Source organism: Podarcis erhardii (genome assembly GCF_964252035.2).
Source record: "Podarcis erhardii genome assembly, chromosome: 3".
In the NCBI taxonomy this organism is placed as follows: Eukaryota; Metazoa; Chordata; class Lepidosauria; order Squamata; family Lacertidae; genus Podarcis; species Podarcis erhardii.
Genome location: NC_138507.1, coordinates 49,262,633 through 49,334,721, shown reverse-complemented (window position 1 = coordinate 49,334,721; position 72,089 = coordinate 49,262,633). Strand labels below are relative to the sequence as shown.

The 72,089-nt window shown below is 41.8% G+C and overlaps 1 protein-coding gene across 1 annotated transcript; it reads left to right on the top strand.

Moving 5' to 3' along the window:
* Nucleotides 1-20,912: 20,912 nt before the first annotated feature.
* Nucleotides 20,913-51,369, top strand: LOC309339327 (uncharacterized protein). The gene is made up of 6 exons (XM_081857544.1): nt 20,913-20,972; nt 23,661-23,761; nt 24,703-24,767; nt 30,368-30,454; nt 40,134-40,210; nt 51,105-51,369. Exons 2-6 carry the CDS (start codon nt 23,667-23,669, stop codon nt 51,159-51,161), a joined length of 381 nt encoding a protein of 126 aa, XP_081713670.1. The 5' UTR covers nt 20,913-20,972; nt 23,661-23,666; the 3' UTR covers nt 51,162-51,369.
* The last annotated feature ends 20,720 nt before the right edge of the window (nt 51,370-72,089 follow it).

Here is a 72,089-nt window from a genome sequence, read left to right as displayed (position 1 = left end):
AGGGGGTCCAAAGGATAGGAAAAGGGCACCCCTCCACTCACAGCTCTTTCTTCACTCTCTGTCCTCTCCTCCTCCTCCTCCAGAGCCAACCTTAGGCACCTTTAAAGGGGAAATGTTTAGTTTCATGACTGTGGGACTCAATGGGGTGATATAGAGGATGGTTTACCACTGGCCCTTAGCAGGGTTGGCTCACTCACATTTGGTTCTTAAATAGACTCCTCCTGAAATTGATTACTACTATCAGAGGCAGTGTGTGTGTGTGTGTGTGTGTGTGTGTACACACACACACACACACACACATAATGCTTCAACATTTTTTAGTCATTGAATTGCAGTCTTTCCATCTAATCTGGAAGACATCAAAATATATTATTCTATTCTATTATTTTATTTTTTACCAATATTAATGTTGAACATTCCATTTTCCCTCCCTGTTGCAATAGATGAATGTTTGATTTGAGGCTTTAAGAATGATTTCCCCATCTGCTATTCCCTCATCACATTCCTGATCAGTATGCTGCTCTGCCTTTTCATTTAGAAGATGAGCATATATTGTTTAATAAGAAGGAATTATTTTTAGGATTCCACCACAACCCAGAGAATAACTGATGGCATAACCATGTCAACAATATTATTTTCAATTCTGTAGGCTTATTTGAAATGTGTGTTTCAAAATCTGAGTGTCGCAAACAAGAAGTTAAGAAAACACACAATTTATTAAAACTGTGGAGTACATCAACCGGAGAAAAGGAAATGAATTCTGATCTCACATAATACGAAGGTATTTGCACTAAAACACACACCCAGTAATCATGTTGCAATGGCTCACTGCAATGATTGTATTTCTACCTTACCAAATGACTTCTGCAGATGTAATAATTTTGTCTGATGACTGCTTCTGAAATAGCATTACAGTTTCTTACTGCATCGTTATTGGTTCAATACACTGTGGATGGCAATAAAAAGCAGACCAATTGCAAATCGCAATAAGGTACCAGTTTGCCATAGAAGGCAGAAGAGTCACCCTCCTCAAAATCTGAATGGTTTAATACATGCCACAAACACTTTCATAACACAAATGCTTCTGATTTCTCCAACCCATGATTCCTGTTCTTCTTTGAGAGCACCTGCATTCTCAGTCTAAATATTTCCCTGTGGACTCCATAGCATGCATACTGAAAAGTAGTTTCAGAGCATGAGTAGTTTCAGATATCCAATAAAGCAGAGTGTTGGAAAATTCAGGATAGATATAAAAAATTACTTCGTCATGAAACATATAGTTAAACTATGGAACTTTCTCCCCCAGGGGGCAGTGATGGCTACCAAATTGAATGGCTCTGTCTCCACATTCGGAAGCAACAATACTTCTGAATACCAGTTGCTGGAAACCACAGAAGGCGTGAGTGCTCCTGTGCTCAAATGCTGCTTTCTGGTTTCCCACAGGCAATTGTTCAGCCACTGTGAGAACAGGATACTGGACTAGATGAGCTACTGGGCTCATCCAGCAGGCTCTTCTTATTTTCATGGGATAGATCTTTGATCCAAAAGCAAGGACAAGAATCAGGCCAAGGTCAATTTCATAGAGAGTACAGCAAGACAGAAAAACTAAAATCAGGAATGAGAAGCCAGAATTTGGTGTTGTTTCCAGTAACGTGTGAGCTGAAGAAAGAAACTCTGGTGTCCTGAACCTCACCCTGACTACAACTGTTGCTACTAAAGATGTTTCAGTGACTGCTTACTCACAAGTAGCGAGAATACTCTGAACCCATAGGTGCATATTGTGCTGCCACTCTTCAGCTTGAACCTGGACCTTTTTGTGCCAACGTTCTTGAAGGTTGGGTGGTTGTTCCACTTCCTCCTCTGACAGCTCCAGGGGTTCTCCAGCTCGTCCCAACCTGGGGGACCCCTGAAAGAAATCTTCCAACAGTGGTTTCAGGGGAATCTGTCTGCTCTTCAAGGTCATTGACTTATGGGGGATTGGCTTTGTCAGTGGAGGACTTCATGCCTATATTGGGCCAGTGCTAGACATGACAGGGATGCCATTTAGATCAGCCCCAAGACTCAGTTGTTACTGCCTCTTATCGCCACTCACCCCAACACAACTTGCTGAGTTTGTGAAAGCATGTGAATGGAAGGGTGGGAGGCTAAGTGCCCTGCACTGAATCATTAAAAACTGAAATAAAACTGGGTTCAGCCTCAGTTCTACCATGTCAATGAAAACTAGACCTGTAATGTAACAATTTACCCACAGTGTAAGCAATTTGGGGAAAAAATACTATGCTGGTGAACAGGTAGGCACATAGTTATCTATCATTCCTCTGTTTGCTGTTATTTGAATAGTGGTACTGTGCTACTCTGCTGAATTTTTTTTAAAAAAGAAGTTCCATAGATTTGGTGCCTTCCTGTTGCATTTCTATAGCCCAAAGAAATACAAGGATGCCGTTTGGTAGTCATTTCATTACTTTGATTGAAGACTTTTCTAAAAGAAAAAAAATGAAAGAGAACAAATCTTAGCCTGAGACCTGTTTTCTCCGCTTCCTGTATCAGGCGCTACACATTCCCTGACATGAACTCTTTGACCAGATCTCCAAGGGCATCATTAACTGTACCTTGCGTAGGAATGTTTTGTAGTGTAGATATAGTTTACAGCAGACTCTGTGCCTTTATCCTATAACAAGCCAAAGCCAATTACAAATAATGAGACATAAGCTGGAGGAGAATGGGGGCACAAAAATCCGGCATCCATGCAGGGCCCCAGCTAATTTAAGGTATTTCCAGAGTGTCACCAAGTGAGCATGGAGGCTTATGGGCTGCCTGTGTTAGTTTGCAATTCATGAGAGTGGCTCAGTCCGGAGGCTATTGCAAAATTGAGTGAGGACAACAATCTGTTTGGGAAAAAATAATGGCTGGCTACATCGTACCGCATTGGATCACACAGCTGTCAAGGTATAATTTCTCCGCATGTCACAAAGGTTAGTCCAAGAGGCTCAGTGCTGGGCTTATTTTGTGAGTACATTCAAAGAAATAGTTTTAGCTTTGAAGATAATACAAAGCAACAAGTGCCCACAAGGTTGGATGGGCAAGAAATGAAGGAAGACAAAAGGTTGGGTTTGGAATTCAAGGATTTACTGGCTTAAATGCTTGGTTCTAGGAAGAAAAAGAGAGTTCTGAGTAGTAGAAGCTTGAATGAAAGATGAAGGACAGGTCTGCATAATATAGTGTTTTTCTGTTGGGTTGCAGAAGCAAATAAAGATTGAGATTATGGTGAACCTATGTAGATTTGTCCCCCACTTTGTCCCATGGGTTTAGAATGGCTATCAGAAATTTCTCCCCAATCCTAGCTCTTCTTTATCCTGGCAGCTCATGATCTATATAGTCGCTATGTATATAACAACATATAACATCCTATCCAAAGTCCAGTATAATATGAGGTGACCACACTTCAAAGAACAAAAGATGAAATTTGATGTAGAATACTACGTATTTGATTCCAAGCACTTTTATCTCTCACTATGATATTTAGCTTACATCATCAAAACTTACAAGAAGACTGCCCATTTTTGTATCAGCACAAGCACTGAGTGGGGAGGGGAGAGCTCTGAAACTGCTGGCCCTGTCAGTAATGTTTCGTAGTTCTCAAACCTTCCGATCAGCTTCCTTGAAATCTCCTCCTTAACATGCTATATTATGGATTTGTGATAATGTCCAGCCAAGTCTGGCTACATTGGCTGAAAAGCTCGCAGTTATGATCCTAGGCTTCAGCTTCATGTGGTGCTGAGGGAAATGAAGGATATCCGTAAGAAACCTTTAGCTCAAACTTCAAGACTTAGCAGCCTCTAGGAACAGGTTTAGGGGGAAGTATGAGGGCAGTAGTGAGATTACTCCCCCCCCCCCAATTTATCACTCCAAATAAACTTAAACTCTCCCTGATTCCACCTCCCTTGGATGTGGAAATGACATTGGAAAGGGGGCATTTTGTTCATCCATAATATGTATGAAGTGTTAAAATACAGTAGAATACTGTAATGTTACAAAACATAGTTTAAAAGCACTGAAACACATTATTTGTAAATTCTAACTTATTCAGTTGGTCCCATCTTCTCTTGAAGTCATCATACTACCATACTGGAGAATGAGTTACAGTGGCTGAGTGGCTGAACATTGGACATCACACTGTAAGTGCTATATGGGCTTGTAAGTTTTGCTTTCCCTAATTTTTCTACTTGTTTTCAAACCAGGACATTTCCAGAAATGTGGTGAAATAGGCTTTCAATCTTCACACATGATGGCGGTGTACGCTAACCTCCCTCCCATCTCCACAGGAGAAATATCACATAGGAAGTAGGAACTCCAGGTTTATCATTAAACCCAGCAATTCCCCACCTGGATAGGGCTCAGAATGGTATAATATTGTATGAGAATGTATACTGAATAATAAGAAACAGTGACAATTTTTACTTATCAAGCAAAACAGCATTTGCCTAATGGTTCACTTCATGAGTAAGTAGCAATCTGGGCTTTCTGCCTAGATATTTGATTTATGCTGCTGTCCAGAAAATATCCCTCTACCCCTGCAAATTATAGCAAAATGGTTTATATTATCAGGATTTTCAGGCCCCTGGGAAACTTGAAGTCATGCAAACAACTTCACTTTCACAGAAGAGAATTAATGACAGACCTGAAAATGCACAAATGAGCAATGACCTAAAATACTTTGCAGTTTATGTGGCAACATTCAGAGCTTTCTGAAATGCAGAAAAACAGTTACTAAAAATATCTTAGGATCTTTCAGATTGATTTTGGAATCATTTCTTAAATGTCTTGGCCATAAATGCATATAAGATCTTAAAAGGAGGGTTTTATTATTTTTACATAGGATTTTTTGGGGGTAGAGCAATGTAAGATTGTCTTCCATAAACACGGTTTTAACAATGAGTCTGTAAGTGACTGTGGAGGCCAATTCTGGATCCACACATCCTTCCACAGTGGGGACATCGGTTTCCAGGTGGGAGTTGATCACGGTGTGGATTTGCCAAGTGTGCCTTCCTCTTAGCACACTTCTCCCTTGCATCCTGAGTTTGAGTGTCTTCAAAGCCCATGGAACCTTTGGTAAAGGCTGTTCTCTAATTGGAGCGCTCACAGACAAGTGTTTCCCAGTTGGTGTTTATGCTACATTTTTAAAAATTTGCCCTGAAACAGTCTTTAAACCTCTTTTGTTGACCACCAGCATTACGTTTTCCATTTTAAAGTTCGGAATTGAGTAGTTTCTTTGATCGCCAAAGAGATTGCACAATATACCAGGTTATTGAAGTACCGGGTTACTGAATGAACAAGGGGTTGGCAATGCTAGCAGGTTGCATGCTCAGAATAAAAATAGGTAGATAGATGATAGATAGATAGATAGACAGAGATAGTATCCCACACATATGACTGGGTTGCCCCAGCCACTCTGGCAAGTTCCAACACATACAAAAGCATAATAAAACATTACAGATTAAAAAGCTTCCCTATACAGGACTGCCTTCAAATGTCTTTGAAAGATTATATAGTCACTCATCTCCTTGACATCTGATGGGAGGGCATTTCACTTTCAAGAAGGCCCTCTTCTTGGTTCCCAGTAGCTTCACTTCTCGCAGTGAAACTTGCAGAAGACCCTTGGTGCTGGATCTCACTCAGTGTTATGGTGAACAATTGGGGTGGAGACACTCCTTCAGGTATACTGGGCCAAGGCTGTTTAGGGCTTTAAAGGCCAGCACCAACACTTTGAATTATCCTCAAAAATGTACTGGGAGCCGATGCAGGTATTTCAGGACTGATGTTATATAGTGTCTGCAGTCACTCCCAGTCACCAGTCTAGTTGCCACATTCTGGATTAGCTGTAGTTTCCGAGTCACCCGTTTTTCTTTTCTCCATTAGGGCTATGGTGCAACTTTAGGTCATATTACAAAGGTACAGTGGTGCCCCGCAAGACGAACGCCTCGCAAGACGGAAAACCCGCTAGACGAAAGGGTTTTCCATTTTGGAGGCACTTCGCAAAACGAATTTCCCTATGGACTTGCTTCGCAAGACGAAAATGTCTTGCAAGTTCCTGTGGGGTTTCCCCCCGTTTTCCCCCCTTTTCCTAAGCCCTAAGCTGCTTATCAGCTGATCCGCTAAAAGCCGCTAAACCGCTAATAGCGCTAATCCGCTAAGCTGTCAATGGGCTTGCTTCGCAAGACGAAAAAACCACTATACGAAGAGCCTCACAGAACGGATTAATTTTGTCTTGCGAGGCACCACTGTAAAATGATATGTATATGTGTTTGAGAAATGTATATGTCCATCCTCTAACAGCTGCATTAAAGCTTAAAAAAAGCTTAGAGATGTGATCTCAGATAGCTCTCATGTCTGTTTTGGCCTCTAGGGCCCCATCTCAGGAGTTCAATAGTCAATCTTCCTTCCTAGGGAGCTCTGGGAATTGTAACTTTGTGCAGGAAAGGGGGTCTCCTAACAACTTTCACCGCCCTACAGTTCCTAGCATCCTTTGAGAGAAGCCACAACTGATTAAAGTTGTGTGACACTGTACAATACAGTACAGAATAGGCCTAGATATGCTTGTCTTTTAATGGAATATGCCTTGTATGGTTTTTATCACTTCAATAGACTTAATGTTCATTTCATAACAGTATAATACATAAATGATATAATTAAGAGGATGGCAATGTTAAGTCAAAATGCTGTTTTGAGTTTTAGTGTTAATCAAAAACATGGTCATTTACATGTTTTGCAATCAAATGTATGTGTATTGCAAGTTACATCCACTTACTACTTTTATAACAGTGATTTATCCAATTTATTATGTTTTGAAATGACAAGAAATAATCAACAAGAAGCATTAAACTGTAGCCTTCAAGCTTATTGAAGCATAATTGAATGACAACTTATCATGTCAAAAAGTTTCATTTTTGCTGGCATAGAAACAAAGCAAATTATTAAATCCATGTTTTTTAAAGCATAAAATGCTAGTCTAGTCCTATTTTTGTTTTCCCTCTTAATTAGCTGATAAGTTCTTCTACCCAAAACCCCATCAGCTTGAGAAAGTTAATTTAAAGTCTTCATTTTCATTTAAGTAGCCAATTACATGCAATATGGAAGATTTACTAATGGCAAATGTTCTCCAGTTTTATTTGAAAATGCATGTAAACTCATCCTTATTTTCTCTTGTTTTGGAAGAATAATCAAGCAGTGCAATAAGAGCACTTTAATTTAACAAAGCAGTTTCTTAATCCTTTCCATCAGTTTAATTACACTGGTATAAAAGAGAATAAAATTGATTTCCTGTTCACCCGTCCTACACTGATAATGTAAGAACCTACTTTATCACTTTATGTATTGATGAAAGCATACATTTAAATAAACATATACATTGCTGAAACTACATTTTAGGTCAGGAAAAGAAATGTGGTCTGGGTATGGAAGCACGCCAGAAAACTGCTTAAGGTTTGCAAGTGTTGCCAGTGTCAGTCAACTGCTTTGGGAGTGGGAAAATGAATCTCTTTTCCATATCAACAAGGATGATTTCAGGGAGAACATAGATTCTGATTCTCAATGCCTTCCAATAAGTGATCATTGCTGTCAAAACTGGAAGAATTATTTATTCAGCACTACAGTGACTTCTACCCCAATTTTCTCCAATAGCATAGTAGGATTCCCAAGGCCAAGGATCCATAAAGACCTTACTTTAGATACCAGCTGCTCACTACTGGCTATTTAAATGTATCAGCTTCATCTTGCCACACAGTATGGAAATCCCCACACTATTACAAAACTCAGATAAAACTAAAATTAGAAACTGAATAAGCTTACCTCCTGAGCACTGCCACTTTTATGTTTGCTGTTCTGTCCAAGCCCTATAGAAATATCAAACTGGGAATGAAAACTAGAATTGCAAGAAGGCATCAATTTCTCTTCTGACCCACATTCATCACATGCAGCCCTGTTTCTCTTCTGCTGCAGTTCAGCTTCTGTCAGCAACTACATTTATTCATCCTTGGGGCTGCTGTGGTGGAACTTTACCAAAAAGAATTATGTAATTAATTACATCATCATTATGTGATTCCACACCATTCATTTCAATGCAAAATCCAGCCATTGAGATGAAAAACAGATGCAATGCAAATTGGGAGTGGGGAGGTAATCAATTACATATCATTTAAAGACCAAGAACAACAGCAGTATTGGATTGATTCCATTCCAGATGTGGGAGAAATAAGCAAATATTGGCAATTTCTGCTCCCATTTTCATGAATCCTCCAACATTCCTACCAGGACACACTGGGCAGACAGTACTCTGTCATCTGTCTGCCTTGTGCGTGTGGTTTTCTTTATTTTATTCTCCTTCTAGCTGCAGTGTCTCAGCTGTATCCATACCTGATTTCAATTGTAGGAAAATATTAAATATTTACAAGTTGTGATTATACTTGCAAAATAGCCCTCTTGGTGAAGTTACTTACAGAACACACTTTACTAAAAATACTTTCTCTCTTTCTTTGATGGACTTCTCTAGCCCTATTCTAATGGTCAGGGATGGATGGAAGTGGAGTTCCACAACATCTACAATATCCCTATGCCTGAATTAGGCAGATTCAAACCAGAATGTCAGATTGCTGAGAAAGTTGCAGGGAAGGATCTCTTTAAAGATGGAATAAAATGCGAAACCCAGCCATCCCCTCCCTTTCCTTTCCAGCCTGGCCCTGATACCAGGGCTGGTGAGGGGGCGTTGGGGGCAGGAGGGACAGCTTCAATACTTTGGGACTTACTTCTGAGAAAACATACACAGGCCTGTAAACTTATGTCTTATGGGAGCACTATTTTTTACAAGCTGCTTTCCTGACCGTGTACATTTCCAGAGCCAGGGCTATTTAAACCAAGCACATCCCAGGGAGCAAATATGCTTAGTTGGAATGGTACAGTACAAAATACTATTTGCCCTCCATTTCTTTTATCCCTCCCCATCCCCCAGCATGACAGTTTTTGGAGAAAAGCTTGCCACGGTTTTCTAGTGAGTGCACAGCAGGTGTGTCAAATATCACAAGCATGCGATATTGACACTTGGCTGATAAGATTTGCATGAAACTATAGTCACTGGAGTCTTGTTTTGCAAATAGACAGAACTGCACCACCTTTATCAATTTCAAAAACACTTAGCTTTTTCATGCATAAAACGTGCAGTAACATTTTCCTAGATTTTTTTTTCATAAAAGAAGAGAGGGCATGGGGGAAGAGAAAAGAAAGTATTTCATTTATGATCAGTTCCCCATAGTGCCAGGATAAACGGAAAAAAAATGTGAGGCATTATAAATCCTTGTTTCACCGCTCTGCATTTATTTCCCTGCAAATGTCTTATGCAAATGTGGAACATTAGCATGCTCTTTTTCAACGCAGAGTCTCATATCTTGATAGTTTCTTCTCCCTCATTTTCTCTGTTTCTTCTCACTTCAGAGCAAGTATGTGTTGAAGGTTGTGCTTTATTTTATTTTTTAAAAAAAAACTTTAAGTGTCTATTACCCAATTGTTTCCCTCAGTTTTATAGAAACACACAAAGAAGGTACATTTATCACTTCTAATTTACCTGTTCAGAGTTGTCGCTTGGATTCACAGACTGCATATATAACCATGGAGCAGCTATTGCACATAAGAGAAAAAGCCTGAAGCTTTTCCAAGTACTTAGTGAGAATCTTGCTAGTTTCAGCTACTGGACTGGAGTATTAATTGCCACAGATTCTGCTAATTCTAAGGACTGATTCACCTGAAACATTCCCCCCCCCCCCATCAAAGCTTAATGGTCCAGACAATTCTCAAACAACTGCATTTAACTCCATTTTTTTTTCTACAAATGAACCTGGTATTCTAATATTGGTCAGTCCTCTGATCAGTGGCGTCTTCTGCAACCCAGACAATATCACACATGCTTACAAATGAGGCAGATAACAACAGATTTGAGGAACCCCAAGATTTGCAGGAAAAATTACTTAATATTTGCTTTAAATTTTTTTTTTGATAGCTTGGGTTGTATTTAATATGGTGCTAAGCAGGTAGTTCCATCCATCTTATTTTTAATTGTTTTTATGAATTGTAGCCATGTGTTATCTATTATTTTATCTGTATACTGCTGGGATACAGAGAAAGTATTGGATGAACAATGACTCAGCATCTGCTGATGCGCCTAATCACCACATTGTTCAGTTTAAGATCCATGGAAACTTTACTCCTAAATAAAAGTTCTTGGTGTCATGCAGTAATTCCCACGAATAGTGGCTTTCCCATGGTTATTACATCACACACACAGACACACACACACACACACACATGGTATGTACATGATTGAAATAGCCTTACACCCTAGGTCACAAGGCCCTATTCTATATTTCTGATAATTCTAATTCTAATCCTGATGTCCTATTCATTTTTGTGCTGCTGGTGGTCATTGTTTTAAGAATGCTTTGGAACAATTTTGCTTTAGCTCTAGAGTAGAGAAATTCAGAAATAATCACAGGTAAAAGCTGGGCTGGGTAATCGAACATAGCTTCAATGGTTGCCCTGCAACACAGCCTTAATATAGATCACTCTGTAGAATTGGATTTGGTACTTGAAATGTTGAAACTGCTCTTGGGTTTTCATTGCATCTTTTGTTCATGGGTGAGTTAATAACATGTTCTTGTTTTATTTATCTTCCTTTTCCACGTGGGTTAGCCATCTCCGGACAAAGTACTGCCTGCTACAGTATATGCAGCTTCTGAGCCATGCAGTACTGCCACCTTCCTTTCTAAGGGCTTTTCCACTCACATGGCTATTTAACATGTTTAACAGATAGCTTTCTCTGCTTACTAGCTCAGTTCAGAAGGCAAAGACGACTACAACTCCATTCTCCCCATAAGGAAATGACCCTCCTCAGTATGCATGCATTTTCTAGGCCTTAATTAAAATGGAGTTTGTATTTCCCACTTCCCAGATTTGATTTTGCCTCCATCTTTAGTGACTGGGAGGGAGAAAACTATATACGTGTCAGAGGAATAATTTTAACTCTTGTCTTTAACTTATGCACACTACATTCTCATATGTGTCTCCTACATTTTATCAGGATGTATTATATATTATATACATATAAATGCTCCAAAGGGTTTAAGAATCTAATTCTTATGCTCCTGGGAGTTATCTTTTATTTTAGCATAAAAAGAGCAAAAACATAAAAACTATGAAATTCAACAACAAAAATATTTAATAAGACCAAGTCTAAGAAAGCACCAAAGTAATTATGCCTTGTAATTACAAGAAATGAAAGTGCTCAGCTAGTTTGCACTGAAATGCAACATTTACCAGCCTGCAGCGAGGTAGAGATTAGCTTCTAATTGGATGGAATTAAAAAAGAAACAACAGGGGAGTGAATGGAACGGTCTTAAACAGTCTGCACCTTTACATGTAAGGGTTTTCTTTATGAACTTGAATGTGTTCTGTGCTGTAGTATACCAGACATCCTGTAACACCAGACATCTTGAGAGCTGTTCTATGAGCACAAGTTAGCACAAATCTGAACACTTTGTTGATGAATACAGGTAACCCATTTACCAATTGTCAACATACCATGATGTGCATATACTTCCTTGGTATAGTGGGTTGTATTAACTCTACAAATAATGAAGAGGATTTTACCACACTTCCACAACATCAGTGACCTTATGTCCCAAAGCACCCAGCCATTACTGGTAGTTCTGAAATCAAGAGCCACATTTCGTTTACAGAATCACAATTCTATCCCATACCCCCATTCTGAAAAGCCCATTACCACACCACCCAATCAAGCTTCATATTCCCAGGCCCTCCAAGTGACAGTCCTGGATTTACAGAAGCCATTCCAGCTTCTGATTTGATCCTGGATTGTCCCACTTTTCCTTAGGACATCCCCATTGGCACAGGAGAAATGTTGGAAGGTATAGAGTTATGCGACTGCTGAACCAAGGACATAAGATATCTAAAGGGAAGATTGTTAATGTTTTATGTTTTATTATGTTTTTATGTATGTTGGGCAGAAAAGAAAAAGAAGAAGAAGAAGAGATGATGATGATGATAATAACCCTATTTTCATCAGAGAAATGTTGGAGGCTATGCATTCCTAGTCTCACATTTCTAACTCAGTTCCAAAGCCACCTTATATCCAGCAAGGGAACCATTGTTACTGAAACCCAATCAGATTAAAGTTCTTTTGAAGCCTTAACACTGGGACATAAAATGCTGCTCTCACTTCTCTACCATGTGTCTCTCCAAACACATCATTTTACATAGCACATGGGAAAGCATGGTTCTATAGCTCTGGAATAACACTCCAGAAGGCCCTGCCTCTCCTGGAAGCCTTGGAGTAGCATGAAATCAAAAGCAGGGCTGCCTCAGCAGAACATGAGCTGCAGAGAGATTGATTTGGAAAGAGGCGTCTATGAATATCCAGTACCCAGACTGATCTGGGCTTTATGGGTTAGCCAGAACCTTGAAGTGGACCTAAGAACATGCTGGTACACTGTTTCTGTACCAGTGTAACACACTTCTCTTTTGGTATTCTCATGCAGATATTATCCTCAGACTTCAGAACACATCAATACCTCATTTTTATATCTACATTTGAATTAGGAGAAATCCTATTTGGAAAATGCCAAGTGGTGTCATTTATGTTAGCCAGTTAGTGATGGCATGTTGACTCCTAGCTGAAAACAGAACTGACACATCTAGTCAAGAAAGTGCCAGCTGGATGGATTTTTGCCCAGTTCCTCTCCCAATAGAAGGATGACAATGTGCGATTAATGACCAACCATGTGGAAGCTGCGAATTAGAGTTATTCTGCCACTACATGAAAGGCACTCAACAATGAATTATTCTTAGTTATCATAAACAGACATTGGGAAAACCTTGAGAGACTGCCACCATAAGACTTTTTGTTCCTGCTACTGAGGATCCTTCCCCAACACACATCAATTAAGCTTGATAAAGCAGAATAAATAAAAGTCACGTGTGGTGTATTTCTGACTGACTGCATTGATTTTGTCCTTGTGGGTAGATTTAATTACACAGTGTATCCCAACATTGGTGTTTTGCTTTGGGTGAGGTGTTTTTTTTTGTAATTTTGTTGGCTCACTTCATTCAGTACCTTTCTATTTCTCTGTTAGGGTTATGGAATAGCTTTCACAACCTTTCCATTCTGCAAATTTGTATCAGTGCCAGTGAGTTAAAAAAGAAATGCCAATTGTTACAGGATATGACTACAAAACTTAATACGGAAACTGTAAATGGCTGTTAGGTAAGCCTGATTTTTTTTCCTTCCAAAAATGTTTCTTTCCTCTTTCTTTCTTTTTATCAGTAATGAGAGCTGTTCTTTATGGCCTCCTGCATTTACATGGGCATCTTCAGTATTTTGTGCACTGTAATGAAGGGGTTTGTCATTGCTTTTCTCCCAAGAAGCAGGCATCTTTTAATTTCGTGACTGCTGTCACCATCAGCAGTGCTCATGGAGCCCAAGAAAGTAAAATCTCTTACTGCCTCCATTTCTTACCCTTCTATTTGCCAGGAGGTGATAGGACCAGTGGCCATGATCTTAGTTTTTTTCATGAAGACTCCCTGGAGAAGACCCTGATGTTGGGAAAGATTGGGGGCACAAGGAGAAAGGGACGACACAGGACGAGATGGTTGGGCAGTATTCTTAAAGCTACTAACATGAGTTTGACAAAACTGTGGGAGACAGTGGAAGACAGGAGTGCCTGGCGTGCTCCGGTCCATGGGGTCACAAAGAGTCAGACACGACTAAACCACTAAACAACAACAATGAAGGGGTAGTGACCAGGTACAATCTCTCCAACTGCTCTTCACAGCCCCATGACTATTGCCCACTACAGTGTCTTCAGTTCTAGCCTCTACTTTTGCTTTCCTACCTATATTTCCCACAAATTTCTTCTGTTACAAAGACTTCTTCCCTTCAGCAAAAGATGGGCCAAGGGCAAAAGGTCCTTGCATGCTCTGAGACATAGGATTATAGGGGAAACACACAGTTGACAATAGCAGTTGACAAATCATAGGATTCTCAATATTTTTTTCTGTCCAGCAAATACCACTTTAATTGGCTAGGATTACCCTTTCCACGTTAAACAGAATTACTTCACTACCTAAGAACCCAGCACTTTCTAGTTAAGACAGGAATGCAACTCAGCCTTCAAAAGAAGAAAGAAAAGAAAAGCCTCATTTTAATTTCTCACTACAGGGAATGTTTTTGTTCATTTTCTTTTTCTATTATATAAAGACTCTCCTCCTGCAAGAGAGGGGAGTGGTTGCGGTCGGGATCCGGACTACGCCTCAAGCAGGGGGCGTTAGCCCCTGCCTCCCACTCACCTGGCTGGCGCCCACACCAACGGGCAGACACCCAACCAGGTGCCTGCGAGGGGGCGTGTTTAGCAGCCTAAATTGCTGCGGCGCCATCTTCCCAGCCTCACTCTTCGTCGTCCTGTCGCGAGTCACCCGCCCTCCACTCCCTTAGAGCTCAGGGTCTCAGTTTTCTTTTGGCCTTGCTATGGACCTTAGGTTGGTCACCCTGGTTGTCCAGGGGGCCTGGTAGGAATTTTTCCATTTGGCATTAGGCTTTTTGTTTTTTTCGCCTACCTCGTAGCAATCGTCACAACTTTCGTGGTATTGGTGGGTAGGTTAGGCATTGGAATAATGTGTTGTGGTGTGTTGAAGGGCTAGGTGTGGCCATCGCCTACGCCTTCAATTTTTTGGGTATTCCGTTAAAGGAATCCGGCGGTCGTGTATTCTGTCTGATGCCTGCATGGCGGGAGGCCATGGCACAACCCTTGGTGACATCAGGGGAGAGCTTATAGTTGGATCAGCATCAACAGGCTCCACCTACTGGTGAATAAACCCCCCTGTTTTAGACTCACCCCTCTCTGAGGGGGTGGAGTCAGCTGATGTAATCCAATGCCTAAACCAATACCTTTTCACTTGCTGTAATCAATAAAGTTGTGGCCTTTTCTTGCCCATTAACCTTATATCACGTGTCCTTGTGTTTTCATTCCACTATGCGGAGGTCGGGTCCTCGAACCACAACCAATTATTCAGTCAGGGCTTATCCACACTTACCCTTTGCACTCTCTTTCCAGGCACAGGTCCACACTTTAAAGCTCAATGTCCCAAGCATTCCCCCCCATTTAAAACTGTAGTGCAATGAACAGCAAATTGGTTGGATTCTCCTGTTCAACTTTAAAAACTGGGGTTTGGTGTGGAAAGCTCTGGAGCAAAAAGGAAAGAAAGTTCTAAAGTGTGGACCATGCCTGGAAAGGACAAGGTATGGCCCCTCAATGGAGATGACGAAAACTATCAGTGCTTTGGCTAACCTTATATTACCTAGCTGCATTTGGAAAGATGCATTTGTTGTGGGAAGTGGAAGAGAACTGAAGGATTGTTTCTTTCCTTGTGTTATATTTGGAAAATATACTAAAATTTAAATAGTAAATAAAACACCAAATATGTCTGAGACTCAAGATAAAATAAAATCAGGTATGGCTATAAGGTAGGCTTTCCTAACCTAGCTCCTTCCAGATATTCTAGGCTTCATCACTGGTGACCATTTGTCATGCTGGGTGAGGCTGATGGGAACTATAGTAAAAAATATCTGAAGCGGACAAGTTTGCAGGGAAGTTGCTATGGCATGAGCTGTCAAGAAGCACTTGCATTTACTACTTCTCAACAGATCTGATTTTAAAGGTGATCCAAAGGAAAGGAATAGACACGCTCAAATGTCTCAGCTCTATGACTATTCCTAAATCTACAGAAACAGAACCTTTTTTCATGGCAAACTAATACTGCATCCTATATCATTAACGATCTCTTGACAACAATGGAAAAATTGCCACCCTGGGCTCCTTTGAGAGAGAGGGCAGGAATAATAATAATAATAATAATAATATGCCACTACAATGCTACAGGGTACTTCTAACAAGGAAAAGTGGGGTGTTTGAAAAGCATATATTGTAGGAAAGATTTTACTATTGTTTTTAAGAATTAATAACAGAAGTGCTTCAGTGTTCCTGCATATGCATTCTCTTGCTTGTATTCATTAAAATAAATCTAGATTAATAGAGCTATTTGCACAAAAAGGATTTAGATAGCAGGGAATCCATTTATTTAAGAAGCTTTGATGTTGTAGGTTGAGAATAATAAAAAACCACATTAGTGTTAGCAGTGGGAGAACTTACATACAGGTATTTTGTTTCCTCAAGTACTTTCACAGGAAATGCCTCTAAGTGGATTAGCTGGCAGGAAAGAAGTAAAGTGTAGTTATAAGCGCTTAGTTCTTAAATTTATAAAATAAAAATAAAATAGGATTGGTGTTCCCCTTCTGCCTTGAAGGGTCTGAAAAGCATACACTGAATTATGATTTGGAATAATAATAATATCTCTGTTTTTCTAGCCCAAGTACCAACTGCACCAACTGCTCAGTCATTTTTGTTGCTTTTAAAACAGCGAAGTGGTCCCAAAATAGTTTTGTTACTTTGGGGAAAAACACACAAAGGATTGTTAACAGAAATGCCAATGTGCACTGAATGGTTGTTGTAAAATATGGATGGTTTCTTATTATTTACTCTGATTTCACTCAAAAGGAACACAGTGCTCAACCTGGTGATAACAGAAAAAAACAATATAAGGAGGCAGCTGCAGCCCAAGACAAGAAAAGAGGTGCTAAGGGAATGCCTCTCTACTTTAAATGAATTGTCGGCTGTGCCTCATTTCCAAAAGGAAACATTTAACGCTGTATAAGTACCTGGACGCGGGTGGACAATGGGGTGCGGGTGGCGCTGTGGGTAAAACCTCAGCGCCTAGGACTTGCCGATCTCATGGTCAGCGGTTCGAATCCCCGCGGCAGGGTGCACTCCCGCCGTTCGGTCCCAGCGCCTGCCAACCTAGCAGTTCGAAAGCACCTCCGGGTGCAAGTAGATAAATAGGGACCGCTTACCAGCGGGAAGGTAAACGGCGTTCCGTGTGCTGTGTTGGCTCGCCAGATGCAGCTTGTCACGCTGGCCACGTGACCCTGAAGTGTCTGCTGACAGCGCTGGCTCCCGGCCTCTAGAGTGAGATGAGCACACAACCCTAGAGTCTGTCAAGACTGGCCTGAACGGGCAGGGGTACCTTTACCTTTACCTTTTTAAGCACCTGGAACCCATTGGTATCTTGCACCACTTGAGACATTGGGCTGTCTTTATGATATATGGTTTGTTTACACATATATACAACCTGAGTCTACAATGGAGGGGTTTGCAGACTTGACACCGAAAGGAAGTTCTGCTTTTCCTATGGCCAAAGTCCTGGGTTTCAGCCTGGCTCACTCTCTCTCTTCTCTGCTTTTCCATCCTGCAGATTTTGCATGCCACTTCTAGATCACCTAACTCATCACTCAACTCTAGCTTTTTGTTTTTCTAAGTAACAGACAGTTCAGGGAGGGAGAACCACCCATTTGCCCTCTGGCACAGAGCCAACCTCTTTGTTCCCAGGCTGGCCGTGCTATTCCAGCAGTTGAATCCATGCTGGATCCAGGAATTAGAAGGGGGGGGGGCTCAGACATACATCCTACCCCCAACCCAACTCATAACATTACCCTGGAATCTTGCACCACTCTTAGATTGGGGTGGTCTGCAACAATGTGTACTAGAAATTTTATTACAAAAGATGTTTAGATAATCAGTCTAAGCCGTCCCATTGTCCATGAGAAAACAATGTTTTGCCCATTGCACTAAAGGGAAAGACAATCTCCTATTGTGCAACAGTATGAACAAAATGATGATCCTCTTTTAATCTGAATTATCCAATTCACATTTCTCAAAATGGCAAGCAGCTGAAAGTGCCCCAGTAGATTATTTACTCCATCTGTTCATCTATATCAACATAACATTGGCATGAATCATGATTTTTTTTGTACTGATGCTAAGACAAAATGGATACTTGTGATGGATAGACTTCTGAAATATGATGCCAACCTCCTTTCCTCTCGCTGTATTAAAAAAGTGTGACATTTATATGCATCCCACATTGTAATCTCAGGCTACTGGCAGTTAGAAATGGGACTGCACCAACCATACAGTCAGAGAGTTTCCCATGTTTAAAATGCTGCTCACTGCTAGGGCTTTTGTTACTTTTGCTCTGGGGTCAACTGCTATAATAGCATGAGCCTTGCTAAATCTTCCAATTTCAAACAGAGAGAGTTGTCAAAAAGCACAATAAAATAGATGAAAAGCATGTCAGAGGGAGAAGATCAAAGACCAAAGGACAACCACCTTCACCTCAATGTTCACAGTTAAGACTCATTGTGGCCTCTTCATGAAGGAAGCGTTATACCAGGAGAGAGCAAAGTGGCAGGCTGTTTCTTATTACCTCTCATCCCCATGATAGAAACATCTGAGAGGGGCTGACTAAGTAGTTGAAGCTGAGAGTTGTTGTAACTATTGTGACTTTACCAGTCCTTCCATCTGATCTTGAAAAAAATCACTTTCGTGCTTTGTTTCTGTGACTGTGTGAAGTTTGCGAGAGGCAGCAGCCAAGAGGGGCACTGGCTATAACCAGGTGAGGATATACTCTCACATCTTTTAAAGTCCATGAGCGTCTCCTTCTCAAACATCTACTCTAGAAGTAGCCACAGTGATGTTTTCCATAAGTTATGGACAATAGCCCCCATCAGCTGCAGCCAACATGACCATTGGGCAGGGATGACAGGAGTTGCCATCTACAATGTCTGGAGGCTACCTCTGCACTGTCCTTATGCCATGTATTCAAAATATCAAATTCTATGTGTAGACTGAAAAAGGAATATTCAAAGTGTATATATATTCTAATTCAGTTTGCATTACAGTGGTACCTCAGGTTAAGTACTTAATTCATTCCAGAGGTCCGTTCTTAACCTGAAACTGTTCTTAACCTGAAGCACCACTTTAGCTAATGGGGCCTCCTGCTGCCACTGTGCCGCCAGAGCACGATTTTTGTTCTCATCCTGAAGCAAAGTTCTTAACCCGAGATACTATTTCTGGGTTAGTAGAGTCTGTAACCTGAAGTGTATGTAACCTGAGGTACCACTGTAGTAGTAAAAAGATAATCTGAAAAGGTCTGTTCAATGTTTTGACTAGCTAGTAAGACCAATTTAATCTGAACTGCAAACTTAACTCTGCCTTTATTTATTCCAGTGCTGAACCAGAAACATTATTCGAATGCTAAAGCAGCAGGACTCTTTAGATGTGACTGTGAACAAGACAAAAACGAAAAGAACAAGTATGATATCATAACACCATCCATCACTCATTATAATAATAAATTCAACCAGCAAGTGGTGACAGGATTGTGGCCAAAACAACGCTGGAGAGAAACAAGCGGGGACATGCCCAGGGCATGCAGAATACTAACTGCCTCCATGAAAAAATTGTCCAGTAGCGACCAAGTATGCTCAGTGGTTACAAAATGTTGGATGTTGTCATGCTTTTCTCTGTTGGAGGGGTGATGGAACGCAGTACCCTGAAAAAAAAAAGGAGGCAGAAACACAAAGAAATGCAAGAACACAATGTAGTGCTTTATGGTGTACCTAAAATGTCTAAATGTATCAGAGGTGAAAGACTGGAAGAGGACCATAATTGCTTTCCATCCACACTAAAGCAGGAAACAGAAAGCTTTGTTAATTTGTTAAACCACTTGGCCACATTTTGCTTTGAATTCTACCTCGCTTGAGCTGCCATAGGTCACCAAATGAGTCCCATCAGCACAAGCCCTGCACAAGGGCTTCTGTTTGTGCAATGGGGCTTTCCCTCTCATTCCCCCCAGAGCCCTGCAAATTGGCTCAGGGGCTCAGGAGAACCCTCAGAATAGCACAAAGGGAGAGGAGAGGGAGATTGTTCCATCAGGCAAGTTGAAACGTCTGCACTGACAAAATGTGCATCATGGTGTGACACTGAATTCCAACCATAAAGCTAAAAGCATATTCAACATTTCTGTTTTTCCATTGTTTAATTCTCAATTTATTCCTTTTTAGTTTTTTTAATCGAAAAATTTCACTAAGCATATGCAAATTTCCATGATAAGGTTTACAAAGTACGCTGATATGTATAAAAGAAGACACTGGGTGTTAGATGCAATAACGTCATAATAGTTGTCTGCCACTCTGTGGAGATGCTCCATAATTTTGGTGCTCAAATATAAAGGCTTGTTTTCATATGTTCAGAAGCCACGGAACAAAATTACCAGCAGAGTGCTTTGTTTCCATTTTATTAAATACAGTAATTATTGTATAAGCAGCATGTTATTTGGTGTGTCTGTAGATGTTAACAGTTCTATGCAACTCAGGGTTCTGAAAAGAATAGTGCTTTCATTCACTTATAAATAACCAGGTTGTTCCATTTATAGAGTAGACCGAGAGATCAAAGACCACTCAGTCTAACAACAACATGCAGAAGCCATTCATTCTGTTTTCCTAGTGGGCCATCCCTCTCATATTAAAGTACACAGCACTGATTGGAAAAACCCCATCATGAATCTTGTTGTTTTAATTGGGGGAAATATCACATGCAAACAGCAAAGTTTCAGATCTCACCATTGCTGTAGGTGAGTGTAACAAGAAGTGGGAGGAATGACCGCTCCCCACATCAAATGGGGGGCGTACTTTGCATGGATGTGTGCAGCACCCCTGATCCTACATGGCTCCTAGCAGTTTTGCCTGGCATCGCCCCCCCCCCAGCTGGATACCTGGAGGTTTCCGCCCAACTTCAGACAGTCAACCAATCCCAGTGGGGGAGGCGTTGCCAAGGGGAGTTGGCGAGGTAGGGGGTGACACTTCCCCACCCACACAATAGACGGTGGAACTTACCTGGGGGATCAGAGTCAGCTCCAGAGCTTCGCGAGTGGACATCACTGGAATTCATCCTACATCTGGAGAGGTGAGACTGGGGCCCAACCCTTAGTAGCCTGGCTGGGTGGGCCGTGAGGAAGGCCTTGCCACATCGTGCAGCCTTCTCCTCTCCCCCCCCATGCCTGTTTTGGCCCCTTGGGGGGTGGAGGCGGCAGAAGGGGCCTCCCGCCCGTTTCCCGTGATTCTGGGGGGCTGGGCAGGCTGGGGGGGGGGCTTGCCACGTGGGAACCGGTCTTGGATTGGGGTGGTCTCCGTCTGTCCATGCAATGACATACAATGGCTACCCGTCTTGAGAGATAAGGAGGAAAGAGAATCGGTTGTCTGGATTTTCTCAATGACATAAAAGGACATGGTCATGGCTGTCAGTAAGAAGGAAGGGAAGGGAAGGGAAGGGAAGGGAAGGGAAGGGAAGGGAAGGGAAGGGAAGGGAAGGGAAGGGAAGGGAAGGGAAGGGAAGGGAAGGCACAGAGAATGCTCCTATGATGGATAGATGTTGGGTCATCCTCCTGGAGACCCTGCAACCAATCATGGCAAGGTGGAGAAACAACCAAGCAGGAGGGAGTGGGGAGTCAAAAGGTAGAATGTGAGAGTTTAACTGCCAGATAGAACTTGGCTTAGGATGTAGCTGGGTGCTTAGGAGTTTATTAGGCAGGACAAACTCATTTAATTTCTTTAGAACAGTAGTTCTCAAACATTTTCCCTCTGGGCCACACTTTCAGAATGAAGATTGGATCACATCACACGAAATTTTTTATCGATAAGTGGGATCATCTTTAAGGATGCTCCTGGTTGCGGGCATGCCCCCAGGCCGGTTCCTCCCGCTCCTGGCGTGGGCGGAGTAATGCCGTCATGCCAGGGTGGCACCACGATCACCCCGGCTTCTTGGCCAATCACTTTTGTGTGTGGTGATATAAAAGCGGCAGCATGACATGTGTCAGGCACCTACTTCCAAACTTGCAAAACATGTCTTTGTTTAAAGTATTGTTTTATTAACGGCTGGAGAGGAAGGAGGACAATGTTCTTTTAAAAGGGGGGGAAATCCTGTGTCCCTTTAAATTATGGGCATGTTGGTTCATGGTCAATCTTTGTGCTGCATTAACTGTTGAATCAGATCAATTTCTGTGAGTCATGGAGTTTCACAGGAATGTCTTTCCGCTCTTCCTCCGCTATGCATCTTCTAGGAAACAGCAATATAAAGCTGTCAATGCCTCTAAAAATATACGTTTCTATTTGCTTTTGGTGGACTTGAGATTGCTCCGCAGCCATCCTTGTTTGCTCTTTTGTTCACAAGCACTAATATGCCCAGAATAAAACAAAAGACCAGGTAAAAATGTCTGGTCAGTACCTTGAAAATAATAAATAGTACTTCAGCAGATTTTCACCTGTTATAAGACTACTGTATCTGAAGAAGTGTGCATGCACACGAAAGCTCATACCTAGAACTAACTCAGTTGGTCTTTAAGGTGCTACTGGAAGGAATTTTTTTATTTTGTATAAGACTACTGTTTACCTAAACAAAGCTGAGGGGAAATGTGACTAGAAGAGAATAACTATTTTCCCAATTGAGCTAAGATCCCATGTAACATATGGACCAACTGAGTTAGAAATGTCTAAGAGTACTCATTTCTCTGTATTTCCATTAAAAATGCCTCCTAGAAGAATTTCCCAATTATCTATAGGGCACAAACATAGAAAAATATAGGTGGAAAGTCAAAGATTTATAATTATTATAATTTTCGATTTAATGCTGGAGTGAGGCACCCCAGATACAGAGGGCTGGATATAGCCCAGAGCTAGATTACATACTGCTTTTTGAGTCTCCATCTGGCCACTTGCCTTTCAGCAGGGAGGGGAAAGGGCTTTGATGTTGTACAGGTTGTTCAAACTGAAGCTTTTTTTCTCCCTAGAAGTTCTATCACAAGCAGATTAAAGCAGGGGGCAAATTTCTCTGCAGACTTGTGTTCCTCACAAATATACCAAAAGTAATTTATGCATTCTGCCACTGATAAATGCAATTGCATTTTAAAATTTATGACTTTAAATATTTGTAAGTTGAGACTTGCAGTTCATCTGTGCGTTGGCCTTATTTCCATTCTTCTGCAAGGATTACCAAGATCTTTTTATCTCCCCCCTCCCAAACAGGATATCTTCTGTCTATCTGTCTGTCTGTCTATCTGTCTATCTATCTATCTATCTATCTATCTATCTATCTATCTATCTATCTATCATCTATCATCTATCATCTATCTATCATCTGGAGTTATGAAGAACTAAATATATGCCTTGATTTCCGTGGGGAAGAGCTATGTTAGGGTTGCCATACATCCAGAATTTCCCTGACATATCCAGAATATTGCAGTCGGTGTTGGTGCCTGGGTACACGGAGCTGGACTCACTGGGCTTCTTGCACCAGCTTGAAAAACACCAGGCAGTTGCATTCTCCCCCACAAGCTACCCTCGGGATAATTCATCACTCTTCTTTCCCGATGCGCTTCTGCGACATATATCCGAAGACATATGCACACAACACGTTAGCAGAGTCCAAGCAGAAGCTAGGCATTGGTGGTGTGGGTTTCTAAGCTACTTTATTATGTACAAAACAGAACAAAAGAAAACATGGCTCCTCTCTCCTTCTTCATCTCCGAGAGAGCAGAAAAGCAAAAGTACAGCATAACGGAACAATGTAACTGAACTTGCGTTCTCATGACTCCAACAGTATGGAATGTCAACACAGACATGTGATGAAAACAATCACACATCCTGCAACGGGAGGAATGAAATCACAACAGTTGGCAGCAGTGTCCAGGCGGAAATCAAGTAAATGTCTGGGAAAATCCGGACATATGGCAGCCCATATCAGCAGTGTTTTTTTGATCCAGAGTTTTGATCCAGTAGAGGAATCTCAATATTAGTGGGGGGCAGAGGACTCTTTTGATGATTCCTCCCCCTTAATGCCACCTCCCATTCTGTTCTAAAGAGTCCCATTGAAGGTTACAAAGGGAGGGGGAAACTGGCAAAGGTCACCTTCCCTCTCTTTCCGCCCAGTGGAAGCATCCCTTATTGTAACTCTGCTCTGGCAATGCAACTGTTGTTTGAAGCAAAGTGTGAATCCAGTCCCATATCTGCTGCCAGAGCCTGCTCCATGGGTTCCAATTCTGGGGTTCTAAAATATGAGGTTTTGATTGGGGAAGGAAGCTCACAGTCTCACTGCCCCAGCACTAAGTCTACCTGGTGATACTCTGAGTTTTTCCACAATGCCCACCGCCACTTCCTCACTGAGTATCATAACCCACTTTCGGTTGTTACCCATTACCATGTTCACAAAGTTGCCACCATTTTAAATCTATAGTGGATGTCTTTGTTTAGCAAGGACACCAAGCCTTTGACCATTCCAAAGCTGTTTTCACTTTCGTCCATTAGCTTTGCAAACTCTGCTGCTCAGACCTTTTATCCTTCTCAAGTTCCTAGTCCTTGGTGAATAGACACTATTTGATACAATTGAGATATCCTCTTATATAAAACGGTCCAACAGGGCTGATCACGACAGTGCAGCATCAGTGATCCCTAAAACCCCCAAAGCAGAAAGGGTGCATAAAAGGATAACCACGGTTGTCAACTTGTCTCATAAAAGAAAGTGTGAACAACATCAGCATTAAATAATCATTTCTGACAGTCCAAGGCATTTTGTTTAAGACAAAGAATTCATCTTTAAAGTTTATAACACTATTTCCCCATACTTCCTCTCCCTGCCATAACAGGGCTAAACATGCCATCAATCAGAAAACCAACACAGCAAGACCTTGGGAGAAATCACTCTATAGAGGTGACCAATGATTTGACAGATTCATTAACATTAGCACCTGCTGTCACTGTGAGGATCACATTTTTTTTAAATAGATACAATTTAACGAGGATGTAATTGCTACAATCAGATTATTCTTTATGTGTCCAATATGTGGATCATTACATAATGATAATTTTATGGATAATAATAATTTTGCCTCAGATGTTGCTTTTATTCTTGTTGGTACAGTATTTAATATTGTTTTACTAGTCATGTGTACTTCAAAAACATCTGCAGTACAGATGAATGAATATGCCAATTTTGGTTTCTTGTTTTTCTCATCTTAAGTTCAGTTCTCCACAACTGTTTGAGATGCAACTTTGTCTATTATACACATTTTTTATATTTTATATTTTTATATTTTCACTAGTATATCCAGTCCATTGAACCCACTATTGGTCTCATCTGCTAAATCTGCCAGGACCTCTCTTCACATGCAGAGGAACTCCCTAACTCACCAAGCATTTGAGACCCATCGGCTACTCTCACCTGGTTTATGGAGGTTTCTGAACATACTGTAGAGGGAAATGAGGGGCAGATCGTGCTTATCAACCTGGGAAGGTAGCCCATCTAGGAGAATAAGACTCTGATCCTAAACCTCTGCTGCCTTGTGGGATATCTTTGGGGAATGAAAAGGCTAAGGAGTAAACTCTAAAAAAATCTGGAGTGGAATCCCTAAGACAATCGGATAGGACTAGGACTGATCCCAGTTTTATAGCAAGTATGTTTTTGCTTATCATCCATTATACAAAACATGTCTTATAATACCTGCAGCTCATTGTGGTCTTTAGTATATCATGTATTCTCCCTGTATCCACTTATTTCAAAGCAGAGAAACATATCTGTTGCTTGACACTCACAGATGAGGTTTATTTATCTGTAACCTTCTCAAATCAGCTTTCCAACCCCCAGAAGATGTTTGCACTTGTGTGATATTGGAGGATGTATCAGAGGAAAAATATCGCAAAACAAAGCCATAAACCATGGAAGGAAAAACGACAAAGATGTTTCCACACTGTGCAATGATGGTGATGTCCAAATGTCATTACCTTTGTGTCTGTTCATAGTTTCAAATAAGAGCTTATTATCTGAGCCAAACATGGCTCATAAACATACTGAGGTTTATTTAAAGCATTAAATGCAGAAAAATCCTTCCTCCACCTTCACACTTAAAAATATTGTTTATTCCATCTCCAGGCGGTAATTTTCTAAATGCCCTGGTGTTTATTTCCCCCCTAGTCAACAGCATCATTCAACAGTACTATCAAATAAATATAAGACAAAACCACAAAAACTTCTCACAACAGAGTTAAATGTATGAAATGCTAAATTTTGATATGCAAATGAAATCTTAGTAAGATGTGCTAGCATATCCAAAGTGTAAAGCACATATGAGAAACACAACTATGTACTCGAAAAATAATAACACCTTATACCAAAAATCACAAAAAGGGTGAATTAAGGTTGCAAAGGCAACTGCCAATGTATTAGCCTTTTCAAAAAACTTTCAAGTTGTTGACTTAACAACCACGGTAACGGTCCTTTAAATGTCATTTTAAAACATGCAATTATCTAGGTTTTCCTAGGAACAGCAAAACCACAAATCTCTTATGTATTTAAAATATGCTTTTCAGAGATCCTCTGTGAGAGCTTTAAATTAAAGATATAAATAAGGAAATGGTATTGGAGATATTAATATTGCACAGTTCGAAGTGACTGGATGCATGAAAACTGACTCCCTTTGAAAGGAAGCATTGTCCAGACGGATTAGATATTATTCAAAAACTTTACTTGCAGAACTTTCTTCATAACAGAATTAAAACATCAAATGATACATCCAAACAGTTTCATAAAACATAGGCTTCTCCAAGCATAGGCTTAGCATCATCTTAGAAATAAAATAACTTACAATCAGAGCTTGCAAACATAGTGCTTTTACTCTCTCTCTGTCTCTGTCTCTGTCTCTGTCTCTGTCTCTGTTTCTCTCAGGTTCCATTTTGCCTACGCTACAGCCCTAAGGATGTATACTCCTGGACAGCCATTTATACCTCCTTACTCTGCAGAGCTTGGGAACAAAGGCAACTCCCTTCAAAATGGTGATTTGAAATTCAATAGCCTCCCATGTGGTCTAAGGTTAAACACTCATGTGTTAGCTAGCAGAAAACAACAATAATTATCAACTCAGTTAAAGCTCGGTGTCCCTTTCTTGGCTTAAATATAGCCCCATGGAAAATCCCCATGTTAAAGCCTTCAGTAATATACATTTAGACATTCACCATTTCAGTGTTAATTAAACCAATTATACTTAACAATTGGGGCGGGGCAGGGCAGTGAAAAAGAGAAGGATTTAGGAAAGAGGTGGGAAGGGACCTGCCTGCTTGCCTCTCAGCTTCATAGAGGCAAGCTCTTGGCTAACTTGAACTGATGCGGATTGGAAGGATGTGCAGGCAGACAGGTGACCTCTTCTAGACAGGTGAGGCAGGATAAGAGAGATAGCTCTTTATAATTAATATATAGTTCAGGGAGAGGTAATACATGTCTGGCGACCTGATCTGGCCCCTCTCAAGTAATTTTTTTCTGCTCTCTCTGATGCTGGTGACTGCAAAAGGAAAACCATAAAGCAGACATAGAGCATACAATTACCTGGGCACAATTCAAAATGTTGGTTATGACCTAGAAAGCCCACATGGCTGAGGTCCAAGCTATCTGGACAAGCCTGCCCAGGTTTTGGTATATTTGGGGGAGGTCCTTCTCTCAGTCCTGCCACCCCCACAAGCACGCTCGGTAAGGATTAAAGACAGGGCCCTCTCTGTGGCTTTAATCCCTTTCTAGAGAAATTACACTGGCTCCCTCCTTGTTGTCCTTCTGTTCCATCAGGCTTTTGAGAACAGACTGCATTTAATGAAAGGGCTGGTGCCATGCAGTTTATAAATATACAGATGGAATGATAGTTTTAATTCTATCAATGTTGAACTGCTTTTTAAAGACCCCAGCTATGTTTTAGCTGTTCTTATTTTTATCTGGAAACCACCTTGAGTCCCTGTCAGGGAAAAAGGTGCGGGTATAGATAGATAAATAAATTTGTAGCAGCAGCAGCAACAACTGGAGTAGGTAGAAAGGACACTCTGCCCTGCCAAGTGCCCTGAAGAAATGCAAATACCCCCTTTCCCAGTCATTAGATTGATCCCCCACTTCCTCAGTGGATCTACACAGATATGTGGAGAAGGTGGGGGGTATTTGTCCCTGTGGGTTGGCCACACCCACTACTGGCATGTGGTTCCAAGAGAGTTGGCCAACAGTTGACTTTTGAGGCAGAAGTTCTTAGCCGCCCCAGTATAGAACACTTTATTGTTCAATATGGTGATATTTTCCATTAAAGACTCTCCTCCCTGGAAGAGAGGGGAGTGGAGCAGGGGGCGTTAGCCCCCTGCCTCCACCTCACCTGGCTGGCGCCCACGCCCCCCCGGTAGGCATCCAACCAGGTGCCTCGGAAGGGGCGTGTTCAGCAGCCTTTTGCTGCAGCGCCAGCCTCTCCCCGGCCTCATTCTTCACCGTCGTCTTGTCGAGAGTCACCCACCCTCCACTCCCTTTGAGTTAGGGCTTAGGTCATTGGCCTTGCTATGGACCTTAGGTTGGTCGCCCTGGTTGCCCAGGGGGCCTGGTAGGAGTTTTTCCATTTGGCTTTAGGCTTTTTGGTTTTTTCGCCTACCTCGTAGCAATCGTCACAACTTTTGTGGTATTGGTGGGTAGGTTAGGCATTGGAATAATGTGTTGTGGTGTGTCGAAGTGCTAGGTGTGGCCATCGCCTATGCCTTCAATTTTTGGGTATTCCGTTAAAGGAATCTGGCGGTCGTGTATTCTGTCCGATGCCTGCTTGGCGGGAGGCCATGGCACGACCCTCGGTGACATCAGGGGAGAGCCTATAGTTGGATTAGCATCAACAGGCTCCACCTACTGGTGAATAAACCCACTTGTTTTAGAGATCCAATGCCTAAGCCAATACCTTTTCACTGCTGTGATCAATAAAGTTGTGGCCTTTTCTTGCCCATTAACCTTATATCACGTGTCCTTGTGTCTTCTTTTCACATTGCGGGGGTCAGGTCCTCGAACCACAATACAGCACTATCAGAAGTGGTTCAGTGGTGGGGCAAAGCAAACAAAAACATGTGGGAGGAGCACTCCAGTATCATTGCATATTGTTGCTCCTTATCCTTTTCAGGAGATAGTTACCTGACTTACAGTTCAAAAACTGTAAGGTATCATTTTTCAAATTTATCCAAAGGCCAAACTAAGACTCAGTTTGAAGACTGCAACTTAGTTTTTTTTTTTTAATGAAGTATGTTTGAACATGTATATAGTGTAAAAAATGAAGTTACTTCCCTCCCAAGTATGCCTTTTAGCATGAATGATAATACTTAGAGAGGGAAAGATATTTTAGATCTACTTAGTAACAACACACGAAAACAGAAACAAACACGAATGATACTATTAAACCTGAGTGCAAAAAGCTAAAATGCCTTGGTTTTTCAGTACATTAAGCAATTAGGATCCCTAATTTAAAAAGGACTATTTTCCTCTCTCATCAATTTAAGCTGATGTAATGCTGCCGCTCTTTCACCTTCCCTTCGGCAAGTACGTGTTAGCAACTGACAATCATCAGACATTCTCTTTGCCTTGAACCTATGGTTGCTTTTGGAAGAGAGATGCTTGCATTTGAAGTATGGGTGGTGTGAGGTTAAATTCTCCCTGTCTAGGCAATGACATCCTACCAATCCAACTTAGTCATGTTAGAATCATAGAATCATAGAGTTGGAAGAGACCACAAGGGCCATGAGTCCAACCCCCTGCCAAGCATGTTAAAACCTTAATTTTTTGGGGGGAATAGATATCAAAGAGGAATAAAAAAATATTTGCTATATATTTCTTAGCAGCAGATGCTGACTGGGAATGCACATCTTTGAGGCTGCATTTGTTCATAGGAACACAGAAATTTCACTCCATGAAATTTAAATTAAATTGCCACAGGTCTAGGTGCTATGATTTGAATTAAATTGGGCTGTTTCCTGGGTTGCATGCTACATTAAACACATTAATTTTAAAGCGGTTAAAGCAAATAGATATTCTTGCATGTTTTTTTTTTTTTTAAAAAAACAGCATTTTCAGCTCAGTCCTATGGCTGCCTAGTTAACCGAGTTCCATAGCACTCACTCCTAAATATGAATGCATAACACTTCAGTTTGCACTTCAGTTTGAACTCAGAAACAAATTTCATTCATTTCAATGGGACTTTCTTCCAAGTATAAACATGCTTAGCACAATTTGTATGGCATGTTTATGGATTCATTCCCCAAAGAGATGCACAAGATGGTAGTGTTTATGTCCTCAAATAACATCCCAGTTTCTCCTTGCAGTCTGCCCTCAATTACTTCCTCTTGGAAAAGTATTTTTAGAAGAGCAGTCAGTTCCAGACCCTTAATAAAGCACTCCAGACCAAAAATAGATCATCGCATGCCTTTGTAATTTTGATCTGTATCCAAATACTGATTGTCACCTGTTTCACTCAAACTGTCACCATGGAGATTGGCACTTGCACATCAAGAGGGCTAAAAGAAAAGCCAGAAAGGAGGTTGCATCCTTGGGAGATGATAATTCTGTGAACTCAATGGGTAAGAATTTGATGTACCAGTACATTGTATTTACTCCTTTCTCTCCACTTTCCCTTTATGTCCGTTGTTGATGTGTTGATGAATAATTGCATTTTTAAAAAATATAGCTTATCAATAAGAAGTAAACAAACAAACAAACTCTGTTCAAATGAATGGCTGTATCTGCTGCTCAGAGGCCAACTGATTGTAGATATTAGGGAATATTCAGTCAAAAGTTCTTCTAATTTTTTCCCAAGCCATTGGAAAAATGGCATGGAAGTAAAAATGCCCTGAGCTATGGACACTTTAGAGTTGGGAACTGCAGGTGCTACAATCCTGTTGTGTCCATGCTCTCACCTTCCACTGCCTCAGACTCAACATTTTACGATGCATTTTGCAATTGAGTACACAAAAGGAATAATTTCCAGTGCAGTGACAAATACATTTCATAGCCCAGAACTCTTGTGTCATTGCCAAGTGGAGGGGGGATGTTTCCCTGTTTTTTAACATTTCACACATAACATCAATCAAAGGTGCTGGGCCACCTGATAGTAAATCCTTAAAGTTCTCCTTGACGCCAATTAGTTACTCATTTATTTACTCATTAACAGACTTCAGTCACCTTGTCATGTTCTCAATCAGGATTGATTACTAGGCTCTTTTCCAGTCCTTTGGGAATCCCATAGCTTATGTGTTATGTAAACATCCAAGGGAGCCCAGTCATGGGAGCAGAACTTATTGATGTTTCTAGAAGCAATGTTGGAGAAACCACAGAGCAGAAAACAACTGCTTTGCCCTAGGCAATTGCACAGGAAGCCTGATATTATAGAAGCGGCTTAGTTGCTACTCCCCTGCAACTACAGTATTGTAACATAGGAAGGTACAGGACAGGAGAATCATATGGAAAGAAGTGTGCTATTAGTACATTGCTTCCCCATCTATTGCTGCTGAGCTTGTATTTGGTTGCACATTTGGGGTTGATGGGGGAGTGGATTCTGCTGTGCAGCTGTTGATGAGTAACAGCAGTTAGAATATCAGAAGGTCTTGAAACATGGGGATTGTCCCACTGCCTCCTCATTATGCGCCCATTGACAATAACAGGAAGCTAAGTCTATCTTGTTTCAGAGCTGCCCTGTTACTACCTAGCATCTCAACCAGCCACTAGAACGTTTTCAATGCTATGTGGACTACTTAAGAAGGTAATACTTGAGGGAAGCTGCATGTCATCCATTTCCTGCAGTTGTCTTGGAGCCATCCATAAGTAATGGAATCAAAGCCCAGATCACCTCCAAATTAGTTGGTCCAGTTTTCAATTTGGCCAAATCTGGTGCACACCCAACAAATTAAATGGTTAGTGGGGTTACACAAATAAAAAAGATTCAATAAACGACCAGTTGAAAGGCATGAAGACATTCCAAGAAACCTCATAAACCCCCTAATTGCTCTATTTATTATAAGATACTTTTTCTTTCTCTGAGAAAAAATGGCTATAAATCCTCTAAGTAAATAATCCAGATTCACAGGGGTGACATTTCCCCCACATAATGGTGCACCTTCAAAAAGGTTCTGCACTCCTACGGCAGCAGGGTGGCAAAGTATATATATAGATATTGTGGAGGGTGGACAACCAGACCATTCCTATTGTGAGACTCAAGTGGCTTAAAAAAAAAAGCTGAAAAATTATACAGTGGTACCTCTGGTTACATACTTAATTTGTTCCGGAGGTCCATTCTTAACCTGAAACTGTTCTTAACCTGAAGCACCACTTTAGCTAATGGGGCCTCCCACTGCTGCCACGCTGCCGTCGCACGATTACTGTTCTCATCCTGAAGCAAAGTTCTTAACCTGAGGTACTATTTCTGGGTCTGTAACCTGAAGTGTATGTAACCTGAGGTACCACTGTAGCACTATTTTCACTACAAACTTTACTTCATGTTAGTATGGAGTAAAGTGTGACTGTGGGTATGGAGCCAGGAGAAGGCAGTTAATGCTATTAATTAAGGAGGAGATCTTGTGTAAATGGCACTAGTTTCTTCTCCAAGAAATTTGCTTACTACACCACATACTTTTCAAAAGCAGCAGCCTATGAAAGAAATTGGAGGTTTCTTTCTGCTACAAAGTACAACTGCTCTTTTGCAGCTAGTCATTAGTGGTTAGGCATACAATGAACACATCTGATCTCGCAGCAGTAAATATATGGTGCATAGATGGGGAACTTGCAGAAAGGGTAAATCTGTGCCAACAGTGCAATCAGAATGTTTATGTTTATAACATCCCTTTATATAGCACATTACAAATCGGTCTTCAAACAGTTGAGAATTGGTGAGATGGCGGCCACCATCCAGGCAAAATGGTAAATACTGCATTGTTACATAAAACCTCAATCTTTGAAAGGTGTGAGTTTCCAGATGTCCAGGTGCCTTCTCAGGCTTCATGTTTCCTTTGGAATCGAGGCACAGTGGAGATTGTTGTATCTTTATGATATATGGTTTCTTTACATATATTTACAAGGCTTGCCCCACAGCTAGTTTTGGATTATCTGTGCTCAGATCTGATCGGGATGGTGGAAGGCTACCGCTGTTACCATTTTCTGTGCCTCTGTTGTTGCCTCCCACAAATTCTTGCTCAGTTGAGGCTTGTGTAAATCATAATCATGACAATTTATACCCCGACAATCTGGCTGGGAACCAGAGCCTAAAGCAAGAATGGCTCACTTGTGGTCCTTCAAATGTTGTTGGATGGGATCTTCCCATCACTCCAGACCATTGACCACATTGGCTGGGGCTGAGGGGGGTTGGGTCACAGGTTAGCCACCCCTACATAGGCATGCGTGTGTGCTTCACAAATGTCTCTAAAACATTTAGAGATGGAAATATTTGCAGGAGTTAGCTCAAGTGATGTGTACCAACCTGAATGGCTTTAAAAGAGGATTACACACGGAGAAGAAGCGGTGGAAGAGGACTGGAAGAAGTTTCAAGACTATCTGCTGAAACACTGTAAAATTTACGAATGCTAAAATGATGTTGGATTTAAAAATAATATGGCATTAGTGATATAGGTTTAAAGGCTATGTAAAAAATGTAAATTGAAGAAGTGTGAAAGACTAAAGTTATATTATGTCAAAAGTAAACAGTACGTTAAAGGCGTTTAAACACAAGGAGGAAGGATTGGAGACATAATAGAATGATTTTAATAATCAGAAATGAGTTTTGAAAGAGGGTAAGGATTTGCTGTATCTGATTGGGTAAAGAGGAACACAAAAAAGGGAGGCGTGAGGAAGTCAAGAAAGAAAGTTTTGTAAGCATGAATTTAAAAGTTGGAACTTTTATTTTTATTTTTTTTCCTTCTCTTTTTGATGGACAGAATCTCTTTTTTCTTTTGTATTTTTGTATTTTATTTTTCTTATCTGTTTTATGTGACCTTTTTTGTTTTTCTTACTTTTGTGGTTGTTATGTTTCTTCTTTTCTGTAAAAGCAAATAAATATAATTAAAAAAATAAAAAAATAAAAGAGGATTACACACATTCATGGAGGTAGAGACCTAGCAGGGGCTACCAGCTACTAGAACAGCAGGAAGGGACAGCTATTGTCTTTGTGTGCCTGCTGGAGGGCTGGAGGGCTCACTGTGTGTCAGTGGGCCCAGACAGCCATTACCAGAAAGTCCCTTCTGAAGTTTTTTCTTAAAATAAAAAAATAAGAGCAGGAGAAAGTGAGAAAGTTCCATAGCCTTACTTCATACCAAAGCTGTATCAGTTACTGCCATGGAAACACTTAATCTAGTAACTCTCACAATAGTGTGGGCGGGGTAGGATAATACAGCTTTCCCTGTAAACTAGCAAATAAAAGGAAACCCTATAATTTAACACATTTTGTCATTAAACCCTGTCTTTAACATCTATAAGTCTATTCTTCTACATGAAGCAACTAATCTGGGGTTTGGTCAAGGAGAATGAACTTCTTAATATATACCACCAGTGTGTTTTTCTTGCCACATAGTTTTCGGAACTTGAGAAAACTTGTGTGATAAATGCATTACTTTAAGTCCTAAGCACAACTATAAAATGTGTTTTCTGTAGTTAGTACTACAGTTTGAAAAAGACACATGGGATAGGCCTAGTATTTGTGAGGGCAGCATCATACCATTTCAGCCTGGACGTGGGAGCAAATATGACTGAATTGGTTCCCCAGAAGAGCAACAACACCAACAAACAAGCCCCTTTGTATAAAACTACCACATCGGAGGAAAGGTTATTAGTTTTCATTTATTCAAAGGGGGAGGACAAGGCAGGGTACACAGGGTTAATGGCCAGCAAGATCTGCTTAGTAGAGTTGGGCAAGCACCAAAATGTTCTCTCTCTCACACACCCCAAGTTATTTGCTGCCCTTTAGATTTAAAGTTCTTTTGAGTTGGTTTTCTGGGCTTTCAACATCAGTGCTTGCAGGGCACATATCAGCTCTGTACATACTATCCCTGAGTTTGTCCATGATAGGGAAGGAAGAGCTCACTTAAGAACACAAGAAGAGCCTGCTGGATCAGGACAGTGGCCCACCCAGTGCAGCATCCTGTTTTCACAGTGGCTAATCAGATGCCTGTGGGAAGCTTACAAGCGGGGCCTGGGCTTTAACAGCATTCCCCTCTCCTGAAGTTTCCAGAAACTGGTATTTAGGAAGCATTACTGCCTCCAGGTGTAGGTGCACAGCATAGCTGTCATGGTTAGTATATCTGATAGCCTTATGCTCGCCTAGGGAAAGAGAAGCAAGAAAAGGAAGGGTTCGGCAGTGGTGAGAAATGATATACTGAGCATCTTTTCCCACCAGGAATTATGGGGTCCAATATTGCCAGTGGGCTGCACATTTTTCATCAGAAGAGACAGGTTACTGGACATGAACAATACCTTGGGAATCTTTTCCTGCTGGGGATAATGGGTCTTGTAGACAAGCACCTTCATATTTGGTAAGAAAAAATATTATCAGATATTGTCAGGCTTTGGGGAATCAGATCCCTCCCCCGGTGGCAGCAAAGAAGCAGATAAAAAGAAGAGTTATTACCAATTCAGTAATCACAGCGAGAGACAAAGGAATGCGGTCTCTCTCTAGAAATTGTGTTGCTCCAAGTAAAGTCTCTACTATTCTACGTCACCCCTACGTCGGCTAATCTGAGCTTTCTGTTCTACTATCCTTCATGCCCGCCAAGTCTTGGGGGAGGAGGAGTCAGGAATGCTTTCCAAAGACACTGAGTCTGTCAGCTGTCTCTCCCCCGGTGTTTCTCCTTCCTGCTGTTCCTCTTCCAATATTTCCCAGCTTTCCCCCTCTGCATCCTGAACTATGACCTTCTGCAAACCACTGTTCTAAATCTATGCTGTCCTGTCCTCGGAAAGGTTCAGGAGAAGGGGGCAGCCCCCACCATTCTTCCTCAGTCCAGCCCCTGACAGATATGGGATTACGTGTCCTACTTTACAATGGACAGTTTTTAAAGGCCTATTAGGGGACTTTATTTGAAGGGTGATAGTCCTATGGCTGAAAAGGTCATATATTTCAAAGTGTTTGCAGTAGGAGTCCCAGTGTAGGTCTGTTTGTTCTCCCAATTGGGCATTAGCATAGAAAAGAAATCCTACCATACTCCTTCCACCCTGGACAGCATGAGGGGCAGGGCTGTGAATGCAGAGGCGGTTCCACCACTGTATTAAGCCCTTCTGATTCTGAGGCTGATGCTCTGGCAGGGTCAATATTGAAACCATAAGCATTTGATCCACTGGTAGATTCATAACATACAAAGCTGATTTTGGTTCTCAGTGATTATAACCATTTTATTGCATCCATGAATGAGATCAGCTAACTTACAGTATTTGTCTTATTTATAGTTTATTAAGCAACAACAACAAAATAACGACAACTTGAACATAAAAAGTGCGTGAAGCACATTAATCAAACTTGGTTCTTGTAAAATTGTGAAGAGGGACAGTAGGATAATTTGAACACTAATATGCATCCTGGCAGTTATTTAGAATCTGTTCCCTTTGGGAAAGAAATATGGTAGTACAGAGTATATTGTTATTAAAATTTGGCCTGGCTTTACATGAAAGGATGGGTTAATAAGTTACAAATCTGGGAAGATGCTTCCGCTGACATTTCCATTTATCTCTCAAAGGCAAAAAGTAAGACAAATTGGATGGCTCATACTTGCTTTTTCTGCATCCATTTGGACTAGCGTGTCAAGATGCTTGCTACTCGGGGTTTAAAATTGATGTTCATTTTTTTTCACCTGATGTTCCAAATGGATGCAGAGAAAATGGGAATTAAATGATTGCTCATATTTTTAAACCATCATCCTATAATTTCAGCTGTTCTCAAAAAGAGGATATATATCTCAGTCTAAAGCTAAAATTTAACAGTCGAGTGCATGGGAGTGGGGAGCAGGCATCACAAGATGACTTGAATTTAGTATGATTTGAGGGTCTTTTTTATTAAAAAGGGGTATTAATTACAAATAAAATTCATAGTAGCATTGTGCATCTACCTACAAACTCTCTTTCAAATCTCACCTCGCTGGGTATTATTAGTTTGATGGATAATTCTCTTTCCATTTGTTTATGTAGAATTCTTATATCTCACTTTATAGCCCCAAGAGGTTCTCAAGGCAGCTTACAAAAAGTGATCACTATTAAAATAACACTAGTATTATTATTATGTATTATTTAATAAATTTCACCCTTCATCTGAGGATCACAGGGCAGTTTACAATATAAATATACATAACACAGTAACTAACAAAAACAACACCCCCAGACACACAGTTTGAAAGACTATAGATGGTTTAATTAGCCAAAAGCCTGGGGGAAAAGGAATATAATATCAGACAGAAACCAGGCAGCAAATGCCACCATCCATGTAACTTCTCCAGCCCACAGCCTCAGGTAAATGTGATTTATCAATGTGTTTTGGTTGTACAGTGGTACCTCGGGTTACATACGCTTCAGGTTACATACGCTTCAGGTTACAGACTCCGCTAACCCAGAAATAGTACCTCAGTTTAAGAACTTTGCTTCAGGATGAGAACAGAAATCGTGCTCCAGCGGTGCAGCGACAGCAGGAGGCCCCATCAGCTAAAGTGGTGCTTCAGGTTAAGAACAGTTTCAGGTTAAGAACGGACCTCTGGAACAAATTAAGTACTTAACTCGTGGTACCACTGTATTGTTGAGAAACATGCAATTTTATGTTGGTTTCTATTATCAGATTACTCATGGATCTGGAAAATCTGGATTGATTGTGGGAAAAGTACAGACCCCCACTTGGTTGAGGAGGTTGTTTTCTGGATTCCAGCATAAAAACTGAGACAGAATGAGCTTTGAATCCACATATAGCCAGGTTTCTTCAGACAGCATTTTTGCCTAATAGGTAACAATAACTTGTCACCAAATTCTTTGACTTTTAGGGTGAAATCCAATGCCATCAGGACAGATTTCTGCTCATATAATAACACTTCTCCTCCTCCTCCTCCTCCTCCTCAGGAACTATAAGTAAGCCACAAACCCACATCTCCCCTGGGTTCTCTAGTGATACATGTCTGTGCAGACCTTCCAAGTGTCCCTATTTTCCAGGGATGTCCCTGATTTAGAGCAGACACCCCAATTTCTTATTTGATCCTGGAATGTCCCATTTTTTCTTAGGATGTCCCTATTTTCATTGGAAAAATGTTGGCATGTATGGAGTTATCTGACCCTCGAGCTATCTGAAAGCAATCCTGTATAGGGAAGTTTTTTAAATGTTTAATGTTTTATTGTGTTTTTTTTGTATATGTTGGAAGCTGCCCAGAGTGGCTGGGGCAACCCAGTAAGATGTATGGGGTATAAATAGTAAAATTATCATTACGGAATGGGACGTCCCTGGTTTCATCAGAGAAATGCTGGAGGGTATGAAACTCATCCTTAGCAGTTTTAAGCATTCAGAGTTCTTGTTGTTATGCTCTGAATTTTGAACGCTGAACACCCACCTCCCCACCCACTTGCTGGCTGTGTTCCAGAAAGCACAAACAGAGTCAAATTAAAAATAGCTGTAGCGCCAATATGCAACCCAATCTACTGACAGAATAGCCGTCTGTAGATGTGTCTTGTATCAGTGTCCCGACATGCAAGCGCCAAAGCACCTCTCCACGGGTAAGAAATGAGAAATTTTCAGGGCTGTTGAACACCACACATTTTCACAGTGGATCAAGACAAAACTATTTAGTCCAGGTGCTCCTGTAATTATGTTACATTGGAAAGCTCAATATTGTTCAATGGGCCTCAAACTCTCATGTCTGAGGTACAGAGACAATGGAGCTATCACTAGAATATTGTGTTGCAGTCATGGAATAAAATACAGGTCAAATGTAGGTGTTTATACTTTTTCTTCTTACTATGTTCCTTAGGAAGATCTAGATGCCAAGGTTTGTACTAAGATGTCTCAGTTCCAAAGGAAGATATTGCAAATAACTAAAAGTTAACGTTTCACATAGATTATATTGCTATTGTGTGCTATTAGACTTTTAGACAACAAAACAAGCCAGTGAGATTATCTGTACATAACTATTATTAGAATCATCCTCTGTATGACTCAAAGGGATGCTTGAGAAATTTATTTTGCAGCTTCTGATATGATCTGGTACCGAGTCCAAACTTTCCAGAGCAATGTGCATATCAGAAATTAAGCTACCCATTAGTACTAGAGAAGCTTTTTATTACAATGCATCACCGTTTTAAATTTTAAAAAGAGAAGTGTTTGGTTAATGTGAATATATAACAACAAAATCTCGAGTTAATATCCCCTAGATGTGCTCAACGAGAAACCAGCCAAATTCTGTATCAGTTCTGTATTGCAGTAGCTATCACCTTTATTTGTTCTGCTTTACACTTCCTTTAACAGCCTATGAAATGTGCATAACAACAAAATAAAAGTCCACACATTTTATTCTTTGAAGACCATTAATGGTTTAACATCTTCCCATATATATATATATTCTTTGCAAGTGTTTGCCTTAGATTTCCTTTACTTGCCCATATAGTTAGCACTAACCTTGGTGGTAACTAAAAATAAAAATAACTGCAAGTTATTTCACATGTTTGATTGCATTTTGTGCAGGGGTAATTGACTTATGAATTGGTGTGGAATTCAACTGAATCAAAAATTGACTGTCAGTTAGGCAACTGGATTTTTGAAAGGCTATGTGTAACATTTAAAACAATGGGAGGTTTCTCTATATTCCCCACCCCACCCCTGCTGAAAGCTTCCACATGAAACTACTCTAGGGATGGCTTTATGACTGAAACTGAAACCATTCATAGGATAACGTTAAAAACCTGAGGTACTACTTCTTGGCTAAAGTTGTTGCTGTGTGAGTGACAACTTTACAAATTGGCTTCTGAATTGTCTAGACACCTTGAACTTAATCATGGGTTCATAAAAAAAGAAGCAAGAAAGAATATGAGTTAACTGCTTTGGAAAACAGTGTATTGTGATGCTGTGAGCTGCTGCATCCACTTCCAACTTACTTTGTTCCTTGATTCAGAAACTGACCTTGGGGCAAATGTAGGTAAACAAGGAGAAAAGGAGGCCTAGTTAAGGGTGCAGTCAGAGCATCTTTTCTCACCAGGGACTGGGGCAAGGATTACAAAACCTAGAGTTCCCCCCAAGACACTGACATGACAAGCATCGTTTTCATCCAGGAGAAGACCCTCTGAGACAAAGATTCTCTACTAGGATCCTGGGAATCCATGTCATCAGCGTTTGTCCCTGCCACAAGGTACATTTCTGAGCTTTGAGGAATGGGGAGGTGGCAGGAGCAGAAGTGACCTACAGATAACATACAAGAACAAGATGATACATTACATCAGTGTCCTCTGTCAGCCACAAACGAGCCTTCTCTTCCCAGTGCTAATGGGTGCATTGCTGGTGGTAGTGCTTTAGTTGTGCATCTCTGCAGGTATCATGGGTAATGCCACGTGTTCCACAGCCTCGTTGGGATCATACATGAATTGGCAGGCTCAGACAGAGGAGGAGGATGAAGGAGAAGGGGTGTGCATTGTGGGAACTGGGGTTGACTCCAGTTATTATGGAAGGGGGAGTAAGAGAACCAGCTCTCCTCCCTTGCCTCTTCCATAGAGTGTAGAGCCTCACTGGGGTTTGGGAAGGACCTTGACCAGCTTCTGGGAAGGATGAGTAGGAGACAGCAGGGGAGGGCACAGCCTTGTCACTGATGGCCAGGGACCACCTTTGTAGATTGGTACAGACCCACATGACCAAATAAAAATGCAAAGTGAGTGTGTCTCACTAATAAGTTTACCGTGCCTCGCCTTTAAAACTTTGACTGGAAGGGCATGGAAATTGTTGGGACATTTCCATTGCTTCTGTCCATTTCTGAACTTCTTGCTTGGTTCCTGAATTCTTGACCTCTAATGCTAATCCTGCTGCTGAGCCTTTACTGTTACTTGGCTAAAGAAAGAGCTTTCTCTTACTCATAAATAATAGCCTATGTTGTCATCCTTTAGGTAAGAGGCATGATAGGTAGCCAGATTACAAACGGCTAGGATATGTTAATTAGGTTGAAGGTCAGGGAGAAAGTGAGGGGCATTTTATTTTATGTGAAGATTTCTAAACTACTTCACAACAAAAGGTTGACAATGAAGTAAGATGAAATATAAAGTACAAAAGGTTAGAAACCCAAAACAAAAAAAAATTCCTTCCAGTAGCACCTTAAAGACCAACTAAGTCAGTTCTTGGTATGAGCTTTCGTGTGCATGCACACTTCTTCAGATACACATGGACACGAAAGATCATACCAAGAACTGACTTAGTTGGTCTTTAAGGTGCTACTGGAAGGAATTTTTTTTGTTTTGACTATGGCAGACCAACACGGCTACCTATCTGTTAGAAACCCAGTTAGCTCAAGAAAATAAAACTAGTGCATACAGTGCATACAATTATTCCATAAAATGGCCAGATCACACTTCAAGGAAAGTGTATCTTCCTTACCTAAAAATGTCTTTAATGGACACCTATGAAAATGTTAGTGTCTTCGTGAATGTAAGTTGCTAACTAATTCTAGAGGACTGGACCTGCAACACTAAAAGCCCATAAGAGAACATCTGTTTGATATAATATACATAGTAAAGGTAAAGGTAAAGGGACCCCTGACCATTAGGTCCAGTTGTGACCGACTCTGGGGTTGTGGCACTCATCTCGCTTTATTGGCCGAGGGAGCCAGCGTACAGCTTCCGGGTCATGTGGCCAGCCTGACTAAGCCACTTCTGGCAAACCAGAGCAGTGCACGGAAACACCATTTACCTTCCTGCCGGAGTGGTACCTATTTATCTACTTGCACTTTGACATGCTTTCGAACTGCTAGGTTGGCAGGAGCAGGGACCGAGCAACGGGAGCTCACCCTGTCGCGGGGATTCGAACCGCCGACCTTCTGATCGGCAAGTCCTAGGCTCTGTGGTTTATCCCACAGCGCCACCCACGTCCTTTGTAATATACATATGGAACAGCAAATACCAACTACACTTTATGCTTTGTTTGCTTACATTTTTGCTTTGCACATTTTTCCAGAGCAACACAGAGATTTCTTGAATTAAGAGACTAGAGATACTTAATATGATTGGAACAGTGAGTTTCTTGGACTAAATCACAGTACACCAAGGCATTTTAGTGCTGTTGCATTGGCTTTTTTAGTTGTGGTTCAAGGACCCGACCCCCGCAATGTGGAATGAAAACACAAGGACACGTGATATAAGGTTAATGGGCAAGGAAAGGCCACAACTTTATTGATTACAGCAGTGAAAAGGTATTGGCTTAGGCATTGGATCTCTAAAACAAGTGGGTTTATTCACCAGTAGGAGGAGCCTGTTGATGCTAATCCAACTATAGGCTCTCCCCTGTTGTCACCGAGGGTCGTGCCATGGCCTCCCGCCAAGCAGGCACCGGACAGAATACACGACCGTCAGATTCCTTTAACGGAATACCAAAAAATTGAAGGCATAGGCAATGGCCACACCTAGCACTTTGACACACCACAACACATTATTCCAATGCCTAACCTACCCACCAATACCACAAGAGTTGTGACGATTGCTACGAGGTAGGCGAAAAAACCAAAAAGCCTAATGCCAAATGGAAAAACTCCTACCAGGCCCCCTGGGCAACCAGGGCGACCAACCTAAGGTCCATAGCAAGGCCAATGACCTAAGCCCTAACTCAAAGGGAGTGGAGGGTGGGTGACTCGCGACGAGACAACGGCGAAGAATGAGGCTGGGGAGAGGCTGGCGCTGCAGCAAAAGGCTGCTGAACACGCCCCTTCCGAGGCACCTGGTTGGATGCCTACCGGGGGGGCGTGGGCGCCAGCCAGGTGAGGTGGAGGCAGGGGGCTAACGCCCCCTGCTAGGGGCGGTGCTCGGGCTCCCACCCACAACCACTCCCCTCTCTTCCAGGGAGGAGAGTCTTTGCCATTTTTATTCTTGGCTTCTTTTCCTGTGATATATATCCTGGTACCAATTTTGATGAAGCCGGTGGTATATATGTATGAACAGGGATGCACAGCATATTGACATCCAGGGCCATCAGTTTCTATACAGAGCACCCATATGTATAGCTAATGGGTAGCTAATCAAGCAGAGATGCTTTGGATGTTTTGGACTGCAACTCCCACCAGCTCCGGCCAGCATGGTCAATGATAGAGAATGATGGGACTTGTAGTCCTGCCCAACAAATCTAGACAGTGCCATATTGGCTACCTCTGCTTGATCAACTGGATCAGGGACCATGTTTTTATGGCAAAGCTAGCCCTCAAGTGGCACATAAAACACTCATTAATCAGGATTAGAAGTTATTTACATAACATAATTACATGGCTCCAATTTTTTAAATAAAAAAAAAATGCGATGAAACTCTCTACTTCAAAAAAAAAGAGATTTAAAATACTTTATTAATGGTTTTATACCAAGCACTGTTAAGGGGGAAATATATTTGATTTTCTTAAGTGTGATATAATGTTATATAATTAGCTTCCAATCACAGACAAGGCCCTATTCATCTGGATTAGATAGCATTAGCATAATAGAATTGCTGCTTAAGAAAAAGAAAATGCCGCAAAACACTCAAGGGAGCCTAAATACACCACACAGATATTAATGTAAAATTATAATTAAATTGAAACGATCATAAATTTGCCATACTATCATCATAACATTTCATTAGCCAACATATATTCATTGTAGTGCATGGGCTCAACAAGTTTACACATCACCTGCTACAACAATGCCTTGTTTTTCCTGTAACTTTAAAATTATCTTAGAGATTGAATATAGGGCGAAAAGTTGTGTATTATCTCCTTCGGTATCATCATTCCTCTTACCCAGACAGATGCAGTATGACATACAGTGGGACCACAACCTATGCAAACTCCACCTATGTGATCACAGCTTTATATGAATTGCCCATAGATAGATAGAAAGATAGATAGATAGATAGATAGTGGGTAGGACACCCTGAAAAGTACATTAATTGAACCAATGGTTATCTCCTAGAAGTTACTTAAGGTTTTGTTTAAATTGAGGACCATTGCTTTCCTGTCTATTTCCTCCTGAGTTGTTCATTTATTTTCTTACATAAATAACTGTAAGAACTTGTTCCCACCAGAGGGGATGCGTCTTCATAACATTTTTAATACAATCAAGATTACCGCAGCATAGTCTCTAATTACGCTAATACTAGCTCTCAGAAGACCTAGTAAATTTACAAAGCAAGCAAGCAAAAAGGAACTATGGACCACGATTATAACAGCAGGAATGACAGTTACACAAATGAAACCTTACAAGGTTGGCTCCAGAATGCTGGACTCGAACACCGCTGTCATTTCAAACTTCCAAGAGTGTCTTGTTTGGCTTCTACTGACCATTATCACCTTGTGTCTATTTAAATATTGTCTGCATGGGAGATATAAAAATAGTCCACAGAGATCTTTGTGATACTTCAATTTGCAGCTACTCCCATAGCAATAGCTTGCCATTGGAAGACCACAGAAGAGGCTGGCTGTATGTATTTTGGGAAATGGCTCTGTTGCAATGTTTAACACAATAGGGTCACTGTGTAGCACAAGTACTTTGAGACTGTGTGGATGCCCTCCCCAGAATATGATAATTTGGAACAGACAGATGATACAACATCAACTCTCCCATGTTTAATTTTGTAAGGGTGTGATGCAAAATGGAAGCTAAAGTTATGGTTGCTTGAGGATACAAGTAATCACTTCAGCAAGTTTTAACTGTAACTCTTTACTGTGCTTGTACAAAAATAAGATTGTACAGTGGTACCTCGGGTTAAGTACTTAATTCGTTCCGGAGGTCCGTACTTAACCTGAAACTGTTCTTAACCTGAAGCACCACTTTAGCTAATGGGGCCTCCTGCTGCTGCCGCGCCGCCGGAGCACAATTTCTGTTCTCATCCTGAAGCAAAGTTCTTTGAAGCATTATTTCTGGGTTAGCGGAGTCTGTAACCTGAAGCGTATGTAACCCAAGGTACCACTGTACTCTACACAGAATTCTACTATTTGTTGTATTTTGGATAATTTTTTTAAAAAAACAGTTAAAAAACAGTTCCCTCTAGCTGGATACTAGAGGCAGGATATAGTTGTCTGGAAACTGATGTATGTCAACTACTTTCAGTCAGGTCTGACTATAGTTTGCTTTTAATTCAGTGGATCACTTGTTATTTTATGATCAAGCATGATAGAAACATAAATACATTTACGTCAAGAATTTTGAGAATGGTAGGGGATTGTATTGAAAAAGGAGATGCTTTCAGGGGATGTAAAATGGACTATAATGTGGAATTCAATTTCTCTATTTAATTATCCTATATTTTTAATAGAAGACATAGCAACAGAGTTCACACACCTGACTTTACTGCACAGACGAATGAGCCCAGCTAAAATGTCATTCAACTCTGGTTAGGACACATGACATTGATAGATGAAACTGAAAATTGCCAATTCAAGTTGACCCTTTCTTGATAAAATATGGCTGCTTTGAGCACAAGTGAGATAACTACCTAAATTAGTCATCATTAGAGTCCAGCAAACTCTGGGAAGCTTGACTTTCGGCTTTGGCACAAACCTGAACTATTTTTATTTGCTCTTCAAAAATAAAAGGGAGAGGGTGCTTAAGCAATACAAGTTATTAGCTCTTCTATAGATTTAGTCCACAAGAAATTTGAGATTTCTTTCTGAAAACTCCTTGGTGTAGTAATCCTATACAGAAATCAACCCCACTGAATTCAGTGAAATTTACTCCAGATAATTTAGGTAATTTACTCCAGGTAATTTACTCCAGGTAATGTATAGATACATTACCTTAGATACAAATTTTTAAAGCCTAAGATACAAATTTTTAAAACACATTTTCCCCTTCTCTTTTCTTTCAGTGGTGAGCATTGTATAAGGGACTGCTCACTTCATTTCTGTATAAGCCAATGAAGCTTCTGCAGTATTTTGAGAGCTCTTGATGAGGACCAATAAACATCATTGACTTAGCAGATGATGAATGACTCATAACAAAAGGAACTGGTTTCAGACTGTGCATGACAAATTTCTCTCTCTGGGAGACTCAAATCTAGTCTTGCTAGTTTTAATAGGATTTATCACTGTGCAGACATTACTTCCAGCCATTTTCTGTGCTCATAGGCTATTTACCATTATGGGTTGCTAATACTATTTAGAAAACTATTTGGCTACTACTATTGATCATTTATATGGTACATTTTCTATCTGCATTGCAGTGCTTTCCACTCCTCATTGTGTCTGCCCCTCCATAATAATAAGTGTGACGTAGGTTACTATCATTCCTACATTACAGGCAGTGAACAGAATGTGAGTGATGCTTAGCCTGTATGAATTGACTGTATAGACAAAGTTCATTATAATTACAAAAAGCAAAAAGAAATCCTACACAAAATACTAAAATTAGTGCTGAGTCAGAAATGTCCCTGGCCCCATTCTGAGGTCAAGAAAAAGAGAATTCTGGCTTCAGAGAAAGGGGAAAATTGCAATATTAGGGGTGACTGGGTTTGGGAGTTTCTGCTGCAAAGTGGTAAAGGCTTGTTTCTTCACCTTTTCCTTTTTATACATCTTTCAGGTAGTTTTCTCACTGTAACATGTAGTAGCAGCACTCTCACTTGCTGGATCATTTGCAGGGAAACCAAAATGCTTGTTTACAAAGCTCTTGTACTACCAACTTTACTGTATGCTTGTGAAATATGGACCACTTATAAACACCATCTCCAACTCCTCAAAAGATTCCATCAGTGCTGTCTCCGGAAAATTTTACACATCACTTGGGAAGACAGGCAAACTAATGTCAGGGTACTGGAAGAAGCAAAGATCACCAGTGTTGAAGCAATGATTCTTCAACATCAACTTTGTGGGACTCGTCATGCTGTTTGGATGCCTGATTATCATCTTCCAAAGCAACTACTCTATTCCCAACTCAAGAATGGAAAGCAATATACCGGTGGACAACAAGAAGTTTAAAGACCCTCTCAAGGCAAATCTTAAAAAAAATGTAACGTAAGAACTGATAACTGGGAAACACTAGCCTGTGAGCACTCCAACTGGAGAACAGACTTTAACAAAGGTTTTCATGGACTTTGAAGTAGCACAAACTCAGGGAGAAAATGAGAAATGCGCTAAGAGTAAGGCATGTTTGGCAAAGCCTCACCGTGATCAACTCCCACCTGGAAACCTATGTCCCCACTGTGGAAGGATGTGTGGATCCAGAATTGGCCTCCACAATCACTTATGGACTCACTGTTAGGCCCATTAATGGAAGACACAATCTTACTTGGCTACGAGTGATCACCACAGAAGAAAGAAGCAGCACTCTGATCAAAGAGCTGATAGTCCACACAACGACTCCTCTGAAAGGGCACTGAAAGGGCTTCCCCCCAAGAATCCTGAGAGCTGTAGTTTGTTAAGGATGCTGAGAGTTGTCAGGAGACCCCTATTCCCCTCAAAGAGCTACAATTTTCATAGTGGTTTAAAAATCATCACCACCATCATCATAATCCTCAGTCCCTCTTCACAGAAAACTGGGGGTCTCTGAACAAGTCTCAGAACCCTTAACTAACAGGAATCTTGAGAGAAAGCTATGTCTGTTTGAAGTATTATGATACTGCTTTAAATGTATAGTGCAGACAAGCTCAATTTTTACCTCCATGACAGAATGCAACATGGGCTGTAAAAACCATGCCTTCACATATGGTAATATTTCTTATCTCCTTGTTTTTGCTATGAAATCTATCAGTGCTTGTACCTTCTGACGGATCACAGATAAGGGATGGGTGGAGGAGGTAGGCATCTAGCTCTACCTCCTGACTTGTCAGGCTCTGCACCTTGACTTTTGACCTACCAGAATCCATTGGCAGGATGGGTGAGACATGCATAGTGCAATCCTGCTTTTTGAAAGCACCAGGTGCCATGGCTTTCAGTGCACAACGTTTCACACCATAGGCGAGCGAGTCCCAAAAGCTAGGAGGAAATCCAAAGTGCTTAAATAAAGCAGCTTGGAAAGTCCAAAAGGGCAACCTTCCATTTCATTCAGTATCAAAAATTTAAATAAATTGTGCCTATAGAAATCCTTTACACAATTTTTGTGACAGACTAAAAAGAAGAAGTTAACAGCTGTTATGGCTATAAAATCTTCCTTTATTATTGGTATACTAATCCCAGGAAGACAAATAAGGCTCAGCACATGCCAGGGATGCAGGCCTTCCAATCATAAATGAAAGATACATGGCATCAGTAAGGAAACCTATTGGCTGTGTCAATAATCTTTTATTTAGCAACACATGTTGGTAATGTAAACAGCATGGCACTAGATCCCTTTGGTAGGTTTAAATGCTTGGATGTGCAAAGCAAATAATAAAAGTAAATCTTGTCATGTTTGGTTTCATGGCCCTATAAATATGCAATCAGATGTCGGCACAACAGCTTGTAAGTTAACAATATCAAGTTCCCATTTCCAATAAAATGTGGGAAGCATAATGTGTGATTATTTGCTACTTACATTTCTCCAATCTGATTCTATCTGCTGGAGATCTGCTACAAATAAGAAGACAGGAAGAAATACAAAATCAGCCTTTAAAAACAAAACAAAACTTCAGTTTGTAACTAGGGCATGAAGGTGATAACTTTATCCTGAAGTTTCTTCCTTGCATCTGGAAGAGATGGAAGCTCTTCAGATGTTATTTTAACCAGGTCAAAGTAACATATGGAGGATGTGAGTGTCCACCCCTGTCTCCAAAGCTCACATCCTCACTTCCCCCACCCTGATCTTCCCAGCTTAAAGGGAAGGTCTTAAGTAGCTCTGAAGGGGAATTCCTTGTGCATTCAGGTGAACCTGCTTAGTAGCATCTAGGTGATCAGAAACCCTGATTGCATGTGGTTCTTGGTCACAGGGAAGGTTCTAGGTTCATTTAGGCAAAGAATAATCTTTCAGACCATTCAATTCAGGAATGAGAGGGCTGAAGCTTGCAGGGATGCGGAGGAATAGAGCAATAGTGCACATTGTACACCTCATCTCTTCTGTGAGTTTCTTTCTTTCAAATGAAATGTGGGTGGGATTATGATGTGGATTTGTAGCTGGTTGATGACTCTCCATCAGCAAGAGTAGGGTGCCACAGGTTTTTGTCCTAGGGCAGGTGTTGTTCAACATCTTTATAAATGATGTCAATGAAGGTCATCAAGTGTGCAGATGACATCAAAATGGGTAGGATAGCTAATACTTTATAAGATTTTTAAAAAGATTTAAGATTACCTTGATATTATGGGGAATTGACCAAAGCTAACAATATGATTTTCAGCAAAGATAAATGCAACAGTCTGCATTTAGGCAGGAAGATGGCTAATACTGCCATCTTGGCTGCTGACAGAGGCTCTATACCATTCACAAGTGCAAGATCATCAGGTATAGCAATTCCTATCACTTCTATCTATGCTGGCGAAATCTGATACAGGTAGGAAATGTGGATTTTCTTCCAGATGTTCAGATCTTAAAAGGTATGTGACCTGTGACAAAAATGTACAAGTCCCACAAACGATGACTGTTAAGGGTCAAGAAATTGCTTCAACCCAATGAACTTTGTTGATAATTTATAATTACATTGCCACATATCTCCTATGCAAAGACAAGTGATAGGAAAATAGGAAGTTCAGAGCTATCAAAAGTGGATGATCCATGAAAGTCTAAGTCACAATGAAAACAAAGATAAATTATCTGAAAGAACACAAAATAGTTAGCTGATTTGCGCCCAGGGAAACTGAATGACAAAATACTGCTCCCAAGGGTTTCAAAACCAATTAAATGTTTGTGCATGCCCTGGAGAATAAAATGATGAGTGGAAGAGAATAAAGAATGTGACTTAAAAAACCCCCAACAACTCTCAAAAGATGTGGTGTGGATTAGAAGACTGGAGGGATTTAAGTTTACTGCAGTACAAAGTTTTTCTTGCTTTGTGTAGACTTTGCTCCATTTTGATCATTTTGATCATTTTGTTCCTCTGTTTGTTTCCCATTCCTTTTGGTGTTAGCAATGATTACCCCATAGCTACAATGGTTCCCATCTTTCTCTCTCTCACTTGAAGAAGAGAATTAAAATTTCACCTCAAGCATTCATGGTTCCAGAGAATTACTTTCTGTGCAAGAAAACAACAAAGAAAAGACTTTTTTTTACTGAAGACAAGCTTTTATATTTACAGAAATTAAAGTTGCCTTTAGACAATTTGGCATGGAGAGATGGAAGAGGATATGCTAAGCTCATTACCAAAGAAGAAAGCTTCATTAAAATGAATTGTAGCAGCTCAGAAATACATATTTGTTTAACACAATATAGCTTTCAAAGAGTATTATGGAAATACTGCATTATAGAGGCACAGCCCTGCTCTATTCTCCATGCACTACCCCTACACATGAAGAAGACTCATTACTAGTGCCTTGCAGATGGCAAATATGGGTTCGTCACTAATCACTTTGGAAGGAGGGAGAAAGATCAAGTCTTCTGGAGCCTGGATAACAGAAGTGAAATATTGTTCTATGCGAGGATATGGAAACATCTGTCCTTCATCAAGGAAGAGAAGCTCTTCATGCATTAGAACATCCCTTTAAAAAGCACACTCATCTTGCCACGATATAAACCCATATATTTTTATCCCTGAGATTAATTTAAAATGTATTTATAGAGACATCATTTCTTAAAACTTACATTGCTGAAGATACTAAATGTAATTCTTTCCTGTTTAAAAATAATAACCTTATTTGACTCCATGGATGTAATTTCTTATTAAAGTCTGCTGAAAATTCACCATATGAAATTATGAGGAGTTTTCTTTTAAGGACATCTGTTCCATTCATCTTAGAAAGGAAAAATGACTCAGGAGATGAAAGGGGTATCTCTTCTTTCTTTCTTTTAGAAAGTACCATATTTTCAAATAGGACAGCTAGGCATACGCTAACTTTAAAATGGTTTGAGGCTCTCCATGGACATCTAGCTAGTTTCTGTGAGAACAGGATGCTGGACTAGATGGGCCATTAGTCTGATCCAGCAGAGGCTGTTCTTATGCTCTTATGTGCATTGTCTTCTCCTTACTCCTAGGTATACAGCATGAGGACAATGCAGCAGAAGAAATCCAAGGGTGCAGAATCCTATTAGCCTGACCAAACAATACATTCTTTGACCATCCAGTGACCAAGGACTGTACTGACAACTAAACAGCAGCTACCCTTTGGGAGGGATCAGCAATACAGAATAACCCTAGTTTCACTTGAATATCATGGCTAGATTTTCTTCAGCTCACTTAGTGTTGGTATTATGGCTAGAATTATTTACTTTTGCTTTATTTTTTTGTTCAACCATTTAGAGACCATTTTATCCTTTGTCTCTAAGCAGTGTACCAGTGTGATTAAAATGATACAATAAAAGTAAAAAATAAATTAGAACTAACCAGAAAAATCAGAAAACTTCCTTTATTTATTTCAACAGAAAATGCCATTTCTAAAATTAGTGATGTCACTATGGCTATTAGTGATGTCACTATTAGTGATGTCACTATGGCTGCATTCCACTGTCATCTGGGAAGATTTACTGGATCCATTCAGAGGCAGTGTTAGAAGAACATAAGCAACATTCTGAACTGTATGGGTCCTAGACTAGACAGTTCTCTATGAGATGAGAAACACACACACACACACACACACACACACAGAGAGAGAGAGAGAGAGAGAGAGAGAGAGAGAGAGAGAGAACTTGTGCAGTAAAACTAGGGCTTGTAGTTTCAGAGAAGAACAAATTTCCTCATGTGACATGAGCTGCATTCAGGCAGCACTTTATTCAGACTTCCTTACCTATTCAATTCCACATTTCATGTGGAATAAAAGCTACCTCTGGAAATTAAGTCAAATCTAGCAGAAGTTTTGCACTTATTTTTGTGTTGTTTCAAAAAAATAAAAATTTAAAAATCCATTTGCATCCCTGTTAACTTAGAAAATCATGGCAGCTTTGCATTATAATTTTCCAGCAATTTTCATGATCATGCCACAGCTGCTCATGTGATGAAATTTGGGGTGGTATCCTGGCAAACAGTTCTTTCCTGCTGTTTAAAATTAAGCATGACATGGCAGTACATTGATCAAAAAACCATAAATGCATAATACAGTGGTACTGCAGTGTAAAAGGAATATTCAGTATTATGCATGCATGTTCTCTCTTGTGCAGACATAAGTCATGTCTGCCAGAAGCCCTCTTCAGAAGGTTTTTCCAGGATTCTATGATGCACAGGGAGGTTCCATGAGTCTAAGATCTTTCCCACTTCAAACAATAACCCTTTAATTTGTGCCCCCTTTCCATGTTTAGTGTTTAGCACAACTTCAGATTAGCAAAGAGCTGCAAGGTGTCAGATTATCAGCCATTCAGTATTTCTGTTGGTCCCATATGTTCATTTCCAAAATGCTTAGCTAAAAAGAACCATCCTATCTCAGTGATTGCTTTGTTTGTTTGCTGTTTGTTTGCTGTTGTTTTTGCATATATACACACTTGTGTGCCCTCAAAGACCGTTGCATGCACCTTTCTGTTTCCCTTTTTTAAATCTTGAGTCTAAACAGACTCCAGTGCATTAAGTGAATTCATGACTGCTGTGAGAGAACCTCATAAAAACGTTCTTACTTTCATGCCATGAGCACCTTTAGGAAACTGATGTCTAATTGCCTTTTTCTAGAAGTCATAGGCCTGCAAGTGCCAGGCATTTCTGAAAAATCAAACCCTAATTTGCTATTCAATCATTCCTACCAATCTTACCACTTGCCCAGGCAACTTCGAACACTTTCCTCCCTCATACATTTCATATTCCAGTTTATTTCTTTGAAGTTGAATTTCTTGGGCATTCCCCGACAGTGTTTCTAATCTCTCACAGTCTCTTTGAAGTATTTCTCTTCTGGCTAGTTTTTGCTCCTCCATCCAATTTAATATCTTTTTGCAATTTTCTTTATTAAGGTGAACCAGACATTCAGAAGCTCCAGCCCTACAATGAGGTGTGCACGGTTAGATTATGAGGCTCTGTCAGTAAACACGTTGATGCAACTAAAATATAGTCTTATAGACACCGAGTCTTAACGAAGACATAACATGTAGCTGTCACCAGCAATCTATCACAATTTTATGCCATCTTCTTTGATTCCCTGATTTTGCCATTTGTTTTAATGAGAACTTAAACTCAACAATCGTAATTATTTTTAGGAACATTAATTGCAGATATAGATAAAGTCTGAACAGTAATGAGGTAATCTACACTTGTTTGCTGATGGGTAGGAAAGCAATGAAAACTAATGGGCCACAAGGCTAATGGACACAAATCAAAGAAGCTGCTGTATATGCAGGAAGAGACCTGCACTCATGGAAAAAGTGCCCGATTATGGAAATTACCAAGAGTGATGCTCCCACATAGACATAAAGCAAAGCATTTAGGAAAATAGGAAATCATTATCAGTTACTCTACTAGCGAACTCAGATGGTTAACACCCTTATCAGTTTGGAAGCAAAATGGGGTTTCTCAATACTTGAGGGGCTCTTAAGAAAAGTCATCGTAGATTTATACAGCAATCCTCTATATATGCATTTTAGTTCAATTATGATTATATTTATATTATTTACCGTATATCTCACCTTTTCCCCCTGACACAGTCTCAAGGTGCCTTATAGATCAAATAGAAACAGCTAAAACATAGGAGGCAAAGCAATAATTAAAAAAATCAATTAAACATTAATATTTTATATCTATATCTATATCTAGATCTAGATCTAGATCCTATTGAAACATATAGAATATAGATTATTACAATAAAGCCACTTCCGAGCTCGAGAGGAGGGGGGGTTGCGGGCCACCCCCTCCCCACACATGCGGGGGCTGGTTTTAGCCCCCGCGAGAAGAGGGAATCCCCGGGCGTGTCTGCAACCCGGCCCGCCAATCGGCAGGCAGGGGAGGCGTGGCCTAGCCCATTTAAGGCCGGCACACCCGGGGACCGCCCTCTTTGCCCCGTTCCTGCTGTCCGGTTTTATAGATCATTACAATAAAAGCATCATAGCACCAGCCCTTAAAAACAAAACGGTTCCCAAAAGCCTTTTGGAACAGGAAAGTTTCTACCTCCTGGTAGAAATACAACAAGGAGGAAGCCAGCCTAATTTCTCAAGGGTTTTCTCAAGACTGGAAAGAGTCACTGAGAAAGCCCAATTGAACTCAAAAGGCCTCACACCCAGGTAAATGGGTGCAGAGTTACTATTTAAGGGAGTAAGTTTCATTGAACCCAGTGAGACTTACACAGTAGAGACGGACAGGATTACATTTTAAAGCTGCAATTTACTTTAAAAACAAACAAACAAACCCATTTATTCAAAAGTTACAATACAGTTACAATACAATGTATTTTCAATCAATATATCCCCTCCACAGACACTTCTGTGATGATGGTGGCATTAAAATACCCTGTTCTTCCTCAATAAAAGAGAAAAACGGAGACCAGATCGTATCAAAAGTATTTTTTTGTGGAATTTACCTGAACTCAGCTGGAATTACTTTGGAGTAGGCATGAAAAGGACTGCACTGTTAAGTTCTGTGTCATACATCAGGGATAGCCAACATGGTGCCCTCCAACAGTTTCTGGATTGCAAGTTCTATCATTCTTGATCACCGGCCATGCAGGCTGGGACTGGTGGCAGTTCCAACAACAAGGGGGAGGGGTACTGTTGTGACGTGGGGTTTGTGATTTCAGCTCTCTTGACATAATATGCTGGAGACAGTTCTCTAGTAACACTTCTTTATTAAAGCAACAAGACTGAGACCTGAGGAGGGGAGAGCTACATTTATAGGGACAGGGAACTAGCTAGAAAGGATACATTTTGGAGGGAACAATATCAGGCAATCACAGTCCTGCCTTTTGGAGGCAACCAATAAGACAGAGGATCCAAATACCGCAGCTTAAATGAACCAATAGTAGCTGTACCCTCTGGAACCAAAAGGCAGTTACTTTACCCTAATGCAATTACAGACAATAATAATACAGATATAAAATCCTTTGACTCAATACACAACACCCCTTCCCCCCTAGTGAGCACAGCAGACGTAATCTCTCAGGTACTGTGGGGTCCTACAACTTCTACTTGATCTCCTGACAACAGGTGTTGCCGGTTCTGGATTGGGTGTCACCTGTGGTAGGGGGGCTGCTATAGGGGTTTCGTCAGGAACAGATGGAGTCCAAGACATCTCAGGGTCCCCTACCTGTACCTCGTCATCCTGAGGACTAGCAGACCCTGGCTCATTTGCTGAAGCCCCTGGTGATTGCACCTCTGGGCCATTTTCACTCTGGTCTTGCAGCTCTGCGTCGTTAGCCAGGGATGAATTATCAGACTCCTCCCTGCTGAGCGCCCGGCGCCTCAGCTGATCTATATGTCTCTTCCAAACTTGCCCATTTTCCAAGGTCACATAATAGGACACAGGTCCACTAGTCCGGGTGACCACACCCGCCACCCACCGTGAACCTCGTGAATAGTTCCTCACCCAGACCAGATCTTCAGGGGCGAAATATCTTGTTGTGTCAGTCTCAGCCTGGGGGATTGCTCTTGAATTACGGTTTGGCATTTTATCAGGGTGGACATAATCCAGCACCATTACCAATCTTCTACCCAAGAGCAGCTCAGCTGGTGACTTGCCCGTCGCAGTACATGGCGTCGCATGCTGCAAAAATAACATTCGCGCGATGCGAGCTGACCAGTTACCCTCCATTAAGCGCGCAATGGATTCTTTGGCTGTTCTTACCATGTGCTCCGCCTGCCCATTGGAGGATGGGTGAAAGGGCGCGGATGTGACCCCTCTTATGAAGTTATCAGCCAAGAATGCCCTGAATTCTTGGGATACAAAAGCTGCCCCATTATCTGATACAATGGTCTCAGGTAACCCGTGGGTTGCAAACAGCTGCCTCAACACCTTGATTACGGCAGCTGATGCCATGCTAGGGACCATCGCCACTTCTAACCATTTGGAATATGCATCGACGATAACCAAAAAGACCTTCCCCTGGAATGGCCCAGCAAAATCTAAGTGCAGCCGGCTCCAGGGAGATCTGGACTGCTCCCACCAGTGAACTGGTGCTCTGGCCACTTCTGGCCGCACCTCTTGGCATGCTTTGCATGTTCGTACCCATTGTTCTATGTTCTGGTCCATTCCAGGCCACCACACATAACATCGGGCTAGCGACTTCATCCTGACCATTCCCGGGTGTCCCATGTGAAGCGTCTCAAGAACCCTGTTTCTCAGTGGTGCTGGGATGATCACCCTATATCCCCACAGGAGACAACCCTTATGCATGGATAACTCGTGCTGCCTTGTCGCATAAGGCATGAATTTGTCTTCATGTGGACCACCTGGCCACCCCCTCCCCACCCAAGTGAGCACACGGGAGAGAACAGCATCTTTCCTCATTTTCTCAGCAATATCAGTAGCCTTTACAGGAGCCCCCGGAAGTGTTTCCAGCATCATTATGTGCTCCGCTGGAGCAGGATCCTCATTGCTCCCGCCAGGAAGGGGCAATCGACTCAGCGCATCAGCATGGCACAACCGTTTCCCCGGCACATGGGTCAAGGTGTACTGGAACCCGTTCAGGAATATAGACCAATGCAACATTCTGGGGGAGAGAATTTGTGGCGTTTGTTTGCTCGGGTTGAACAACCCCAACAGTGGTTTGTGGTCCGTTATAATGGAGAAATGACGACCGTACACATAATCATGGAACTTTTTGATTCCTGCCACGATTGCAAGCGCCTCTTTGTCAATTTAAGCATAGTTGCGCTCCGTGGGCGACAACGTGCGGGAATAGAAAGAGATGGGCTTTTCCGACCCATCCGGTTCCCTATGACTCAGCACCGCCCCCAGGCCGTATTGAGAGGCATCACATGCCAGGACCAGCGGCTTCGATTCATCATAATGAGCAAGGACGCTCTTGCTACTCAGCATTCCTCGCAAGGAGTCAAAAGCCTTCTGCTGCTCCTGCCCCCATCGCCACACATTCTTTTTCTGCAACAGTCTATGCAATGGTTCAGCTACCGAAGCTTTCTGGGGTAAGAACGAATGATAAAAGTTAATAAGTCCCAGGAATGACTGCAACTCCTTCTTGTTCTGTGGCCGTGGTGCCTCGATGATGGCCTTAACCTTAGCATCTGTGGGGTGGATGCCTCATGCATCAATTTTAAACCCCAAGAATTCCACAGTTGGCACCCCAAAACTGCATTTTTCCTTTTTTAGTTGCAAACCCGCCTCCTTGAACTTGAGCAACACTGCACGGACACGCGCAACCAGTTCCTGTGGGTCTTTTCCAGCAATCAAAACGTCATCAAAAAATGGCAAGACCCCCGGCAGACCTCTTAACAGGCGTTCCATGAGCCCTTGAAAAATCCCTGGGGCCACACAAACTCCAAATTGTAATCTGTTAACTCTGAACGCCCCTTTATGTGTGACAATAGTCTGTGCTTCCGCTGATTGTGGGGTTACTGGCAGCTGTTGGTAAGCTTGTGCCAGGTCAATTTTGGCGAACACCTTGCCCCCAGCCAGTTTAGCCAACAGATGTGATACGACTGGAATGGGGTATGAGTTTCCCCTGAGTGCCTTATTGATAGTACATTTGTAATCAGCACAGATCCTGACTTCCCCATTTGCTTTAAGGGGCGTGACGATTGGAGTCTCCTACTTAGCGGAGTCCACGGGTGAGAGAACTCCCTGCTTGACCAATTTATCCAGCTCTGCTTTGATCTTGGGTTGCAGTGCAAATGGCACTCGCCTTCGTTTGAGTCGGATTGGGGCCACCCCAGGGTCCAATTCAAAGTCAACTGGGGGCCCTTTATAACAACCCAGTTTTCCATTAAAGAGACCAGCAAATTCTTTGCATAATGCCTCACTCATCTCAGGGCAGGTTTGGATTGAATTAAGCCCTGATATACTCAGTCCCAGGGCGGGGAACCAGTCAGTGCCCAGGAGACTGGGGTGACTACCCTTCGCAATCACCAGTTTGAGTACCGCCTGTTTGTCCCGGAACTGTACTCTCACGGCACACATTCCCATGACATGGATGCGGCCCGCTGAGTATGACTGCAAAGTTGCCGGGAAGGGCTCCAGAGGGGGCAACTTACCCCTGGGGAAGAATGTCCTCGCGGTCTGGTCCGACACGATAGTGAATCCAGATCTGGAGTCCACCTCCATGTCGCACAGCTGACCCTCAATCTTCACCTTGACGTGTGCCTTGCCTTGCGCTGGAAACTGCACGACCCTCCCGTTGATCTCCGTTACGTAGTGGCAGTCCTTTAGAACATGGTTTGCTGTGGGCGATCTGCGATGCTCCAGTCTAGGTGCTCCTGTCGCTCCCAACGCCGCCGATCTACAGACCCTGGCGATGTGACCTGTCTTTCCGCACGTCCGGCACATAGCATCCCGGAAACGACAACTCTTCCGCTCATGGTTTCCGCCACAACCAGGGCACCTGCCTCGGTGATCTTTGTGCACTGTGCAGGCCTGACGCACTGACTCGACCCCACAGACTGGGCTCTGGCTCAGAGTAGCCTCTAGCTCGTCCATGGCATGCGCAACTTCTATCTGTGGCTTAGGGGCCCTGCGACTGGCATCAAGCTCCTCTCTTTCATAATTCTCCGTGGCGGTGGCCTCCTTCAAGGCTGAAGCAAGGGTAACCTCTTCTTTAGCCACGATGCGTCTTCTGGCTTTCTTGCTGCTCAGACCACCGATAAACCGATCCAGGAGAGTCTCTTCCAGATCTTGGAAGTCGCAGTGCTGAGCGAGCTTCCGCAGTTCAACTAGAAATGCAGATACAGACTCCCCAGCACGCTGCTGCCTCTTATGAAACTCCATCCGCCGGGCCATCTTGGTCTCAGTAGGCGCTAAATGGCTTGTTAGGCAGGCAAGAATATCTTTGAGAGATGTCTCACTTAGCTTCGCTGGGGCAAGCAATGCCTTGGCCAGCTTGAAGGTCTCAGGCCCACAGTAGCTCAGGAATGTGGCCCTTCTTTTGCTGGCATCGGTGATCCCTTGAGCCACTGCGAAGAACTCGAAGCGTTCGACGTAGTCTTCCCACGTGTGGGGCTCTGATGGCTGGAAGGGCTCCAATACCCTTGGACTCTCCATTGTCCTGTGGCAGGGTCGTCTTCTCAGCTGGCCAGTGAGTCTTGTTCTTAGCTACAATCCGGACTCTGAGGCAGGGCTGCGTTTAACCGCTCCTCAGCATTCCGGGTCCCACCTTCGTCGCCAGTTGTTGTGACGTGGGGTTTGTGATTTCAGCTGTCTTGACATAATATGCTGGAGACAGTTCTCTAGTAACACTTCTTTATTAAAGCAACAAGACTGAGACCTGAGGAGGGGAGAGCTACATTTATAGGGACAGGGAACTAGCTAGAAAGGATACATTTTGGAGGGAACAATATCAGGCAATCACAGTCCTGCCTTTTGGAGGCAACCAATAAGACAGAGGATCCAAATACCGCAGCTTAAATGAACCAATAGTAGCTGTACCCTCTGGAACCAAAAGGCAGTTACTTTACCCTAATGTATTACAGACAATAACAATACAGATATAAAATCCTTTGACTCAATACACAACAGGTACCATGTTTGCTACCTCTGCCACACAAGGTAGGCCGAAATGAAAGACAAGGGAACCCCCCCCCCCTCACACAATTCTCCTTCCTGCTTCTTCCACAAATTGGTAGCTTTTTAGAACACTCTCTATATAAAGTGTTTTCTTCTGCACACTGGGAAAAAATAGTAACAATCACCTCAAAAAGTAAATAAAATAATAACAGCCTCAAGAGGTTTGGGACATTTTCAGCACCAGGAATTTCACTATTAAATCCTCCTCTTATATATTTAAAGGGGTTAAAATATCTGCCTGCCTATCAGACGACAGAATGAAGCCTTATTTTGTTGTCCTCATTTGCTCTCTTGACTACCATCTTCTACAGACATAAGTCAGATGCCTTCAGGCAAGGATAATTCCACTTGACCCACAAAAAGCTCAGGGCTCTTTTTGCTCTACACCATACAGTTGTTGCTGCCACCATGTTAGACAAACAGCACAAAATGCTTTTAATGCTCCTCTGTTGCGCAGGCGTCAACTGAGAGGGAGCTGCAAAACAACAACATCAAAATGGGATTTCCTTACATTGGTGATATAACCGGAGTTGTCCCAGGCAAACTGGGACAGTTGGCAATTAAGATAATGCTGATGTTAAAAAGGGTGGTAAGATTGAATTGGTGGCAATAGCCTGACATCAGTTGTGTGCATTGTGGTATGCCAGCAGCATGCCAGTCTCTCAGTCAGGCAGCAAAGCAAGTGGGTTTATGACACTGGGTAAGCTGCTGCATATATCTGGTGGACTATGGTGGGTTTGGTCTCTCAAATTAAATGCCAAAGAAAATAGAAGGATGTGTAGGAAACAAGGGTTTTACTTATCATTCACTTCTATGGAACAGGGCACCTAAGTGTTCTGCCAAAGTCAGTTGTTCATTTGGATTCAAGAGGAATGGGCACACTTATGAGTGAAGGCTATGGGTTTTATTGGTTACACCACAATCATTAGACATTAACGTGCTCAATACACATACACAGAGCCTACTTAGATTAGACAAGGCAAACTACCAACACACAACTAGAGTAAAGTCCATCCCAGAGTGCTTCAATCTTATGTTCCATCTGCTGCTGGAGAATGCTTAGACACAGTAGCAAATGATCCCCCTGGCAGCTGACAGACTCATAGAGCTCTCTCAGGATCTGCTGGACTATGCTAGAGACAGCTGGAGACAGCATCTCCAAAGCTCACATTTGTAGCCCATATCCTGCTGAGTCAGATAACTGGTTCATTGCTCATGCCCATGTGAATCACATGCCAGGGGTCCTAGGTCCCTGCCATAAGGATCAAAGGGATGACTCATCCGTGCCTCTCAAAGTCACAGCATGTGACATCATCCAGTTTGAGTCTAGGAGACACCTGTTAATCAGGGCTCATGAACTTTCTGTTTTGTCTGCTATGCATTCCCATAATAAGTGAGTCTAGCAAAATATAATTAACACTTTCAAAGCACAAGCTTATGCTATTATAATGACAACAGGCCAATGCTAAGTCCAGGCTTCTGCCTGGACACCACTGAGGACATCAAAAAGGGCAATTGCCACACACCATTCCTTATCTCCTCAAGGGTGCAAAGGTCTTCCAGATCTCATAACCCATATGTCTCATAGTTCATTTCTTAAAGAGAGTGCTAGATATTGCAGCCATTTTGAGAATAAATCCTTTACCTGCTCAATGCTATAAAATGGTACCAGCATTGAAAATGGTGGTGACAAAATTATGGCTGAAGTAGTCTCAAGGACAGGGAAGATAATGGAGGCATTACCTCTTAGGCCTATGTGAATTGTATCCAACTAAGTCATACTCGAGGGACGCAGGTGGCGCTGTGGTCTAAACCGCAGAGCCTATGGCTTGCCGATCAGAAGGTCGGTGGTTCGAATCCCTGCAACTAGGTGAGCTTCCCGTTGCTCAGTCCCTGCTCCTGCCAACCTAGCAGTTCGAAAGCACGTCAAAGTGCAAGTAGATAAATAGGTACCGCTCCGTTGGGAAGGTAAATGGCGTTTCCGTGTGCTGCTCTGGTTTGCCAGAAGCAGCTTAGACATGCTGGCCACATGACCTGGAAGCTGTCTGTGGACAAAACTCCGGCTCCCTTGGCCAGTAAAGCGAGATGAGCGCCGCAACCCCAGAGTCATCTGTGACTGGACATAACCATCAGGGGTCCCTTTACCTTTACCTAAGTCATACTCAGAGGAGCTTCATTGAAATATATGGGCTTCAATTAGTTGGGTCTTAACTGGAAGTTGAGTGCAGAGCCTTACCCATCTCATTTGCTCTTCTACCCTTTCTTGGAGCATATTTGCTTCAATGTGGAGGCTTCTTCTTTCCATAGCTCTGTGGTCATATGAAACTCTGCCCATTGTTAATAAACATTTTTTCTTTTTACCTGTTTGTTTCTTTATGCTTTTCTCCCTTTTGTTTCTTTCCTTTGGGTTATTTGTTTGTTTAGGTAAAAGGATTTATTTGGCAGTGTCTCAGCCAGACAGGGCTTTTCTTTTTTCAGTACAATATTATATGACATAGCTCTAAGTTCAGAGGCACAGACGTCTATGGTTTTGCCACATTTGTTTCACATCAGAGGGAATAATTCTTGTTTTGCATTTCGGGGTGACATTGCACTTGAAAGTGAAGAGGAATGATGAGGCAGCAAAGGAAAGGAAGTGCAAACAAGATACACTGTGGATACTGAAATACAGGAAACTTCACAGAGCCAGGGAGGTGGAGATACCACAGACAAAGATCTTGTCCTAAAAAGGGGGGAAAAGAATACAGTGGTACCTCGGATTAAGTACTTAATTCGTTCTGGAGGTCCGTACTGAAACTGTTCTTAACCTGAAGCACCACTTTAGCTAATGGGGCCTCCTGCTGCTGCCACGCCACCGGAGCACGATTTCTGTTCTCATCCTGAAGCAAAGTTCTTTACCTGAAGCACTATTTCTGGGTTAGTGGTGTCTGTAACCTGAAGCATATGTAACCTGAAGCGTATGTAACCCGAAGTACCACTGTAAAGGGAACTGTATTCCACATCCAGGTACTGACCCATTCAGGTTGTACTGTCCCATTCAGGATTCCCTTTTGAAATAAATCTCATCCTCCTCTTGGCATCACACCAATACTAAGAAGCAGGACATCCTTTTATAATAAGAATGTGATAAAAGGCCATAGACAAGTTTGTTGTTGATGTTGCATTCAGGTATAGTAATCAGCTAATTATGCACACAAAGTTGGCTGAACTCGTAAAGAGAGCTTCATTTGCCATTCAGTGTTACAGAAAGGGATGTTTTAATCTTTCATAGCATTCACATAAACGACATTACAGCATGCCAGTTTGACATACAGTAATGCATCTGTAATGAAAACGTTTTAGTGGTACCCTAAATATTGAAGCAGAGGGTTTGTTTTAATATCTCTTTGGTTGAAAACATTTCATACATGTGGCGGGGGACATGCTACAAGAAGAAGTTTCTAAGCTGTAACAATAATCAATACAAAAACGCTTCAGGGAATCACCTGGGCAACAGGTAGGACAACTTATGATATAGTTAAATGTATTGTAGCACTAGGTTGTTGCCTCTAGCTTCTTGAATCTTTATTTCCTCTGTGAAAGTTGCTTCTAGTTTTATGCCTCAGTCTCAGGGCCCCTTTACTCAAAGGATTTCAGACAGTGTGTGTTTTTGGAGTTTCCCTTCCATTGTGAGCTGGCCAAGTTGCGTGTATGCTTTTGGTTTCCAGTAAACATTTCTCCAACACTCTGGAGCCTCCCTCGTTGCTTTAACTTCCTAATTTGAAGAAAAAGCCATGACTATTTAAAGTGCTATGGTACTGGTTTAAATGTACAGTGGTACCTTGGGTTACATACGCTTCAGGTTACATATGCTTCAGGTTACAGACTCTGCTAACCCAGAAATAGTGCTTCAGGTTAAGAACTTTGCTTCAGGATGAGAACAGAAATCGTGCTCCGGCAGCATGGCAGCAGCAGGAGGCCCCATTAGCTAAAGTGGTGCTTCAGGTTAAGAACAGTTTCAGGTTAAGAACAGACCTCCGGAACGAATTAAGTACGTAACCAGAGGTACCACTGTATAGTGTGGATCGTGCCTTAGGGTTACCTTTGTGGAACTCAAGAGGGAGGAGAATGAAGACAAAACTTAGGGCTGCCATACATCTAGATTTTCCCAGATATTACCGGAATTCACGTCTGCAGGGAATTTCTGAAAGGCGGCGCTTTGACCTGGATCTTAGGCAAGTCAATTGAAAAATTGGTGGTGGGGGAGCTCAATAACTTTTGGGATTTCCTTAAAAACGCTCAACAATTTTGGGGTACAGGCACCACTGGGATTGGTCAAGGCTGCTACATCCTCCCAATACCATTTAGGGAACAATGGAGCCTGCAATATGCTTCCTTTATTGAACTCTAGTGTGAGAAACCTTAGGCCAGGCATCCCCAAACTCGGCCCTCCAGCTGATTTGGGATTACCATTCCCATCATCCCTGACCACTGGGCCTGTTAGCTAGGGATGATGGGAGTTGTAGTCCCAAAACAGCTGGAGGGCCAAGTTTGGGGATGCCTGCCTTAGGCCCTCCAGATGCATTTGAACTAAAACTCCCATCAGCTCCAGCAAGCATGGTCAGTGGGCAGAGATGACCATCTGAAGGGCAAAAAGGATCTCCACACCTGGGTTAACCAATTGTCAGATGATCTTATACACAAATAGGTAGAAAATAGCAGTCCTTTGGCACTGTTTCGTAAGGGCAGGACAGATATTTTTGCAACTTGCACATTTAAATCTGAGATCTCTGCGCATGTCTCTGTTTGACACATTTTATTTCCCTTACCAATGTAATTCTCTTGCTCAGATCCTCCTTTGTCCCTAGACAGGTGAATACTGTGTAGGAGAATGCCAGGCTTGTGATTTATTCCCAAAGCTTTTAGCTTTAATAGCTGTGTGCTGTATGTTAAATTATTGTTTTTTGTGATGTACTGAACACGCATGCAGCTGTTGTGCACCGGAGATAAATGTGTGATTTAAGTGAGTGGGCAGCTCTTAGATAAAGGCTTGAGTGTTTTTTAAAAGGAGAAAATAAAATGAGACATGTGATATGTACATGAATGTTTTGTTCTGTCTTTAGCAATCTTTTGTTTCTTTTCTGGAAATATATTGGGCTGGGGAGGGGGATGATAAAGCTTCATTTTTGTGATCCTAGCAGTGATGGGGAGTCATGCTCCCAGTAGTGTGGGTGGCTGGCAGGCACATTTTTTGTTTTTTGTTTTGTTTTGTTTATCTACCTTGGCTGCAGTGTGAGAGTGGCAACACATTGCCCTAACTCTTCTTGCTGCATTAGGATGCCATGGGGTGCTGTGCTTAGAAATAAAAATAAAAATGAACAGAGTAGCCAAGTTAGAGAAGGCATTTCAGCTCAGCAATACCCAACAGTTATTCAGACAATCAACTGAAACTGCTGATCTGAAAACAACAACTATGCAACTGGTCACGAAAACCTGCCTCCTTTTTGGCAGATTGGAAGGAAGACAATAGATCACATAAGTTTTTAAAAAATAAATCTAATCCTGCAGAAATATCCAGTCCTTCAGCGTCTGTTCTTCAGTTTGAAGGTGGAAAAATAGTGAATAATAATAATAATTTATTATATATATATATATATATATATGCTTTCGTAGATTTTCACGGGTACAGGAATGCAGGTTTTGGTGTCCTCGGGTGTCTTCCCGTGTAAAAGTTGGGGTGTCTAGGCGACGTTTCGACGAGGTCTCACTCGTCATCTTCAGGCTGGTGCTTTCGGCTTCTTGTTACTGGAACAGAGCAGGATCTCAGTGTTTGAGTTCCTATAAATACTGTAGAGGGGGTGTGGTGTATAGCCTCCAATGTTCTGGGCAGAGAGGAAGTTCCCAGGCTAGTGTGCCTTTTCTTCTTTTGTTCCTTAATTACTTGAGAGATATCTTGAGTGATTTCTTGAGTGATATCCTGAGTACCACTTAGGTGGGTCATTAGGTGTGGATTAGTTGTTAAAGTCTTTGTGTCTTGACCTCTTGAACTTTGTGAAGAGTTTTCCTGAGAAGATGGCTGTACTGTACTTAGTTGTGCTCTGGCTTGGCTTCAGTACAGCCATCTTCTCAGGAAAACTCTTCACAAAGTTCAAGAGGTCAAGACACAAAGACTTTAACAACTAATCCACACCTAATGACCCACCTAAGTGGTACTCAGGATATCACTCAAGAAATCACTCAAGATATCTCTCAAGTAATTAAGGAACAAAAGAAGAAAAGGCACACTAGCCTGGGAACTTCCTCTCTGCCCAGAACATTGGAGGCTATACACCACACCCCCTCTACAGTATTTATAGGAACTCAAACACTGAGATCCTGCTCTGTTCCAGTAACAAGAAGCCGAAAGCACCAGCCTGAAGATGACGAGTGAGACCTCGTCGAAACGTCGCCTAGACACCCCAACTTTTACACGGGAAGACACCCGAGGACACCAAAACCTGCATATATATATATATATATATATGCAGGTTTTGGTGTCCTCGGGTGTCTTCCCGTGTAAAAGTTTTACACTTTTACACGGGAAGACACCCGAGGACACCAAAACCTGCATTCCTGTACCCGTGAAAATCTACGAAAGCAAATATATATATATATATATATATATATATATATATATATATATATATCCTGCCCATCTGGCTGGGTTTCCCCAGCCACCCTGGGCAGCTTCCAACAGAATAATAACACAATAAAACATCAAACATTAAAAACTCCCCTAAACAGAGCCTTCAGATGTCTTCTAAAAGTCAGATAGTTGTTTATTTCCTCGACATCTGATGGGAGGGCACTCCACAGGGTGGGCCCCATTACCGAGAAGGCCCTCTGCCTGGTTCCCTAGGGTGTTTGAGTGGGCAATGGGGTTGAAGGAGCCAAGGGCTAGGAAGAGAAAGAGAAAGAGAGTGGGTCTGAAGGGAGTAATACTAGAGGAAGCAGTGAAGAATGAGGAAATTTTAAAATTCTGTTTAATCTCATGGCTATCTGAAAATTCTTTGTAGTTGTTTAAGTTGTAATTGATGTGAAGTGATTTTGTTTTATTGTTTGCCAATAGATACACTGACCCATTGTGCCACCTGACAAGCCAGGTTAGCTTCGTGATGAGGTGATTGCCTATGTGATTAGCCATAAAACAAACAAACAAAGGTAAGGAAGGGGCTTTGTGTGAGATGGCAAATGGGTGGGCCCCCAGTTTAGAGTTGAGTTTGGACTGTGATATGACCTAGAAGGAAGACAGGAGTGCCTGGCGTGCTCTGGTCCATGGGGTCACAAAGAGTCGGACACGACTAAACGACTAAACAACAACATGACCTAGAAGTAAAGCATAAAACTGGAAGGCCAAAGAGGCAAAGCACAATGTTTGATTTCTGTTTGAATGCAAGGCATTCAGGAGTGTTAATGCTGTGATCCCCTCCATCATAGGCTCAGGTTGTATATTTGCAGTGTTTTTTTCTGGGGGGATGCAGGGGTACGCATACCCATAAACATTTTGTGAATCTAAGTTTGGCCTCATTTAGGGGCAGTATTTCAATATGAGTAGGAAAATTAGCATACCCCAAACATTTTTTTTAAGGAAAAAAGCACTGTATATATGTGTAAATAAACCATATATCCTAAAGACACCACAGTCTCTGCTGTGCCTTATTTCCAAAAGGAAACACCAACCCTGTATAAGTGCCTGGAACCTCTGGAATCTTTCTTTGCTCGGAGACTGGGGTGACATATTTTTCTGTTGTTAAACTGGGATCCTTGCTATTAACTACAGATTATGCCAGCATTTCCCAAACTAGGCACAGTTCGTTTTCCTCCCAGAATTAAAATTGGGGTCATGATCCTCTTTTGCTTCCTGCTGGCCCAGAACAATAGCCAGGCATTCTACAGAAATAAGTAGTTATAGTAGCCCTATTCTGGCAGTCAGAATGTAATAACATACCTTTAAAAAGATGTGGGAGAGGGAGAGGATTCATGAGCATCCATTCCCAGCCTCCTAGTCCTTGGCTGTTGCAGCAGAAAAGCTTCCTATAGTCAGTGAAACCTTTGAATGTTCTGGAACTCCACCGGCAGTCACTTGTGCAGAGGGTGAAGGGATGGAAATGATGGGCGAAGGCAGTGTGGTTCTGCACACTCTCCTTGTGGATTTTAGGTAGGCCACATTCTCATTGCCTGAATAGAGCACTGGCCTTCTGGTGCTCTGCTCTTTTGCTTGCCAGGATGAGTTAGGGAATGGGCAGCACTTTGTGGGCAACGATGACGCTCCTGAGGTTGCCATGCTCATCAGCCATAGGATAGGCTTCTTCAGGAAATCTCGGTGCATGCTTGCTCCTTCTCATGGGGCAATCTCGGTGCCCATCTGTTGGCAGAGAGCATCAGCTCTGCATGAAGATTTCCTATTTCAATGGTTTAATGGAATATGGTGCCTTCATTTTTTTTTTTAAAAAAAATGCATGCAGTTCCCCTACTTGGGGCATATAAATTTCCCTGAGTGTACAGTTTTAAGACTTCCCAGCTCATCCAAGTGATGTCAGTTGCAGGCAGTCAGAAGCATAGCTCAAGATCCCCCCAATTTGAGCACAAGTGATGCTTTTCATAGACCTGGATAATTAACAGACAAAATGGACAACAGTAGTCTCATGTTTTCATTTTTTTCAGCTATCTGTAGGGGGCAGCAGAAGCTAAACTAAACAAAGAGGCAAGTTGTCCAATATGGGGGAAATGGAATCACCGAACTGTGTATCTTCCCTGCATGTAGGTAGATTGTGATGGGCCTGGATTGCTGCAAAATTAACATTTCCTAATTAAAATTCTCCATATTAGCAAACTCAGGTTCCATGTATTCCTTTTTTTTATCTAATCTCTTCTTTTATATACAAAGCTACTGAAGCTGAACAAAACCAGTGAGATAAAAATTAACACACAAATTGTTTTTCCTCCCTTTGGGCAGGAAAAATCCTGTTTACAAGGAAAATGCAATTATGTATAAATATTTATGAAAATAAAAGGGGGGAAAAGTCAGACACCAGTGATTGTGGGGGGTGTTTTTGTTTAGGGTAGAAAAATAATCATGAAACAAGGCAACATACATGATATAATTATTGAGATTTCTACGGAGTCCTGATGGGGAGCCTATTTTCTACACTTAACATTTTCTGCTATTTTAGTGCCAATAATTAATTCTAAATGGTAAGTCAGCACCTGACAGAAAAATATTCTGAGTTTTAATTAAGCAGAGATACATAGAAGTTATCTTCCATCTTGAAACTACTAAACGTTTTTACATCTGAACAAGACTTTAAAAACAAACAAACAGATCATATGGTTATGAATTCATGCAAAGGAATTGGGAATGCAAAGGAGAAAGATTCTGTGAAGAGAATGCAATCTGACCAGAGGTTTAAATGAAATTACTTTAAGAGACAACCTTCACCATGTAATGAGACAACTGGATCTATTCCTTTGGCCATGTGAGTGAGAAACCAAGGAATTAATTCACCTTTCGTTATTACTGTTCAAAGCCTTTGATGCAGTCATTGCAGCAAAAAGTTACAGCTGAATTTTAAGTTGTACCTGTAGCATATTTATTTTTAAATGATGTGCATTTTCACTAAAGACTTCACATTAATATACATTAACAGGAACTTTTTCTGGTTGAAATCAATCAGAAATTGAAATCAGATGAATACAGTGGTACCTCGGGTTACATACACTTCAGGTTACAGACTCTGCTAACCCAGAAATAATGCTTCAGGTTAAGAACTTTGCTTCAGGTTGAGAACAGAAATCTTGCTCTGGCAGCGCGGCGGCGGTGGGAGGCCCCATTAGCTAAAGTGGTGCTTCAGGTTAAGAACAGACCTCCAGAACGAATTAAGTACTTAACCTGAGGTACCACTGTACTGTTGTTGCTGCTGTTGTTTTCTAGATACCTTGGAGAAGAGAACATGTTTCTAAGGCTGAAATCCTATCCTATACACTAGGGATAGCTAACCCAGCATGGGGTCTAATCTGAACTCCCTGAAAAAGACAGTGTTTGTAGCCCACCATGACTCCACTAGCAGCAGTGGCAAACAGGGTTCAGCAATCAAATCTATCATTTGATGTCAGGGACCGTGCTGAGGAGGGCTGCACTGACGAGGAATGGTGGGAACCTTCCAACTGCTCCTATAGACTTGGAACAGTGGTTTGCAGAGGGACATAGTTCAGAAGGCAGAAGCTGGGAAGTACTGGGTGGAGAACAGCTAGGAGGAGGAGAACTGGGGGAGAGAGAGTTAAACAGACTCACTGTCACTGGAAAGCATCTAGCCGCTTAGCCCAAGGTCAAGGAGAGCAGATAAGGTGGCAGCACAGAAAGAGCACAGTGGTTGCGAGATCAGGTTGCAAGATGTGGAAGTGATGGGGACGGGAACCAGGGAGGAAGTGGGTGGAAACCTTAATTGGGAGCGCCTTCATTCCGAGGAATGGATTCTTTGTTCTCTTGCTGTGATCATTAAAATTTCTAACTGGTAAGAGACTCCCATTCGCTTTGTTCTGCTTATCTATGGCCAAAGCGAGCGGGGGGGGGGGGGAAGTCCCTGAATCCTGACGAGGGGAAAATAATTTCCTTTTGCAGCTGATCTCTGTGTGTGCCTGTCCTCCGTGTTACTGTGCATGCAAGTGTATGGAGTGGTGAATCCTACCAATGGCAAGCAACCCTTGGATTGATGCCCAAAGATAAATGATGCAGCCCACAGGCCAAAAGGGTATAGCCACCCCTTGTTTTCTCACTAGGGCTGTGCAAGGACCCACCACATCAACCCTGTGATTCCAATCTGCGGCCCCTAGATTAGGTCACTTTGGTCTGTGCTGCGCAGGGGCAGCCCACCCTGCTCCGGATATTTCTCTAAAACCATTCAAGGGAGAGGGAAGGGTAAAGGGTTTTGCTTTTGTTTTTTGTGGGGTTTAAGACTTTAAAAACCAAGTAGACATTTTGTGGGTTCACAGCACTGAGGAGTTTTGTGGGTTCACAGCACAGCAGATCCAGCTGCATGAGGTTGGCTGGCCACTTCTCCTTTCTGAGAGGCTTCCATGCATGCAAGGAAAGTTGACCCTGAAGATGGAGTGGAAAGCAGAAAGGGGGGATCTGATTCTGCACAGTGCCTTTCCTTGCAGACTGCCTGCTGCTCCTACACAAGTGACTTTGCTTACATGCAGGATCTGATCCTCCCACTGAGGTAAAGGTAAAGGACCCCTGGATGTTTAAGTCCAATCAAAGGCAACTATGGGGTTGAAGTGCTCATCTCGCTTTCAGGCCGAGGGAGCCGGCATTTGTCCACAGACAGCTTTCCGGGTCACGTGGCCAGCATGACTAAACCACTTCTGGCACAACGGAACATTGTGACAGAAATCAGTGCATGGAAACACCGTTTACCTTCCCACCACAGCGGTACTTATTTATCTACTTGCAGTAGTGTGCTTTCGAATTGCTAGGTTGGCAGGAGCTAGGACAGAGCAACAGGAGCTCACTCTGTCATGGGGATTTGAACCACCGACCCTCCGATTGGCAAGCCCAAGAGGCCCAGTAGTTTAGACCACAGTGCCACCTGCTGAACAGCTTTTCAGCCAAAGCAGCTCCCACATGCTCCAGAATATACGCCTCTGCTGAAGAACTGTAGAGCAGAGGCATTGATCCTTCATGATGTGTCACATTGGGCAGAAAAACGACCCCGGCTTGCCCATCTTGCCTTATAGCGTAGGTAATCCCAAAATTTTCGTATATCAACTATTTAAAAAGCACAAGAGTAGTAAACCATCACACATCCAAAGCAACACTTCCTGCCCATATCCTGAGATCTTTAGAGAAGGCTTTCCCCCATATTCCACCATAGTGATAAGCTTGCATTGTGTTGATGTGGGATAGAGACTTCTCTGCAGTGGCATCTTTTTGTACAGCAGGGATGACTAACCTGTGGCCCTATGGATTAGGTTGCAACTAAGTGGAAGAGCACCTACTTTGCATGCAGGATGCCCCAGATTTAACCCCCAGCAATTTCCGGTAGGGCTGGGTGAGACCTCTGTGCAAAACTTTGAAGAGCTTTTGCAAGTCAGTGTGGACAAAACTGAGCTAAATGGGCCAATGGTTTAATCTGGTATAAGGCAGCTTCCTATGTTCCTAGCTCCTACCATCCCATACTATTGGTGTTTCTGAAAACTGGCGTCCAACAAAATCTGGAAGGCCAAGTCTGGTTTTGCTGCCTTACAGGTACAATTAGCCCTGGCGCTGGTGCCAAGTTAAGATTTATTTCTTCGCCCAGGCATTTTAACTTGGGTAAGCTGATTAGCGTTTAATCTGCTGTGTTGTTTTTTGCTGCTTTATTTGTTTGATG

Coding starts and splice junctions, on each gene's coding strand:
- LOC309339327 (XM_081857544.1), top strand. CDS start 23,667: ATGTCAACACAGACATGTGATGAAAACAATCACACATCCTGCAACGGG. Junction 30,455..40,133: donor TAATTCTGTGAACTCAATGG/GTAAGAATTTGA, acceptor GTTTTCATCCAG/GAGAAGACCCTCTGAGACAA. Junction 40,211..51,104: donor GCGTTTGTCCCTGCCACAAG/GTACATTTCTGA, acceptor CCTTACTCCTAG/GTATACAGCATGAGGACAAT.